The sequence below is a fragment of the Ammospiza caudacuta genome, chromosome Z (genome assembly GCF_027887145.1).
Source record: "Ammospiza caudacuta isolate bAmmCau1 chromosome Z, bAmmCau1.pri, whole genome shotgun sequence".
Classification (NCBI taxonomy): domain Eukaryota; kingdom Metazoa; phylum Chordata; class Aves; order Passeriformes; family Passerellidae; genus Ammospiza; species Ammospiza caudacuta.
This window is the reverse complement of record NC_080632.1, coordinates 41,082,256-41,153,366: the sequence shown is the minus strand read 5'-3', so window position 1 is coordinate 41,153,366 and position 71,111 is coordinate 41,082,256. Positions and strand designations below refer to the sequence as shown.

The following is a 71,111-nucleotide window of genomic DNA, read 5'->3' as shown; positions in this document are numbered from 1 at the left end:
CTCTCTCTGTTTCTCCCTCCATCTATGTAATTATGAAGCATTAAGCTGTCAGTTTTTCATCTGTTGCAGAACACAGGAGATCTACAAGGTTCCATAAACAGAGATGTCTGCAGTTTCAATTCTGTGATACAAAGAGATGAAGAAGAATCCAAAATGATGGACACATTATAGTACTTTTAAGACTGAGGCCAAGTACTCCTTTATTTCCCTTTTTTTTTTTCCCCCAAAGAAACAAACATGGCTATTTTCTTGACACTTATTTTTCTGGGTACTGCACTTTATTTTTGGTGTCAGATTTTTGTTGTTTTGATTTGGTTTGGGGGAGGGATTTTGAAGGGTGAGTAATTAAGAAAAAACTTGTAATATTGTTTGAAATGTGCTGCTAGGTTTTTAGTTGTCCTTGAAGAGCAGGGTTCTTATATTGCCGAATGTGAAACTGGATGTGTTTTCTGCTACTAACCTTGCCTTTCATGACTTTAGAAATTAAACATCTGCACAAGTACAATGTTTACAAGAAGCAGCAGATTCTTGGTAGAATCTGCTATTGTCTTACTACAGATATGGATATGTTTTACTCTGAATATTGGAGATTGCAACTGTATTCATGCTACCTTGCTGACAGTATAAGCTCTCAAATTTGGTTATCACTAATAGCAATAAATCAGTATCTGGTATCAGTATTTCTGATCTGAATGGATTAGATTAAAACACTGGCTTTCTACCTCTACTAAGGGGATATAAATGTTATATTGTACTTTCATTAAACATAATTTGGTTTAATCCTAAAACATAACATCACTTGTCTACAAATGAATGCTGAGTTGTATGATTTCTGGGAGTCTGATTCTTTTCTTGTTCATCAGGCTAACTTCAGATTATTTTTTTATACCCAAGTCTTGTTATGGTTGAAGTCATTGATGAAGGGAACTTGTACAAGGTTTAGGCTAAGACCTCAGTTTAAACAAAAAGCTTTTTACAAGTCACATAGGGTGAAGTGTCATGCACTGTTTGAAAGTTACTTCATATGTTATTCCACCAAAGTGGGTTTCTGACATTGTCAACTCAAACATTAAGTGGAAAAGCATTAAAAGCTTCTTGTTTAAGAAGCTGGAAATCCAAATACATTTTATAGACAACAGAATCTTGCACTCCAGAACTCTGCTGTGCTTTTCTAACGTGCTACTATTACAGCAAGTTAGTCATGTATACTTTAATTGTAAAAGTAGCAAAGACAGCTTATGCCTCCCATACATATTCTTCATGCATTACTGAATTGTCCTGATTTTATGTAGGTTTGGAAGACATATTGATTTCAAAAGTTCAGTGGTCATAGCCTACCTTGTTTTTAGTTCATGCAGAACAACCCCACAAGTGCCACAAGCTGATACAGAGTGGCTGGAAAGCTGCCCACAGGAAAAAGACCTGGGGGTGCCATCGACTGAATGTGAGCCCAGGTGGCCAAGAAGGCCAATGGCATCCTGGCCTGTGCCAGCAATGGTATGGCCAACAGGAGCAGGGCAGGGATTGACCCCCTGTACTCTGCACTGGTGAGGCCACACCTCAAATCTTGTGCTCAGTTTTGGGCCCTTTACTCCAGGAAGGACATGGAGCTGCTGGAGCATGTCTGGAGAGGGGCAGTGGAGCTGGTGTGGCTGTGGAGCACAAGTCCTGTGAGGAGCAGCTCATTGAGCTGGGGTTGTTCAGGATGGTGAAAAGGAGGCTCCAGGGGCACATTATCACTCTCTACAACTGCCTGAAAGGAGGGTATAGCTGGGTGGGGTTTGCCCTCTTCTCTCAGGTAAGAAGTAACAGGACAAGAGGAAATGGCCTCCAGCTGTGCCCAGGGCAGTTCAGGTTGGACATCAGGAGGACTTCCTTCACTGAAAGGTTTGCCAAGCATTAAAATGGAAGTGTTGAAGTCACCATCCCTGGGAGTCTTTGAGAAATGATTGGACATGGCACCTAGTGCTGTGAGTTATTTGGCAGGGTGGTGATGGTTAGAGGTTGAACTCAATGATTTAGGAATTTTTTTCCAACTTTAATTATTATGTGATTTGAGAAATAGATTCCAGTAATTTTGTTTTACCTACAGCCAAGTCTGCAGAATATACCAGAGTGTTAGTACCAATGCAATAGCAAATACACTCATAGAAGTAGCTTTCCATATGACTTCTGTTCTCTAGCCTTCTTTTGCAAACAGACTATAGAGCAAGGAGCAGTTCTGTCCCACATGCAAATTTGAGACAAAAAATACAAATTTCTACTGCATCTGGTTAAACTTGGCAAATCCTCCAGGAAAGGGTAAGCAAATACTGCCTCCTCCTTAATAATTAGTTAAATATTAAAGGAAACTTAAAGGAAAACAAGTAACTTCAGGTTGTTTTTTAACTGAATGTTATACGCAAGGGTAGTAAGGGCAATATAGCACAGTGACTTGCTACCCTTAGCAGTGGATCTAACAACCTGTTACACAGTAGAAGTTATTTCTTAAGTTTCCAAGGGGGTAAAACTGGATGCTGCAGAAATACATGTCAAATAATGAGATTTCCTTCCCCTCCTCCTTCTGGTTCACTGAAATTTATGTATGCTGATGAAAAAAATTTGACTTTTTAATTGAAATCAAAATGTAAGAATACCAGCAGCAGGTATTTCCTCAAGAGGACAGTACAAGTGGTCAATCTTCTTGGCAAGCTTTCTTTAAATGAAAGGAAAACTGATTGTACTGGTAGCTGCTGTTTATGTTGTTAATTTATAGTCAGGGGAAAACTTCACAAATTCTACAATGGCTATCTCTTTTTAGACTGAAATATGTCTGAATATTTTTAATGCTAAAACTCGATGTGCAGATGCAGTCCAAGGTATGTCAGCACCCCAGCTCTGTAGCTGTTTACAGTCACTGCTAAAGGAGATTGGAATCTGCATTATTAGGACACAGCTACTTCAGACATTACCTAGACCATTTGTTCCTCAGATTTTGCTGACTCCTGAAACTTCCACTCTGATGAGCATTAAAAAAGGGCTGGGAGGAGTCACTGAAAAATAGCAGTGTCTGCAGTCCCTGGACTGTTAAGAACTGTGGACTGTGGAAGTTTGTATTTCCAGTTATGTAGTGAATTAACACAAGAGCTGGTCAGAGACAAGAACCACATGAAAACCAGTCCAGTTGCTACAATAAAAATTGCTACAATAATGTGCCAAAGTTAGTATTTTGACCACTGGAAATCATGTCGCTGGCATCAGTGAGCACTTGTTTCCAAAGATAGTACAAAAGGCATTCAGTGGTCAACATCATATAGCTAGCTAGTTACAGGTTTACCAGATTACACAATCTGTTCAGTATCTTTTTACTGATGAAGTCTTGCCGGGTCACACAAAATCAGAGGCTTTACCAAATGTGTTACACATCATTGAAACTCCCATTTTCTGCAAAATAGTTGCTCTGAGGGCAAAAATAGAAACATAATACTTGCTTAGATAATTTACCCTGGTACAAGTGTAATTTATGGTGAGCAAAATCAAGTCACATCTGTGTAAGCAAACACGAAGCTAATCTTTCCATAAGATCAGTTTCCATACACAGGAGCTCTGGTCTGAAATGACTCTTTGTAGACCAGTCATTGTTCTTCACAGCTTCTGGCTAGCTCCAGCTAGGCACATGTTCAAGGAATGTGCTTGCATGTTCTTGTCATTGCTTTATTTACTGATTGAGTAAATCAGTCAATGTGCTTTCTAATTAAGATGTATTCTGAAATGTGTTTCCTTCATCAATCAATATTGCAAATGTGTTTGCCAAATTAGAGACACAAGAGTACTGGCTTTTGTTAAGGACAGTTACTGTATTTTTGAAATTAGGTATATTTAATATAAAAAAATACAGCATTGAAGTGGTAACCACAGGCAACAAAATTCAGTGTAAGTTAAGGACAGCATTGGACTTAAATTATTGATGAGTCTGGTAGACTACTTGGACAAATCCTTGATTGCAGAATGTCATATAATTGGGAGTGAGCTATGACAGATAAGCAGAAGTTTGACCCATTTTCACCTGGGGTTGGTAGCATCTTTCTGGCTCACATCTGGCAACTTGGTTTGAAGGAAAGCATAGATATGTGGCCAGATCTTATTGGTTTCTGTTCCAGAAAATGATTTCAATAACCCTTTTTTCCTAAGGAAGAAAAAGAAGAAAGCATTACAGATGTCAAATTGATTAATTGTTCCAAAATCTCCACCTCACTTGAAGATTACCCTGGCGGGAGTGTGAAAATACGCATGTGATGTAACACCAAGAAAGCTGTAGCATTGGAAATGCAGGCTGGACATTGATTTCTGCTCAACAGTCCTGGAAGAATACAATGAAGGGTGGTGAATATGGAAATACAAGAAGGACAACCATTGATGTTGTCAGAGTCTGATTTCTTTGTCTAGGCAAGGTAAGACTAGAGCTCTACATGGTGACCTGCTACGAATCTATATATCAGCAGTATGATGCTTGCAGCTTTACGTTAGGAAAGTGTGTATAATTTTGATTCTTAAAAGAACTAGTAATTTATTTCCACTCCACAATGCAAATAATTCTGAATTAGCTACTTATTCCTAAAGAGTCTTGTTAGCTGTGTCTAGTCACAGTCATGTTCTTAGAACAGCCACATTTAAATCCTCACTAACAGTTTCTCTATTTGACCCCTTGCACTTATTAGCAGTGTTCTACTTATATGTCCAGAAAACAAAATATTGTAAATTCTTGCAAAAGTAGGAACTGTCTGTTACTTCACCCACCAGAGCTGTTGTTGCTCATAGCAGTACTATGGAGGTATTGAGTAATGCATAGCGTTCTTTATGAAGCTAAATGTGGCTGGCTGCAGTGACAGGTTATTTTACCACACAGGTTCCAGGAGGTCTCATGCAGCCCTGGAAAATCATACTCATTCTGCTGGGTTTTCTGACTGAGTTCATGAAAGCTACACAGCTACTCACATCACACTCACTGTTGTGGTATAATATATTCTGTAGCAGAGAGATCTGCTCATCACTATGCTGATGCACAGTAATATTTTGGAATGTGGAAGAACAGATTTTACTACTCACCGATAATATTCTAGGACAGGTTTTGTTTGTGCATCATAAGCCTGGAGCCTCTTGCTGACAGTCTCTGGCTTGTCATCATCACGCTGAACAAGGGGCTCGCCAGTAATGTCATCAATGCCCTAATCATGGTTAAAAGCAAATACCAGAGTATACTTTTTACTTCTCTTTAAGCATGCTTTATGTAATTTTCTATTGAAATAATGATCAATTTCCACTTAATCAGGATGTAGATTTCTGCTTATAAAGAGAGGGTGCTGCATGTGTTCTTGTCTGGAATGTTAAGTTGTTGACTTTCCAGTAAAACAGTCTGTCAGTTAAAAATGTTTTTTCAGTATTGCCAATGAATATTAGCTCATAGTAACTTGACTAATTTGTCCTCTGGAACATTCACAGAACGTGAGGAATATGAAGACAAAACCTTCACGTACAAGAGAAAACAATACTGTTGGTAATACATTCCTGTATAACAAGAAATAAGAGACCAATTGGACCTTCATTTGACAATACTAAAATGGGCAAAGAGTTAATGGCCCTTTGATTTTAAGTTGCAAGATGGAAGAGTTATTATTTAACAGCAGCTCTACAAAAAATTGGCATGAGAGTCAGTTGAAGCTTTCCCTACAGAGGTAGGGACCTAATGTGTAAATGTTCCTACTAAGTAAGCAAGCATTTTGCAGGTTTATTAAGATAATAGAGACAACTGCATTTCACCCGTTTAGCTCTATTCCATGTTTTCAATTTAAGTATTGCAGTCCACTGTGTCGTGGTAAGTCTGCTAATTAGTGAAAGGGAAGACAGATCCTAAACAGCAAAGCTCTGGCAGCTGAAGCCTACTCTGGTAAGCCTGAGAATTCTCTGTTCCATCTTGCCTGTGCTTTTCTGCAATTGAAAATAACCATGACTTTAAGCACCTTGTTTTAAACAAAACAAAGGCAATATTTTCAGTTGCTCACTTTCAGTGCTTACCTGGTATTTCAAGCTGGCCTCTTTTCCTGCAACACTGAAATTCGAAAGCTCCAGGGCCTGCTGTATATCTGATGTAAATTAATAGAGCTTCCAAGTGAAATGTGATGTCACAACAGCTAAGTTATTTAGAGTTAAGGATAAAATACAGTTTTAGCTGAGTTGCACTAAAGCAAATTGTTCTTGAAAAAATTTAAGGTAACAATGTACAGTCTTTATCTTCAATCTTCTCTTTAGGATATCTCAATCATAAAAATCTGTTAAAAATTAATCTGTTGAAAAGCTTCCCTGACTTGAAAGTTTCTAGATCCAGTTTTGCAATACTGCAGCTCTTCCCTTGAAAATACCCATCTTGGTTAAATATAAACACAGGGAAAGCATTAAGTGGATTCCTCTGACTGGTTTCCTATATATAAAGCATTACTCCTCTGGAGGAAGGAAAAGAAATCTACATTTTGGACTGTACAGGCTGCAAACAGGCTAAGACCATGCCCAGATCCTGTGCCAGTGCACAAGGCAGACAGTATTCCAGATCAGTGAACAGCTCTAACAAGTACTTACAAAACATCATGGTGTTCTGCTCTGCAGGGGACAAAAAACATTGTCCAACACCTTGAGGTTCTGCCAGGTCACTAACATACCCTCAATACCAGCAGGGTGTTAACAGAAAGATTCTGCACTCCCAAGACGTGAGCCTTTTTGTTCTGAGCTGCTGTGTTTTGAAACACATTATGCAAACAATATTTTACTGCAGCTAGCAAACACAATGCAGTACTTATTTAGTGCCATCAGCAATGCATATTGCTTACCTGCACTTTGGGAGGACTGAATTCAAGATTGTAAACTCTGCCACTGGCAGGGTGGATCCAGCGTGCTGTAAGCCGACACTTTATGGTCTCAAATGGCACGTCTAGGTCAATCACAGTGTCTATGTGACATTCTTTATCGAGCGCTTCTGCCTGAGCAACTGTTCTGGGGAAACCTTTTTAAAGGAAACAACTTCATAAAATTCTGAAAGCAGAGTTATAGCAAAAATTACCTGGATTGAGTCATTAAAGAAAATAATTGTTACACGGCAAAAAAAACCAAAAAGCATTGTCATGTTCTATAAAGATGGAAGAGACATTAGATTTTCCAATATCTTTCAGTGTGTCATGGCATTTTAACTTTTTAAATGCCTCCAAGCTTTTATTTCTTCATTTCAGCTAATAATCTTCCCAAGAGTGCAAAAAATAAGTGCAAAAAGACCCTGTATTTATATATACACCATATACCACTACACTGAATAAAAGCACTATATACACATTTGGAATAATAAAACATTCAGTGAAGAGTTTCCCTCAGAACCACCTAGAAACATTTGTGATATATCTTACTTTCAGAGCTGTGTAAGTCTGGCTTAAGGTAGTGGCCATTACAAACCTGTTTTACTCAGTTGCAGTAAGCCAAATATATTTACCAGAGGCAGTACAGGATTTAGAAGGTTTGTGAAAGTTTTAGTATATCAAACTGCCCTCAGATATGATAACTGTGAGAACACTCAGGCTGATCAGGAATCTGTCTCTTCACTTCAAAGGTGCTGCATTTTCCCCCATGAACTCTGTGGCTCCTTATTCTATGCCTTAAACTATTAGATAATCTAGTGGAACTTAAGAGGGGTGCAGTGGGAACAAAGAACAAGACAGGCAACATCTCCACAAAGAATTTGAAATTAAGTATTGAGCAAAGACCTTCAGTGGTCAAAGCTACTGCAGAACATGCTATTGTGTCCTATACTCACTGGAACAGTTCCTCTCCTCAAAAAGCTCTAGAATAGTCTCATTTTCTTCAGTAGCTTCTAATTTGCATCATACTGTACAAGTAAACTTCTTCATAAAGGCAAGCACCGATAGACACAAACTTAAGAAACTCTTGCATAGTGTTGATCTGTCCATTGCATGAGTAAGGAAAAACATTACAAAAAGACAGAGTTTATTAACTCAGACCAAGTCCTTGCTTGTGTATTAAGTCTTTTGTACTTGGCTTGCATCACAGTCATGAGCTGCCCTCATTCTATTTCTCACACATTCACATTATTGCATGAAAGTGCTTCTAAATGGTAAGAGCCAGGTCTTCAACACTGATGTTGAACACTGTTCAAGAACTGCTGTTCTTTCTTGCTATTAGCAGCCACCATGTTTCTAAGTATTGCAGCTGGAAATTTTATTTTGCTCTGGACTGAGTAATGAGAAAATTCCTCAACAAATTGAAGTGCTTTTAGGAAAGTATTTCATTGAAATTGAACTGATATTTTCTACATAGTATTCTCTCTCTACAGAAAAAGATCTGCAAGAGGTGAGGAATTATGAAGATTCCAGGAACACAGAGAAAAGTGCTCTAGATTATACAGCATGTAAATCTAAATGGATTATACCCACAGACACATATGACTCAGACTGCTACATCTGCTATGACTCCAGAAGCCACCAACCTGTTGTAAGGCAGTAAATGGGTGTTTGGCTAAGTGAACATGCAAGCGGTTCAGCAGCTCTAGTTTGAGATAACTGACCCCATCTGTTTGTTCTGCATTGCAGTTACCAAACTTAAGATTATGGGTTAACATTTCAAGAGAACAGTGTTGTTCTTGTGAAGCCCATTATGCCAGAGCTATCCCTAGAGTAATTTACTGGGTCTCATTACAAATGCTGATGCAGACAAACTTTCTGCTGCATAAGTTTAAAGGCAGCACATTAACATGCAGTAGAAATTGATTTATTCTCTTATGGTCTTGACACAATCCTCCTGCTGAGAGCTGCCAGCGGGCACAGCTACTACTACTATACTGCTACACATCCAGATCCACAAGACTGGAACTGTGTGTACATGGGACCTGAAACTAAAGGAAAAAAACCCAATATCTGCCATTCTCTGCTTTATGGTGTAGGTTTCATTGTACTGTTCACTGTGGGAATAAAGGCTTTCTCTCAGGAAGGAGCCCAGCTGTGACTAAAGCCATGAGAACATATCACTGTATGTAGGAGCAACTATATAAATATAACTATAATAAAGCACTCAGGGACAGAGGCCACTGTGGATTTTTCACTCCCTCTAAATAGAAAGCCACACCAATAACTTTTTTATCTACTGAGGCAGGTTGTGACGAGAGTTTGAAAAAACACGTATCCAGCCCAGACACTATTTATGTGCTGGGCATCCAAATGTATTCCCAGGGGCTGGAATAACAAGAGCCATCCAGCTCATGAGACAACAGCAAATGCATTTTCTCTAGCAAGAGTGCTGAAGCAATGAGCTTACACTGCAGAACTGCAAAACAGTTCATTCTGGAGAACAGAACCAAACAGCAAATGAAGGAGACCTCTTAGGGCAATTGAGCAATAGTTTTAATTACACTCCACACTGCTGCAGTACTTTTCCATACTTACCTTGTTACTGCATCACATTCCTGCCTTGCTGTTTAGATAATTCCAAGGCCTCATCCTTCAAAAGTTTTCCATTCCCCAAGGACTTTAATAAGAAAATACTTTAAAAAAGAAACTTCTCAATGCCTATTTTAATGGGGAAATACCATATGAATTATCATAAAAAATACCAGAATTGCCAGTTTTGAAATTTTTCTGTAGTGTTGAACTACCTTTTTTAACATGAGTTAAATATCCCTGTAATGTTCTGAGGGCAGAGTACATCCAAAGCATTTGTCAGCCAAAGAAACTGGGGCAGACTATCTGCTGAAAGTTTCACAACAAGCTGGCTAGCAGCCACCAAAGCAGTCCCAAGTTTTCCAGAGCAGATTTTCTCTCCATATACAGTGATATCCAACATGATAACTTACCATCCAATAGCCAGTTGTACTGGTCTAAACCTTTGATCTCATTCAGCATTAGTTGTGTCATGATGTGATCTGGAATAAGCTGCCCTTGGTCAATGTAGGACTTGGCAAGGATTCCCACTTCTGCAAAAGTAAAAGTTGGATTACACTATCTCTGACCTCCAGCAAGTGAGAAAAAGCTACAAGCCTGCAAAAACATTGTTTTGATTGGGTGACAGAGAAAAGTTGTAAACAAGATAGACAGCATGCTTACCAAAATTAAAAAATATCAAGATGATCAACTAGGATCTGACCATACAAATACATATCAGATTAATTAGATCCACCTGTAGGGCAAAACACACACCCTCTGAGTAAATTTACTAGTATGTATTCGAAATATGAAGTTCTAAAAACTAAAGTGAGGAGAGACCGTTAACCAAGAGTCTTCAAAATAAAAAATAGAAAGGAAACAAGTTTATTAAGATATGAGCCCTCAGACTTCCTGAAAAAAAGTTTATTTTCTTAGCTTAGTGGCCAGTTATTAACTTACACTTAGGCTTCATTACAAACATAAATGCCTTTGACAGTATGCAGTGGGACATGCTTGCCAGATATGTATTTTTATGATTACTAGAGTGGCAAGAGCGTGTTTATAGATAGTATACACTATTTATGGGAGTATACAGACACTAGTATTTTCCCATGGAACTGACTAACATTTAGTACCAGTCATTTATCCCACTGGCTCACTAAAATCCCATCCACGCATTGTCGTTCCAGCTATCACACTATGCTCCTACATGGCAGGCAGTAGCATGCTGTAGTTCACCCAAATCATGCATATAGCCAGGAAGAAATTCAGTTGCCTGGGTTGTGTCCTAGGCACAAAGTTGCCATATCTTTCATTTATAAAGCAATTACCCAATTCTGTTACATAACCCAGAATTGCAGCTAGACTGGTTTTATTGTGGGTCTGCAGAAGCCTTTACTTGCAACCAGTTAAGGTCTAGTTACAGAAAACTAAAGAGAGAATGAGATGGATGGAGATACCCAGGCAGATATGACCACTTTCAGCAGAAGGCCAGACCCATCACTCAGTGGATGAAATGTACAACAGGACAGAGGCCCTTCTTCAGGTGAGGCAACTGAAAAGCAGTACATACCCCAAATAATGCAAATAGGATTTGCATTTGGTGATGAGAAAAAACAAAACAAAACAAAACAATTTTCCCTTCCTGGCTGTTCATATCTGTAGTCAGGCTTTGAAAAGTACAAAGACCATTTAGAAACAGGCACTGTGCACCTTGTCCAGACTTCAAAACGTGCTCACTATATGGAAAAGAGTCAGACTGTGGTGCCTGAGTCCTCCAGCACATCACAAACTGGAAAGAAGATGACTGTCTGTCTGTGTACAAAGTGTCTCTTCCCTACCTCCCTTCTTCATATCTTTTTTTATTATTCTGGTGTGCTTTGAACCATGTACCCTGGGGTTGAGAAAAAAAAAAAAAAGTGGGTTGAGAGAAGGAATAAATCATGTCTAGATAGTTTAATGTGTACTTGATGCTTGGCTCTGCTACTGATTTATGTTGCAGCATTGCTCTAGCCACAAGAGCCTAAAAATATTTACAAGACAAGGTTCACAGGGAGCAATTCTAACTTACTTTAGAAAGATTCATGAGTTTTTGGGCCCAGAAATGTTTAGAATATGGCAAGCCATTATTAGACCAACAGAGCTTGAAAAACACTGCCTTTTGCCTCCCTTTACAGAACTCAGATAATTTAGAAAGTCGCTATTACAGAGGGGAAAAAATAGGCAGAACCATACCCAAATAGTCATCTATATGCACTAGCTCAGAGCAGGTTCCCCGTCCCCACTCCTGCTATTGGGAGTGGGATTTCATGGGGTTTTGTAGGTTTTATTTGGTTTAGGGTTTTTTACAGGTTGGATCTGAAACCATAAAGGCATGGCAATCTTCAGAATTACAGGTAACACAGGTTTCTTTTCTTTATAGGTGATGACAGGTATCCATGTTCCATGGCTTTACAAAGGATCAGCAGGTTCTAACCACATTACAGCAGTCAAGCTCTAGCCATAACCAGACAATAATTACCTTAGCATTAGAGAAGTGGTCACAGACTCTCCACTGTCCAAAAGAACATGATAATAACTGCAGAATGATAAGAACACTCATCTTCAACAGGACTTTTCAACAATGTCCATTTTCACAAGACAGCAAATAGAAAATTTGCACCATAAAACTACTATTAGCTATATCTAATTTTCCAAGGGCTTTAACTGCCCATCTTAGTGTAACTCCTTTCCCAAAGAACTGGAAATTGCAGGACTCTTCTGTTGTCAAAACTCATGGATCTTTGCCTTGACTGTCTAGGCTCTCTCAGTTGCCTCTCAGTTGATCTCTTATTTTCAGTGTACTACCTAGTCCTCCTACCTCATACTTCATGTCAACCCTCTGGGAACCATTTCTGAAACTAGTGACTGACTTTCAATGAAATTGCAATAGAGTTTCATCTAGGTTTACTAGTGAATGAGAAACTCTGTAGCAGATTCTGCTTAATTCTGCTGTAGCTAATTTAGAGCAAACTTCACCTCTTAAGCTGTCCGCTGACTTCTTTCCTTATATTCTGGTTTTTAATGTCTCTGCTAAACTTCCATTTCACATGTTTGCTCTCCTTCCTCTGTCCAACCCACCTAGAATTCTTTGCATAATCACTTCTCTGCATCACTTCAGGCTCTCAGCTCAATTCAAGCAATATGATATTTCCACTTGGAATTTCCTCTTCTCGCACAACCTTTATCATGATTCTGGTGCTCTGTGGTCTTGCACAAAACCAAAAGAATTTAGTAAATATTTTAAACCTCAAAACACTTGGTAAAATAACATTTCCTTTGTTTTCTTGGAATGGCTACCCACCACATCTTCCACTGAAAGTTCATAACAGAACAGTTTTGTGACCCTCTGTAAATAAAAACATATGATAGAAACCAAATAGAAATAGCATGAATATAATCGGGTCTGTCTACACAGGTGTACTCCTCACAAATTCTTAACTTACAGTATCTACAATATCAACTACAGTAAAGTCAGTCATTGTACTGAAGTCATTATCCTTACTGAGTAAATAAAGTTTGTGTGAAGACATGGGAATCACATCACAGCTGCTTCGCCTCCAAACATGCTTATGAGTATTCCAAAACTGAGACTGCCAGTTACCTTGGCATAATACTACAGTGATACTTACACAAGTGAATGGAATATTCTACAGCTTGAAGTTGTACAGCCTGAGATGGTTCTTACAAGGCTTTTCACCCCACCATATAGAAAAGCAGATGTGGAAGTCAGGAGGGAACCTTCCATACTGCAAAAATCCACCAGAGAGAAGGACTGTGGTATCTCAGCTGAGGCCAGAGGCCAAGCTAGACCTATTCAGCAAGAGTAATTAGTTTATTTATCTAGTATAAGCATCACTGTATGTAAACACAGACCTTGCTGAAACCTAATCATGATATGAACTCATAAGACAATAATAATTTTAAAAGCTATGCAGTTTGAAAATTTTGCACATTGTTTTTGTTTTGGTTTTTTTTTTTGAAAGCGTCACTATGTTATGCCTGCCAGATCAGGACTAGGCGTAATTTTGGAGTAGGTGTTAACAATTCCAGGTACCCCTACTTCCCCCTCCTCTGGACCTGCCTGTTAAAAGATGTGAATATTTTTCTCTTTTAAGATGCTTCCAGCTGGAGAAACCATGAGAAGCTATCAGAACTATTAGAAACATGTACAAAAACCACTGAGTGCTTACTAAAAGCACCCAAGACAAGGAAGGAATGAGGTGAAACAAAACAACGAAAACAGGACAACCCCGTCCACTTTCATGAAGAGGCTGGCAAGTGTCAGCGTGTGGAGGACCCAGGGCTACCGATATGAGGCCCACTTCGGTGGCCTCTGGCCTCCAGAAGTGCTGTGTGAAGTCACCCCACCTCCGCCTGCGCGGCGGGCACACGGAGGTGGGGAGCAGCAAACCCCATTAGGGAAGCGCCCTCCCTTCTCGGAGGGGAAGGGCAGGAATGCGTGGTGGGAGCGTGTGTCCCTTCCCGGAGCGGAGCTGTGTCACGCCGAGCTCCCGCGGCGCTGCGAGGGGACGGTTCCGGCGGGACGGGGACAGGAGGAGGGGTCGTCGCGCCGCGCACACATCCCCACCCGCGTCCCCGCGCCCACCTGTCTTCTTCTGCATGTTGTCCCTCAGCAGGTCGCCGCTGGAGAGGTGCTTCACGCCGAAGTGCTTGATAATCCGAGCGGAGATGGTGCCTTTCCCGGAGCCCGGCGGCCCCATGATGACGGCGCGCAGCAGTGGCCGCACCACCATGCTGTCCCGCTGTCCCGCTGTCCCCGCTGCTCCGGCCGCGGGCGCGCAGGGGCGCGGCAGGATCGCGGCAGGATCGCGGCGGGAGCGCCGCCTTCCCGAGGAGAGCCGCCTCGCCCCGCTGGCCGGCCCAGCCCGGTCCTCCCTGGGAACGGCGGCGGCAGCTTCTCCGGCTGTCAATCAGGAGCAGGAAGGAAAGATCCTTTACGTAAGTGCACGGGGGGAGGGAGGGATAAATTCATAACGATAATAAAAAGATAAATGAAGAAAATTGAATCTTAGAGCGTCGCATCAGGCCGCATTTATGCATCACTGTTCAACCGGCCATGACCAGCTTCCCCGCACCCCTCAGCCCAGCAGGCCCATTTTGGCTGCTCCCTAAGCCGTCAGCTCCTGCCCTCCCTCAGATACAGAGAATCAAAGAGTCGTTTGGTTTGGAAAAGACCTTAAGGGTCACCGAGCCCAACAAGTAATCCAGCTTTGCTAGTCCATCCCTAAACCATGCCCCAAATTGACACAAGCCCACCTTTTAAGTATCCTCAGAAATGGTGACTCCACCACTTCCCAAACTGAACTAGGACGTGGCTCCTTACCTGGCCGTCACCTAATGACTGCTTGGCTGCTGGCATTGTCACTGCACTGCCCAGGTGCCCTGAGGCTGTGGTTGACTTTGCTGTGCTCCCTCACCCCCATGCAGCAGCCCTGCCCTTGCTGATCTCTCACAAATAAGCTCCCACTGTCTAGCAGCAGGCAGCTGTGTTTTAATGAGCTGGGCCTGAGTTTTGTTTGTGACACTTGAATGTGAACAGCTGCAGGTTGTCCTTGTTTTGAGTAGTGTTCTTCCAAACACCAAGATGTCCTTTCCCACAGAAATTATTTGATGATCCCCAGCTACATCAGAACACAATATTTTGCCAAAACATTAGATTGTCCCATTTCCTGAGTATTCACAGTCATGTCCACAGCAGAAGTGGGTCTTTCTGCTACAGGTTCTGGAGATGCTGATGGATCTCAATCACAGTCCCAGAAAGGTCACCATGGAAAAGTGAGCAAAAAGCAGAGCTAGGGTCAAAATATCAATTAAATTCAACTTCCTGGTTTAAAACATTGTTTCATTTCAATAGTTTTACACTGAATCAACTAAAGCCATAAGAAAATATTCAAATGACTGTTTGGTATTTTGAAACAGTAAAGAGATAAGAATATAGCCCCCAAACTCCCCAGCCAATAAAATTAATTGCCTTAACAATTAAGTAGGAAGGCAATGGCTTAGCTCATAGAGCTTACTCTGAGCACAAGTCTCATTACCCTGAGAAATGAGAACCTTCAAAAATGAACATGATAGTATCTCTATTCCAGATTGTACTAGGACACCAAGAGTTAAACGTTTGGGGCTTTAGCAGTGTTCCCAGGGCAACATATCAGTCTGCCAAAGCACCACAGCCTTAAACAAAATTTGGCAGCAAAGGCCCATTAAATGTTAGAGGCCAAACAGTACATTTTAAGCTCCACACTTCAGAGACTTCTGAATGGCAGAAGTCCACAAAATGTGTTGCTAAATCTTCCTAAAGCAAATATATGGGAAAATGGAAGGTATTGTATGAAATATATATCCAGCAAATAACTAGACTTGTCAGAGAGATCATTAAATCTAATCTCCAATGCCACCATGCATAAAAAGCAGCAACAATTTATCTGCCTGATAAAAAGGAAGCCTGAGGTTCTGCCTCTGTACAGGCCTATTGAGCAGCTCAGAAATCCAGACAGGAATGCTAAGACAATCACTTTGTTAAAGACTATTTAGAACCTTTCTGAACTTCATAACAGATTCATGAGGAAGGGGTGGTAAAGAATAGAAAGGCACTTCTCCCACACACACAGGTTCTTACTAAGCTATGGCCTTTACAGAACTGAAGTGGGTACTTAGATTACAGAAAATAGGTAGTAAAAGAAATTATTGTTCCCATTTCCTTAGCTATCTTTCCTGAAGTCCAAACCTCATTCTAGTAGTTTTGTGAGTAGTTGTGACATACTGAGAAGTGGAAAAGGAAATAATGGAAGAAATGGGGTCAATGGTTCACTAATTTGTATAGAAGTCTTTATACAGCTATTCTGTATTTACAGACATGCAAGTGGTTTTTTGGCAGCCTCATTATGATGTTCGGAAAATGACATTTCATCATCTTCATTCAGAGTTAATTATTCACATCTTAACAGAGTAGTCAATGTTTATGTAACACAACTTGCACTATATTCTGATTTATTTTTTTCACACATTTAATGTACTGGTATAAATTAAAAACTTAACTCTTGCTTAGTGAGTATAGAAGTAACCCTCATGGTGACTAGTAATCAAAATCTTGTTTCAAACAAATCCAAATGTTCTTACTAATAAATAATCTTTCATATTACTCAGCATTTTTTCAAACATAAGAGATGCTTTGAAGAGGCTTTTTAGGCCTTAAACCATCAGGAGAGTTTCTGTCAGGTATGCTCCTTGGAGATCTGAGTCCTTTCTTCTGAGTTTGATACAGAATTCTTTTAGTACTGTTGGGTAACTACTTCCCAAGTGTACTTTGTATCAAAATAAAGTGGTTACTTCCATGAGGAAGGAGTCATAGTACCCTAGCTGTCCGGACACGGTACTACAACATGGTCTCCCACATAATTTCTGTGCCTCATTTGGTGGAGGGGTGGACAATTTGATGGGCATAAGTCCAGCTGGAATAGAAGTGTAGTGCTTAGTGTTTTGTACCCTACCAAAAGTTGTTAATGATCATGTTTTTCCAGGGCCTGTCCTGGCGCCTTGTTTTGTCTAGTGTCTGTGAATAACTCTGGAAGAAGAGAGAGAGCGCACCCTCATTAGTTTCGTGAGTAACACCAAACCATGGCCTGAGCACATGGCCTTAGGGGCAGGAGGTGAAGCTCAGCAACAACAGATGGGGAAAGGGGCCAAGCAGGACACTGACAAAATTCAGCAGGAGCAGGTACAGAGTCCTGCATCCAGGACACTGCTTCCAACAGTGCAGGCTGGGGACTGACCAGCAAGGAAGAAACTCTGCTGGAGAAGACTGGGGAGAACTGGCCTACAGCCAGCTAAGCACCATCCAGCATGTGGACACTAACATCCTGAGCCATATTAACAGGAGGGTAGCCACTACATCAGGGAAAACGCTTATCCCTTTGTATTAGGCACTTCCTGGCCCACATCTGTGTGCTGTGGCCAGTACTGAGCCCTCCAGCACACACCAGGCATTGATCAGCTGGGGCAGGTTTAGCAGAGAGTGACCAAGATGATCAGGGGATAGAGAAGAGACACTGCCCCAGACAGATGGAACCATGTTTGTTCAAACTGGAGACAAGGAAGGTTCAGGAGTACCTACAGCAGCCTTCTAGCACCCATGAGAATGTTACTGAGAAGGCAGAGCCAGGCTGCTTACTAAGATGAGTGGCAGGACTCAGTAAGTCAGGCAGTGGAATTTAAGTAGTCTCAGTTCCCTGATGTTTTTAAGACACAACTGGATAAAGCCCTGAGCAACCCAGTCTGACGTTGCTTTGGTCCCAGACTGGGCTACCTGGATAAGGCTGTGATGCTGTATTTGTAAACAAGATACCCCATTAATAATGTTTTTTAAAATAATGCATTAAATACTTATCCAGTGAAGGCTAACATATATACACAACACAGCTGAAATTTCTCCCTCAATAAATACATACCATCAAGAACACTTGAGGAGCAGATTTTTTTAAATTAGATATAAGCTGAAATACAGAGAATGAAATGCTGCTCTTGAACTGTCCTCTAAAGTAGCAAAGACATGACTCTTTACAAACCCAAAATGTAGAGCTGTGATTCTTTATTTGGATTTAAATAGTGTTTTATTGCAAAGAGGGATAAAACACTATCATTTTTCTGGTGTCACTTCTACCTTTAGTAAAAAGCCCAATGAATTATTCTTCCCAGATGGCTGAGTATAGCAAATTGACATTTATACATAGCATGGGTTGTTCCAAAACTAAGTTTCTTAGGAAATGTATATTCTTCAGACAGAAATTCATTGCCTGTGCAATGAACACAATGTACACAAGCTTGTGTACACTCAAAACCTTATTTATGACAAAGGTAAAACACACATTATTTATAAAGTGAAAAATCTATTAATATATTTGAAACTTTAGCAGTGTCATTCAAGAATTATTAGTTATTACAGAAAGTTTATGCTAACTTACCATTACTTAGTTTTATTCTTTATTATAGGAATAATTAATTGCTCCATACACACATTAGTTTTTCCCATTCCCCTGGTGTTGTGTTTACATCTCTCCCCTTTTTGCCTGGGCCCCAAGGTCATGGTCTCACTCAGGTGAGGGTGGTGGGGTTATGGTGAGTCATCAGCATCTGGACTCCCTCACCAGGAAGAATGCCAGGCTTCTGTTGACAGTTCCTTCTTCATCCCTGTAGGGTTCACTTGAAATTGTTTTTTTGCTTGCTAACACAATTTTGCACCTTGCTTTTTCTTCCCTAGTCTGTAGCTCTACATTACATCTGAATTTTTATATAGTAACTTCCACTTATGTTATATAGTTTCTTTGTCTTTTTTGCTAAACCAAATGTGTCCAGGTCCAGACCTGCATCCAAGAAAAGAAAAAATAAATACAAGAAAAATAAATTACCCATTGAAAATCTGTCAAAACTGCTCTCACAATTAAAAGAAGCAGCCAAAGCTGAAAGCAGATCAAAGAACATTCAGACAGTGCAAATCTGACTAGCTTCTGTTCTGATGCCTTGGAAACTCAGTACAAGGCTTATGTCCGGTTACGAGCAATGACAATATTTTGTTGAAGTCGCAAGTTGATAATAATCAAATACAGACTTTTATTATTTGGAAAACATTTCTGTTGTCTCAGTGGTTCTTTTGAGCTGTATTTGGAGTTTGTAATAAGTGCTATAAAAAGCACTTATCACAGATTGTTTAGAAATCCCTCAAAATAAACATAAATAGGAAAAGAAATTAAGTTCAAGTAAAAGAGAAGTTACATAGCTGTATTTCTGAGACTGTGTGTCTCAGAAAGTCTTGGGAGGTACATAAACTAACAGAAATTCAGAAAAAAGTGTTATCTTTTTGCATTCTTGGAGCCCCCATACATTAGCAGAAGGCAGATCTCTTTTGAAAGTTTCTGTAATGACCTTTTCTGTATTATTTATCTCAACTGATTAAACTATCGGGGGACTGTCATGTTCTCCACTGAGTAAATGAAAACTAACATTTCCCTGAGTACTAAGGTAAGCCAGTAATAGCTTTACATTTTGAGGTTAAATTGTAACAGCTGTCCAGATCATGACATGTATATATCTCTGAGGTCCCACTCAGTATCTCTGTGCCACCTCTAGGCAGTTGATAAAAATTATTTTACTGACTCCAGAAATCCTTGAACTTCTAGCACAGCAAGCCACTAGCATTCCCAGGGAAACAAAACCCCTCCTTTATGTCAATGGATATTTTTATGACAGATAGAGCTTTCATTACAAGGATACTTAGATTTTACCAGCAGAATATATAGGCCAGTGATTTTTTACAGAAGTATCTTATCTCAGTTACATGAGAAAATTCTGACTGCCAATGGAATAATTTTTTGGGAAGACTGTTTTCTGTTTTGTTCTCCCAATTTTGTTTTCCCATGGAAAACAGCAGCCTTGACATAAAGCAGATACTTGCAAATTGTTAACAGATGATAGCAAGTAATTGGAAGTAATTATGGTGGGCTGGAATAATTTCTTCCTGAGGAAAGGCTGAAAGAGCTGAGATTGATCAGCCAAGAAGAAAGAGCCTTGGTGAGTGCTCACTGCTGTCTTTCAGTATTTAGGGGAGCTTATCAGAGAGACAGAGAGAATTTTTACCAAGAAATAGTGACAGTTTTTAACAGTTTTTAAACTGAAAGAGGGTAGATTTACTCTGGTCATAAGGAAAAATTTTTCTACAGTGAAGGTGGTGAGCCACTGGCACAAGTTGCTGACAGAAGTTGTGGATGCCCAGTGGGGACCCGTAAGTGTTGAAAGCAAGGTTGTGTGGAGCTTTTAGCAACTTGGTCCCTGCCCATAGCATGAGGTTGACTAGATGATCTTTAAAGATCCCTTCCAAATGAAATCATTCTGCTTTTCTGTGATACAAATCTTGCAGGCCAGTGTATCAACACAACAAAAATCCTCATGCATGTTGATCACAAAAGTCAGCAAGCAGGTAATAATAGATGGCTTAGTTCCTTCAGTTTCTGTAAAGTGTGCATATCATGGGTTTCGAAAAGAACTTTTAGTCTCTGGAAAACAATTTAGTAAAATAAAAAGTACTATCATTTGTAAGGAAAATGTCTGACTTTTGCTGTACAAGTGTGAAAGGTGCTGTTGACTCTCCTGAGGGACAAGAGGACTTACAGAGAGAGGGATCTGGATAGCACTGGGTAATCACCGGTGACATGAAAATGACAAGTCAAAATGCCAGATTCTGCACCTGGGATAAAGAAATGCCAGACACAAGTCTAAACTGGGAGAGGGGCGGCTCTGGGGTTGCAGAGAGGGTTCTGGGGGTGCTGCTTGGCAGCAGGCTTTGTGGCAGCCAGCAGTGTGCCCTGGCAGCCAGGAGGGCAGCAAACCCCATCTGGGTGCAGCAAACCCCATCTGGGTGCAGCAAACCCCATCCTGAGCGCAGCAAACCCCATCTGGGTGCAGCAAACCCCAGCCTGAGCACAGCAAATCCCATCTGGGTGCAGCAAACCCCAGCCTGAGTGCAGCAAACCCCATCTGGGTGCAGCAAACCCCATCTGGGTGCAGCAAACCCCATCCTGAGCGCAGCAAACCCCATCTGGGTGCAGCAAACCCCAGCCTGAGCACAGCAAACCCCATCTGGGCGCAGCAAACCCCATCCTGAGTGCAGCAAACCCCATCCTGAGTGCAGCAAACCCCATCTGGGTGTAGCAAACCCCAGCCTGAGTGAGTCCAGCAAACCCCATCTGGGTGCAGCAAACCCCATCTGGGTGCAGCAAACCCCATCCTGAGTGCAGCAAACCCCATCTGGGTGCAGCAAACCCCATCCTGAGTGCAGCAAACCCCATCTGGGTGCAGCAAACCCCATCCTGAGTGCAGCAACCTTGGCACTCTAAAGGGTGACTGTCTCTCTGTGTCCAGCATTAGGGCAGGGCCTCCTGTCCAGAGCTGGGTGCAGCTCTGGGCTCCACCATTTCAGAACCATGGGAAGGTCTGTGAAGGCATCTGGAGAAGGGCAAGAAGGCGTCTGGTGGAAGAACTGGACACCGTGGCCTGTGAGGAGCTGCTAAGGGCTGAGGGCTTGTCTAGTCTGGAGAAAAGCAGCTGAGGGGCAACCTCCTTGCTCTCCACAGCTTCCTGAGGAGGGGAAGTGGAGAGGGAGGTGCTGATCTCTTCTCCCTGGGACCCAGTGACAGGATGTGGGGGAATGGCTCAAAGCTGCACCAGGAGAGGTTCAGACTCGCCATTAGGAAGCATTTCTTTACAGAGAGGGTGGTCAAGCTTGATAATGCCCTGAGCCTATCAATGTGTAAGGGCCATTTGGACAGAGCCCTTAAGAGCCTGCTTTACCATTGAGTCGGCCCTGAAGTGAAGCAGGTGGGCTAAATGATTTTTGTACATCCCTTACAACTGCAGTATTCCATTCCAATAAACTTCATGTGCACATAAGTGTAGCCTAACAATTAACATTGTCACACCTCCACTGTAATCGATGTTTCTCTTAAAGTAAGAGACTGAAAGCTTTAGTCAGTCTCCTCCTTCAGGACAGCAGGACTCTGTCAGTATAATTAAGCAAACAGGCTGTCCCAAGGACCGCGAGCAGGACTCATTCCTCCGCCGTTTTCCTTAAGGTAGGAAATAAATTACTGAAAAGTACTGCCTAAGGAACATGTTCCCAGAAACCGACTCATTTGGATGTGAGGGCAGTATCCGTGTGCGGGCACCACGTTCCTCTCCGGACTGTCCTTACCCGCCCGCCGAAGGAGAGCCCACCTCACCCGGAGGAGCAGCGGGCCGGGCTCCGGTCAGACACATCTCCCGACACTTCCACACTCCTTAAGTTTCAACTGAAAACATGCCGGCTGGGAGAGCAGAGGAAAGGGCAGAGGCTGCCACCCGTGCCGCGACAAGCTCAGCCCGGCCCTCCCCCCCACAGCCCCGCCGCCGAGCGCGGCCGCCAAGCGCGGGGGGCGGCGCGAGCCCTGCCCGCCCCCTGCCCTTTGCCCCCGCCGCTGTCCCAGCGCTTCCTGTTCCCAACCACGTGGGCAGCGGGATGGCGGGCGGCGCGGCGGGCGAGGCGCAGTGCCTCAGCTACACGGGATGCAACTTCCTGCGGCAGCGCCTGGTGCTGGCCACGCTCAGCGGCCGCCCGCTGAAGATCCGCAAGATCCGTGCCAAGGAGGAGGATCCCGGCCTCCGCGGTGAGCGGCGGCACCGGCGGCCGTGGGACAGGAGGTCGGGGGGCGGCGGAGCTCCGGCTGTGCCCGGGACCTGCTGCCGGGCAGGGGCAGGCCCCCACTGCGAGCTGGGACAGCCCGGGCTTCATCTGGGCGGGCCCCACCGAGGAGTGTGGACCCCGCTGCGTCCCGGTGTCTTCCCGGGGATGCGCTCTCCCCTGAGCGCCCGCGCACCGTCTCGGGTGTAGCTGTCACACGTGGGTCGCGGGGCTTAGGGGGAAGAGGAGGAGGAGAAGGCGCGGGAGCGGCAGGGGCGGTGAAGGAGGCCGGAGCAGGGGGGCTGTCACGCACCCGCCGGCTCCTGCCGTCAGCCTCCCTCGGTGCCCGGCGGGCGGGGAGAGGGGAACGGGTCAGTACCATGCCCGTCCCGCCGGCTCGGCTCGGCTTAGCTTGGCAGCCCTGCCTTCCGCGCGTCACGCCTTTTCTTCAGAGCGGGCCGTCAAGGGACGAGGCTGGCGTTGCTCTGCCGGGTCGCCCCGATGGGACGGGGCTGGCGGGGCTCTGACCGGCTCGCTGCGTGTGCGGGAGCCTCTCCACAGCCCCGGAGCTGGTTCTCGTTCCCGTGGCGGAGCCTTGGCAGTCGGGATGGCAGAATTAATTAATTCCTTGTCTCTCGTGCCCAAGCGTCGTGTGCTCCCTGTGCTGGTGGGAGCTCGCATTCATGCACTTTGAATAGGTCACGTTTTATACTTTGATTTTTGTCAGGGTTTGCCGAAACAGGAAAGGTGAAAGAGGTGAAATAATTTACTGTCATTTCTGCATTTCTGCAGATTTGTTTAAGGGAAATCTTTCTTACAGAGTACCATCGTCCTTCTCGTACAAAACCTTTGGCATCCCTTGATGAATTCCATCATAACTAAGTAATAAAACAATAGGACAGAGTTTGAGGAAGAAACATTATTGCAGTGTTCAGTTATTTTTTGGGCAAGGACCCCCTGTTATAAAGTTCAGAACAGGGGTAGATAGTTCTCTGTCTCCTGAGGAGCCTTGGGTGTGTAGCTAAAAATTCTACTCAAAAACTGCCAAAGCATTCTTGTGTGCTTGACTTAACATTTACCACGATCCAAAGTATTTGTTTTCACTGTGGAGCGTTTGGTGGTGATGAAGTTTGTTGCTATTGCCATGTTTTTTTAAGAGTATTTGAATTTACTTTTTTAAGTATGGGTTCAAGCATAAACTATGAATGTAACAGGAAAATAATAACAATAAATCCTGATTTGTGTTGATAATTCAGCATGCAGCTCTTTTTGCTTTTCATGACTAGAGCTTTTGTAAACTCTGCAACTGGTGTTCTCCAAGAGTGAAATGTGTGCTCACATGCACTCTTGCACTGGAAGATGCCCCAGTACTTATAAAGTGATAAAAACTTTGTAAGCATATAAGCTGTCATAGTTTAGAAAGAGAGCAGAACCAGTACTGTGTTCAATACTGACATAAATCATATTATGCAAATATTGACAAACTGTAAATTCTGCAGGTGGCTTTGTGGTTTAAATATCTATTACATCCTAGAATCACATGTAGAAAGAAAAACCTGATTACTGTGTAAGAAGTAACACAGGATTATTGCTAAGCAAGTTCTGCAGCCTACAAACAATTATGCAGATGTTGTGGGCTCTTAAAACTAACTGGGTTTTGAATTCTGCATATATTCACCTATCTTCCTTAATACTGAGCCTGTACTGTATTGGGATACTAACATTAGAATGCTAACATATTCTTCCTGGGATGTTTTTTTTTCAGGTATTTCTGTTTTGGTTTTGTTTTGTTTTTTGGGGGGTTTTATTTGTTTGTTTATTTTGGTGTGTGTTATTTCCTTTTTGGTTATGGTTGATTGGTACTTTTGGGTTTAGTTAGGGTTAAATCTGCTTGTCCTTTTCATTGTCTCTGGATGAGAGTCCACACAATTGAGGGAAACTGAGGAATCATTTCCACACAAACTGCTATAGTATAGTGAGCACAGTAAGCAAGAAAAGAGGCAGTGGGATGACTTTTGGTTCTCTACCCTAAGTATGTGCATAACTGTTTTGGAAATGGAAAATTTTAGAGTCCACAAACAACTAATTCTGTTTATGGAACAGATATGCAGCAACAGCACTTCACATCTAAGTGTCCCCTTCTTTTAAGCTAATACTTTTACAGAGAATAATATGAAGCTGTTATTAGCTTGTCAAGCTTCGGTATATGGGGTCCTGTTTGCTATGATTTGTCTGTTTTGCTTTGTACTGACTAAAATGTAAATTGTCAAAGGTTTTGTCCTGGACAAGAGCAATCCCTCAAGCCACTGTGGTCAGAAATGTCCACTTTTATTATGTTCTGTGTGCCGGGGAGAGGAGTGTGACTAGTCTAGCTGCTGCATCTGAAGGCATCTCAACTGATTTGAGATGCCTATGAGGCTCACATTAACATCTCTGGTTTTACATAGAATTGCCTTTTCACAAGTGGTGGCATTATAGCACAACTTGAAGAGCGTTCTTACTCTTGTGAAAGGCAGGAAAAGGTAAAAGAACAAGTAAAGTGTTGAACTTCTAAGAAACTTTACAATTCTGTCTGTGCTCTACTCCTTAGATTTTGAAGCAAGTTTTATTCGCCTGATTGACAAAGTGACCAATGGCTCACGGATTGAAATAAACCAAACAGGTGAGATCTGGTTTTTTTTCTGCTTGGTCTCCAGGATTTATCAGTTTCTGCAGTAGAATGGAAGTCTTGTCTTGATAGAGGTAGGTCTTCAGGTAAGATTGACTGAGAAGATCAGAAATAACAAAGTTGACAAGTTTTGTAATACTTGATCACATGCAAGAAGGTCAGTGCTCTACCATAACTCAGGGAGCTAAGGAAGCTCTATTGCCCAAGAAATTTAGTAAAATTAGTATTTTGTTAGGTATGCAGGATTTCACAGTAGGCAAACATTCCTCTGTACCAGAATTGATTTTTGTAGAAGAAAAAGAAGATTTATCCTCTGCAGAGGCAAACTTCTTAGCCAGACTGCTTGCTTATTCATGCTTAGAAAAGAGTTTGATTAGAGTGAAAAGCATTTCATGTGAAAACTCAGACTCGCTTGGTGTGAGGTTTTGCCTTTTTTTAAGGGTTGTAAAAACTTTAGTTGGCAAGTAAGGCAAATTACTTAGCATCAAATATGCCAAGATTCCAATGACCTAATACACTGATGAAGGTTTAGCTTCTGTGGAGAATAATAATTGCTTATATCAGCATTTTGGAGATTCCTAAGAGCTCCTTGGTTTAAGGGTGAGGGGAAAGGAAGAAAATGGTGTGCAGGACAGACAGATACTCATGTGTTGACCTATTTATTAGTTGCAGACATGTAAATAGTGTGCTGGAAGTGATTTAGCCTTCCATATAGTCTCCTGTCTCCAATTTGCCTCATATGTTGTTACAAAGTATTTTGTGCTCTTTAATGGGCAGTGTTTTACAGTGCTCTCGTTTGGTTTGCTCCCCTGGCCCCTTCCCCAGGTACGACCTTGTACTATCAGCCTGGTCTTCTCTACGGAGGCTCCTTGGAACATGACTGTAGCCCCAGCCGTGGTATTGGCTACTACTTGGAAAGTCTGCTCTGCTTGGCACCTTTCATGAAGCATCCATTGAAGATTGTTTTGAGGGGAGTGACAAATGATCAAGTAGATCCCTCGGTAAGTAATAAAGTTTAAGTATCGAAGAAGGATTTTTTTTCCCGCTAAAATAACAAAATTGGGAAGAAGTGTATAAAACATGTTGAATTTTTAGCATCCCTCACATCCAGAAGTATCTATTGTTGCTGCATTAGTAAACTCTCTGAGTCAAAGAAGCACTAGCTAAGCTAGCGTGTATCACACTCTGAACTTCAGTTTGTAATCCCCCTTACTGAACTGACGTTCAGTTCTGTGTGGCTTCTGTCTTTTCCCCTGCAAACTCCTTTTAGATGCATTGTGAGGCCCTAACACAGGTTTGGTTCTTCTCTTCTCTTAGAATTTCAATGGATTATTTCTCTTGCCCCACACTTGTATTTACTCTATAAAGAAGAAAGTGTCTTCAAAGTATGAGTGCAAAAAGGAAGGAATCTTTCTCTTCTGTTGGGATCTGGACATAGTCATACCACTGCTGCTTCAAGCCTTCTTTCTATTAGAAACAGGAGTCACATAGTGATTAGGCAATTACAGTAGCAAAAGTATGTAATAACTCTCTGGTTCTTCAGAAACATGCCAGAAGGTGTGGTAGGTGAAATGGCTATGAAATGCTTGCCTTGGTTTCTATTACTGATCTGCAGTCCTTTGTTTTGTACCAGTGTTGTTACAGAAATGAGCTGTGGGAGACGTGATCAGAATGCTGAAGTAATGATTAGTGGTCACATGCTATATTTATTTTTCTCAAAAAACTCCAAACATAAACTTCTACCTTTAGAGAACAGCATTACTCTTTACTTTTCGAATGGTGATTGGACACTGCCTGATTTCCTCTGAGTAAATTAAGGACACATTGTAATCTGAAAATGTAACCAGTTTAAATGAATACAAATACCTGTGGTCGTTCAAAGTGTAACTGCCGATAGTACACCAGCCCCTGAGTCCTGCTCGAATTTATGACTTTTCTGCTGTGTTTCTCTGTTCATTTAAAAATCTCACTCTCTCACCTGTGGCTCTGTGAGACATCCCCATGAGTCAAGGGATGACCAAAGTGGGTTGTACACAGCACTATAAGAAAAAAAGAAGAAGTATTTTTTGCTACCCTTTCAGTCATTATGATTAAAAGTACTTATTGTATCTGGTAAGTATTAAGAATCAAAAAAGTCCTTTTTTGTTAACTGTTTAATCACAGTGGAGAAATTCTTGCAGTAATCTGGAGATGAAGAGTGGTCTAATGTTCATATTGCTTTCAAGTAAATTTGGACACTCATCTAAACAATAGGGTCTTGATTCTGGGAATTATCTCCTTTTGGGCATCAGTTTCATGGGCCTGAGATTAAACTATTTGAATTCAAATGGGTGCAATAATTAAGGCCATTTTGTACTTGAAGGGTGCTTGTTCTTGCCAAAATTTAGACAAGTGGGTTGGCATACCTCAGCTGACTCCCAAGCTCTATATGCTGATTGTAAATCACATGCATGTAAAGAGTTACATCTTAAGTTCATTGTGCTATATTAGAGACTACGTTTTTGTTCTTAGTGACAACACAGTAACAAACTTCAGTTACTGTGACTCAGCTCATAATTGCTTGCTGTTAAGTGGTTGTAACTGAATACCAGGTCCTAAAATTGGTTTCACCTTGGCTTATTCTGTTTAACTAGCCTGAGTAAACATTAATCCTGGTGCACACCAATAAGGTACTTAGAAGACTTCTCCAAGTTGTTTGGTATAACATAAGTCTCTGGTGGTTTCTGAGACAAAAAGCACAAATTTAAATGTTACCCTAATTTATTTGTATGCTTATGTAAATGGAAATTTGGTTTTAAATCAATTTTGGTTTTTATTTTTCAGTAGACAGAGGGGGTATATAAACTCAGTGAACAGTTATTACCTATGCTTGTCCAAAAAGAGGTGCTTGAATTTATCTATCTGTATGTTTTCTGCTTTCCAAAGGTGGAAAGGCAAACCAGTGTGACTGCAGTATGGAAGCTTAGGTGTTTTACCTGCTGCTCTTCATGTAGCAACTTCTCTATTTCAGCCTAGTAGCTTGTATTGGATTTGCATGGCTGGATTTTGTGAGCTGGGATTCTACAGACGTGGCTTCTGTAAGAAGCTGACCAAAGTTTCACCTTTGTCTGGCAGAGGCCATGTTGGCTGGCTCCAAGACAGACCCACTGCTGGCCAAGTCTGAGCCCATCAGTGACGGTGGTAGCACTGCTGGGGTAGCAGCTTTAAGGAGGAAAAGTGAGGGGGTGGAAGAGTGGAATAATCTGGAACTTGTGAGAAGAGTGAGAATGCATGAGAGAAACAGCCCTGGAGAGAGCAGGGTCTGTGAAAAATGGGAGGAGTTCTATGCACTGGAGCAGAGATTCCCCTGTAGCCCATAATGAAGACCATGGTGAGGCAGCTGTCCTCCTGCCACCCATAGATGCCAACAGCAGAGCATATGTCCACCTGCAGCCAGTGCAGGGCCCCATGCTGCAGGTGGAGCAGGTGGATGCCTGAATGTGGCTATGAACCCATGGGAAGCCTGCACTGGAGCAGAATCCTGGCAGGACCTGCAGGCCTGTGGAGAGAGGGGCCTATGCTGGAGCAGGTTTGCTAGCAGGACTTGTGAACCCATGGGGAATCTGCACTGGAGCGGTTTTTGAGGAACTGTAGCCAGTTCTTCAGTGGGAGGCAAGTAGCAGGAATATGTGTGCAGCCAGGGGACTGTGACCTTGCTCTCATGGTGGCAGTGAGCAGGTAGGCTGACCCACTGGGCTTTGTGAAGTCTGCTTTCAGCGCTGAGATCTTGGCTTTTACACAGCCATTTACACAGAAGTATTTGTGGGATGTAATTGCTGTGTTGTTGGAGTTTTTACCATAGACATTCTTGTCAGGTGCATGCAAGGGAATATTGTGGATCTGCTGTGAGGACAGTAGAAGAGATTCAGGTGAGAGGAAGAGTTTCTAAAGGACATCTTGTAGAAAGAAAGCTTTAGCTGAGTTCAGTGAGGCACAGGTCAGGCTGCGTTCCTGGAGTGTAAGAGCATGTGTTTACTGTGGTGTTTGTTTACATACATTAATAACCCTCCAACAGGGCCCAATGCAAAGCTCTTTGACAACTGGCATAACTCCTAAAGAGTACCGTGGCCAAGGAACATGCACTTGTTCCAAGTGGGACTGTGCTGACATTATTAATAATAATATCCCTATTATTTGATGCCTCATTAGACACTGGAACAAATCAGCCTGAGAAGATGTGAATGCCACAACCCCTGGCAGTGTTCAAAGCCACGTTGGACAGGGACCTGGTCTAGAGGAAGGTGTCCCTGCCCATGGCAGGGGCAAGTGGAACCAGGTGATCTTTAAGGTCCCTTCCAACCCCAAAACATTCTATGATTGTATGATAATACTGCATAGTATTACTGTGTGAGTGATACATCCTGAACGGGTGAAAGGAATACTACTTGCTCTCACTTGTCAGGAAGAGATAAGCCTTTGGAATACTAGTCTGGACTATTCATTGGCAGCCTACACCTGCAGTGTGTTTTCCTGTGCTGCCACTGGTGAGATCCGATGCTGGGTAGCTTGTGGGACCAACCATGTGGGACTGGTTTAAGGCAGTTAAAAGTTTCTCTGTCTAATGATTATGTATACAGAGGATGCCCTTTGTAAGGCGCCTTTTTGAAGGGAAAGGAGGTGGCACACAATTGATAGCTCCTTTTTCTTTCCTTCTCTATTTATTGTTATTCTGACATTTAGATGTAGCTGCAGTACCCTGTTTTAGAGTAATCATTATTGATGTTTGTGTTTCCATGTGTTAAAGTTTTATACAGCTATACCATGGGGGCTTTGAGTTCAAATGACTGTCATGCTGACATGAGACTAGTATATGAAATTTTATCTTAGGAGCAGTAATTAATCAGAATTCAACAGTTGTCTACAGAAAACAAGCAGGTTTTTCTGCTGAGTTTTCTTCCCACAGTTCTTTCTTCCCTGTTAAACTCTGCTTTTCCCCTTCCCCTTCTCCCAGTCTAGGCCCTTTGTTGTGAAACATAACACCATATGTTAGGTGGGCTTAATGATATGTGCAATGCCAATGGATATACAGGCCAACTGGTGCTTTTCCGTTCCTCAGGTATCCGTGTGCTGCAGAGTCTCTATTTTGTTGGTTTTTTGTTGGTTTTTTATTAATATCTTTGTACTGGATAAGGGATTCTTAAAGTTACTTTTCTACCTTTTTCTTAACTACTGTAGATTTATTTAAAGGCAAGTGATACGTGATTTGCATTTACACAACTTTGCAAATAACCAATATTTATGTGACTTAGAATGTTGTCATTTGTGGTGAGGTATACCATCAGTTGTATGATGCATCTGTTTAGATGCAACTTGGTGTTATGCTGTCTGTTCTGGAAGTGGAATAACTGCCCTCCAAGGGGAGCTAAGTGATGGGGTTTATGGCTGAGGATAGGCAAAAGGATAGAAAAGCAGGTGTACAGCTCAGTTCAGCTGCTGTTTTGTAATTTTCAGTGAACTGCTTCACATCCTGCCCAACTCCCTACTTGTCTGGGAGGCAGAACAGCCTTTTCCCATTCTTCAAATACTGCTGATTGCCTCCTCTGTTTAGGCAGCAAAATTGGAACAGTCAGTCTTATTATTTGTCTGTCTGGTACCTCTAAGTATTATGTCTGGAATTTTTCTGAGAACTGAAAACTACAAGTAGTCTTGAAGTTTTTTGCGTTCTTAACCTGCACAGTAAAGTTTTTATTTTTTACTGGTATGTTTTGTTTCATGAGAAGGAGGAAGAAACATTGGGTAATTTTAATTTGAACCAGATTGGCTTGTTGAGATTTCTGCCAGTGGTATCCACATGCTTGCGCACATGCATGTTAGTAAAGGCATTATTCCAAAAGTCAAATTTGTATAGTTAATGAATACTATTGAAGGGCCAAAGCAAGGTACCTTGGCTTTAAAAAACAGTAAACTTTTTAAGATAAAAGAAGTTAAGCATTGGCTTGCAATTTTGTTTAGTTTAATATACACATTCAAATAGTGATACTAAAAACAACACCAAATGTCTTTCTGTAAAAAAGGAGATATATTGTCCAGCTGGATTTGAAAACAAGAACTACAACATACACTCATAGCTCCTCAGGTACCACTAACAAAATGTTCACAGATTTCTAGGTGAGGTATGTGCTGCAATTTTGTCAGTGGCTTGTGCTCTCTTCAAAGCAGAGAAAATGAAATTCAAGAATTATGAATTTTGGCTAAAGGTGTGGGAAAGAGGGTGCTTTTTATCTGCCTTCTCAAATGCTGTCTACCTCATGACTGTTTCCTTCATCTGTGTTTATCTTTTCTTTGGTCATGCTGTCCTGATCCTGTCTCTCCACAGCTATTTGTCTTGGGTAACTCCCTGTGCTGTTGCACTGCTAAATAATTTATATCATGTTTGGTAACACTACTGAAGTTTCAGAAGAGGGAAGAAGAGGGCAGTCCCTGTAGTCTTAGGAATTAGGAAGAGCAATGGCAAGGATAATTCTGTTCAGACCTGGACCTGGTGAGCACCTGGCTTGAAAGGGAATACACTGATGATGTGTTACCCTCTTCAGATTCTTTTAAGTGCTTGAATAGAAGCTACCTATAAGCTTCTGTTTCTCAGGTAAAAAGAAGTTGTTGATAGAATGATCTTTCTTCCAAATCAAGGGCATGCTCTTGCAGTGATGATTGAAAAAAAATGCAGCAGTCCTTGCATTTATTTGTTTAGATATAGGAATTTTTTAGTAATGACAGAAGAATATTGTTTACTTAATAACATAGGAATGTTCAGAGAAATGTTTCACTGTTCAGAGAAATAAGTACTGTGTTTTACATAATGGCATTCAAAATCAGGCTGAGGAAGAAAGCCAGAACAGGAAATTCTATCTGCCAGTAATTTGTTTTAGGAATTTTTTTTTTAGTAATGATGTATTGTGGTAGGCTAACTAGATTAAGCTCTCTGTGCTGCATTCCCATGTTTTCCCATAAAATACCTTCTATGAAGAAGACTTGTCTCTGTTAGTCACCTCATAATTTGGTGATTGTTTAAATTACTGACTAACCTAACTTCCAATAGAAAGTCTGTTCTTAAAATTCTGTGTTCCACATAGGTTGATGTCCTTAAGGCAACAGCTCTACCCCTTCTGAAGAAGTTTGGAATTGATGGTGAAAGTCTAGAAATCAAGGTAAGACAGCTTTTTCCTTTCTTTTCAAGCATGTGTTGCAATTATGCTCCTGCATAATTTCATAAAAGTCTGGGGCCATGTTCTTGCTGTGGGTTTCTGTCTCTAACAGATAATTCATTGTGGCTATGAGCCACACAGTGATAGAGAGGGTAAGGAGAAAGTAGTGACTTTCCCGAGTCTCCAAAGAAGAGTTAGAAACCTTTTTGCTTTTTGTTGCCTTTCAGTTAATTTATTATCTTTTCGTTTCTACTTGTTCATTCTGTCCCGTGCTTAGGGCTAAGAATTAAAAATGATATCATTAACCCGTTTCACCTGTAGGAGAGCTGAATCTGTGTTTGGGTCGTTGAGGTTTGTCTCCAATTTGGAAAATAGAGGAATGAAATTTTTCTTGAAGACTACAGTCTTCAGAGGCCCAGTAAATCTGGATACAAAACAACATTTGGGTTCTTTTAGGTGGGAGAAATATGTGAGAGGTCTGGCTGCACTACTGGGTCCTGCTGGTGCCTTTCTCTGCAAAGATTCACCCCTAACCCCCACCCTGCCCACAGCCCAAGTGCCCATGTCATTGTCCTGGCACTGTCACCTCTGCTCCTGTGACCCTGCAGCAGGGCTGGCCTTCAGCTGGCCACAGCCCTGCCCTGTCTGGCTGTGGGCCTCCCTACCCAGACCCACTCACCAGACCATGTCCCAGCTCCATCCTTAGCTTGGAATGGTGGGACTGGGTCAGGCTAGACAGACTTGTTAGTGGGAATGAGTTCATTCTCGTCCCTCACATACAGAATATTCTGAGTTGGAAAGGACCTGTAAGGATCATCAAGTCCAAATCTTAAGTGAATGTTCCATATGGGAATCAAAGCCACAACCTTGGCATTATCAGCACCATGCTGTAATCAACTGAGCTCAAATCAAATAGTTCTTGTCTCCTCAGCAACGAGGGGCAGTCTGCTACTAGAGACAAGTCTTAAGCCAAGGTTGTTTTAGTAAAGATGTTTTTGTTTGGTTTTGCACTGTTTCCTATTGAGAAGCCATGCTTTACTTTACTTGAGAGGAACAAAGAAATGAATGCCTGCTTTTAGTTTTCATGCGAAATCCATTTCTGCTTTTAGGATGTGGTTTTCTTGCCTGTATTTACAAAATGCCCCAATACTTAAAACATTTTATTCTCTGAGAAACAAAAGTGTAATTCTGGGGTGTATAGGTACATTCTTTGTACTATTCACTAACCTGTTTTTTTCCTCCATTGTTTGTTCTAGATCAACCGAAGAGGAATGCCTCCCAAAGGGGGTGGAGAGATACTGTTTTCTTGCCCAGTGAGAAAGGTCTTGCAGCCTGTTCAGTTCACAGACCCTGGAAAAATCAAGCGCATCAGAGGAACTGCGTATCCTTTTTGTTTGTCTGTCCGTTTTTCTATTTTTAAATGGGTTTGCTTATTAAAAAGAACTAATTTAGAAGTCGTAGAAGTGCACCCACCTTTCTGAGCATGTGTCTAGGTAACACAGGCCAACATTACACAGAGGGGTCATATTCAAGACTGTGCTTCAAAACTCCTGTGTTCAAAACATTGCTATTCAAAAAGCATCTGTAGGCTATTGAATAAATTCAAAGCTGAATGGCACTATTTAAAATCTTTCCAATAGCAAGAAAAAGTTAAAATACCTTCCTTCCCATAATGTAGGAGCACTTAAAGTAATCTTACTTTGTGTGTAAATTCAGTAGTAACCAATGTAGTTCAGTTGTGCATTGAACAGGCAGTTACTAGTCTAGCGGGAGTTAGATGGGGTGATAGTTTAGTGTGATAGTTAAATCTTAGTTGAGTTTACACCTTGCAGCACACACTGAGCTTTTTGGTGTGTTTTGAAAGAAAACTCTTTGGCTCTTCACCTTTGGGGGTACCAGTGCAGGTGGAAGTGGAGAAGGTTTTATTCCACCTGGAGATAAGGGCACAGAACACTCTTGTGAACTCCTTACTTTTTCAAATAGCTGCAAATCTAGCCAATGTTTTGGATTATTTATTTTTGACTTTCTTTTTCTCTTGTGGCCTTTGTATGGTATCTGTCATGAATCTGCTGTCACTGTAGAAAGAAGGTAGAAATCCCTTACATGAACCTGTATTAAGCAGTGGCCAACATGTAGTTTAATTTGTGTTTGAGAGTCCTAAACATGATTTGGCATTGATTACTCAAAAACAAAGCAGGAAGGAAGTCATGTTTTCTGCCAGAGGTGTAGATTTGCAGCCTATTTCTTCTTTTAGTTTATGGCATCCCATCACAACTGTGTGTATAAACTGGATGTTTTGACTACCTTGTGCAATTGCAGCATTTAGATAGATGCAGTAGTGCCAAGCAAGAGCTGTTTTACTGGATACATGTGCTGTAGAACAGAAAGGAGGCAGCTCATTGTGCTTTTGGTGATAAGTGCTGTGGTATATTGGTGGAGGAAGTAATTTTCTTATGCCTCCATTCTGCTCTGTAGTAAGTAGATATGTTTCTGTGTGGAGGAGGAAGCAATGATCATGACTTTACTGCCATTGTTCTAAATTGACATTAATATGCATCACCATTCTGGACCACTTTGACTGATATATCTGATTGAATTCTGGACTTCTACCTTGCTGTAGGCTTTCCTGGGCCTTTGCTCAGGTTTTGATTGATATACCTGGTTGAATTCTGAACTTGGTGTAGGCTTTCCTGGGCCTTTTCTCAGGGATATAGGTTTGCCTTTAAGCATGATGAGAGGCAGACTCAGTTTAGCTATTAGGTGGTCCTTCAAGGCAATAGAATACAAAACATCTGGAAGGATAAGTCCTTATGTCTTTTTTATGTGTACTTTTGTTCCTCCAAGATTCATCTGAGTAAATCTTCCTCACAGCTGTGGAGATTGTATTACAGCAGCCTTTTATATAATCCAAAATACTGAGTGCATCAACTGTGCAGAACAAACAGTTTTCTGAGTATTTTTTAGTGATTTTGCTCTAAGGTCCCAAAGTTTTGAGTTTGCCTACTTCACAGAAGATGCTATAGAAATTTGTAGAAAAGAAAATTCCTCCTGCCAGCTAGGAGTTTTGGGAGTGTATTTCTTTGCATTGCTGTGTGAATGTATGTGCAGATGGGTAGAGGGTGAGTCTGCATTACAGTTGAGCTGGAATTTAAAGCATAATGTGCTTTCTACGTTTGAAGATCTTTGGGAGTTCTTCTGAAGCAGCACCTGAGTACAACATTAGAAAGGCTGTTCATCTCATATGGACTGTGAGGGGGTGGGTCGGGGTGGGTGGTAAGGTGGTAGGTTCTTTCCTGGAACTTTCAGGTGATGAATGACTAGACAACTAGTGAATTTGATAGCCTCAAAACACTGCAAAGTTGGAGATAGCAAAGGTATTTTTCTTAGAGCCTTTTAATTTTTTTTTTTTTGTTAGAACATTTGTCTTAAATTTCTTATTCATCTTCCCCGGATTTTTTTTCTGCTAATTCACAGAAACTTCACTCAGGATCGTGTTTTAATAAACTATGAAGAACAGAGCACGTGGGACTTCCTCCTACTTCCTGCTCCTTCCTCCTTTCCTCCTTCCTTCCTACCTTCCTCCAGAAAGTGCAAGATGACAGAACAGCAATTTAAATTTAATGAAGGGCATTTTCAAGATAGATGTTTACTTAGTCGTAATCTGTTCTTCAGCATATGTTATGTGTACTTAACTTCAAGGTATATCAATGAAAAGACTGTAGAAAGCACTTACATGCATATGGTTCTCTAGGTACAGGAACATAGACAAAAGCTCATAAATAGCTGTATAAAGCAGATGTTTTCTGAAATAATGCACTGGTGCCTCTTCACTTTTGTCAATCTGTGCTTTCAATTTTTTCTTGTGATCACAATGGATTTCTTAGCTCAGAAATGTAGATACTCTGTCCGAGTGTCACCACAGATGGCAAATAGAATGGTGGAATCTGCAAGGGGCATCCTGAATAAATTCCTCCCAGACATCTATATCTACACAGACCATATGAAGGGGGTCAACTCTGGAAAGTGAGTATCCAGAATTTACAGGAAACAGACATGTTATTCTGATTTGTTCATTTGCTAGGCTGTCCTGATCTAATTTTACTGAGTTTTTAGATCACAGCCTTCTATTTTGTTGATTTGAAATAAGTATTTCTCACAAAGAAAGAATGGGTGTTTCACTAGATACATAACAGGGATAGATGTGTTTTCTTAAGCAAGGAATGAAATACATCACTACTGCCACTAAATTTGAGCTCCCTTCATTTTTAAGTCTGTTGCTTTGAAAAGAGATTAAGATCAAGGTGTCACGATATGTTCAGGGAAGCAAGATTCAAAGTTGACTGTACACCTTCTGAAGGAAATTATAATATTAAGGATGGGACTGAGGTGTCTTAAGGAAGTGTTAAAGCTATATGGGTTGTCTTCTGCTGAATGGCTGAAGGAGTGTCCTCTCACTGGCGAGGACTGGAAAATTAATTTATTTTACTTCCACAGATTTTGTTTAGTGACAGAGCACAGAAGCAGTGGATGCGATTCAGACAATTTTGCTGGTGTCTGTCATCTCTGATGTCTTCTTCCTTGGGGTTGAAAGATTCTGGATAACTCATTTGACAGTTTTCTGTCTGTATGCTCAAATGCAGGCATGCATGTTTTCTTTCACTGTTTCTGCTTTTTGAAATATTTTGTCAAGTTTTGTTAAATTAAAATGTTTATGAACCTAGAAATTGTTGAAGAAACTTTTAGTATTTTTTGTCTTTTCCAATCCTTCATCATATTTAATATGCCAGGGTTGTAACTTTAATGGCTCCAAACTGCTTACAGGATCAGAATTGCAAAAACATTTCTGGGAGCTGTGTAGTCTCAACATAGTTTTTCATCTGTTTATGAAATTTAAAAACTCAAATGATTTGTGGTAGCAACATTATTTTTACTACATGCAGCTCATGCAGAGAGATAAATAATAGCATGGCAGAGGAACTGAATCACTTTCAATCTGGCTGGCTGGGTTTCTGATGCTACTGTGACATTCACCTTAAATATGAATCCAGTATGATAGCAGTATCCTTGATACTAACTAGTTAGTCTAATTTTGCTAAATATTGCAGCTTTCAGGGGAAAGAGCTGAAGCCTTAAAGAAGGGTAGTTTTGGTTTTGAATGTTGCAGAGAAGAAACACCAGATACCTTTGAAATATTTATCAAGCACAAATTAAATACATCTGAAAGGTACCCTCCTCTATTAAAAAAACCCCAGACATTTCTAAGGTTTATATGGCTCTTCATTTTCTTTTTCATTTTCATGTTTAAAGAGTTTAGTCCAGGAAAAACCAACATAAAGTGTTTTGTGGCAACTGGTACTGGGTTTAAGTACAGTTGTTAATTTTCTTTTTCCAGCGTCAATCTATTGCATCAAACAGGATGTTTGTCATCATATGGGAGGAGCCATTTATGACTTGAAGTTCTTGGCTCATTACTGCAATTTTGTCCTTAAATCAAATGCACTTTTTCCCTTTCTTTCAGATCACCAGGTTTTGGCATGTGCCTTACTGCAGAAACCATCAATGGCACTATTCTCAGTGCTGAGCTAGCCTCAAATCCTCAGGGCCAGGGAGCAGCTGTGCTTCCTGAGGAACTGGGCCAGAATTGTGCTAAGCTGCTGCTTGAGGAGGTCTACAGAGTAAGTGGCCAATATGTTTTGTATATTTGTATATAGATGTAAGGGAAGGAGATGATAAAATAGGTGAAAGGATAGATGGTTTGGTGGCACCCTCAGACAAGCTCGGATCCAAGCGGAGAAAGGATCTGATGCTGCCAGTGTCTTTTTCATCCAGGTAAAGAGTGATTTTGTATGGTTCCTTTAACAGTGTAATGACTTACTGGGGCATACTGTTTCCAATGTCTGATATGTGTTGTTATGAATCACGGGAGCAGCAAATTCTTCTTCTGTTGCTTTTTGTCTGCAACAGAATTCAATTAGCTTCACATGGGCTGTTACTCTTCTAAATAATATGGATGGGTGCCATAATCCATGCTTCGAAACCAGTGGTTGGAATGGGACATTATGAGTGGAAGAACATAGGAGTGGCAGAAGGGGAAAAAAACTTGTCAAGCCTCCGTGTTGATCGCTTTGTAATGATGATGACGACAAAGTTAAATGTGCTGAGAATTGCTGGTTGTATGAAGAATTGTATTAATGGGTTGTTGGAAGGGAGCTAGGATGGTGTTTACTTAGGAATCCTAAGTGCATCACAGTTCTATTCAGAATAGATTTTTTTCTTTATTAAAATGATTTTCATTCGTGGCAAGAATTTCAGTGGAAAAGCAGCTTTCAGTGTTACAAATGATTTGGCAAACGTGAATTTCCGATTTAATAAAGAACCTTCCAGCTGCTTTGTTTTCTGTCTCCACAGATGTTTAAATAACTATGTTTTAGCATTGATAAAACATGTTTGGCCTTTAGGAGGCAGTCATCTACAAATTTTGCTCATTATTTAAAAAAACAAGTAGTTACTCTGAACTGTAATAAGGTATATGACTTCACAAAGTGTTTAAACTGCCATTATTGAGATTCTATTTTAGGGAATGCAGTTAAATATAAAAAAAGCCCCTGAACTTCATAAATCACATCCATACCTGTGTTAGATTGTTCATCTGTACCCATTTTATTTTTCTCTTTCCCTGTTGCAAATCTTTTATCTGTTTGAATTACCAGCTGGCCCCTTTTTCCAGTCTTCCATTAATATTTTGTCTATGTTTATTCAGCATATAAACCGTGTTGCTAAAGGACTTTTCTGGCCCAGGCTTCTTGTCTCACGTAGAGGCCAATGCCAAAATGTTGTTCCAGGGTTGCTGGGTACAATCTAGACCCCTTGTATTTGAAACTCTGGCCTGTGTGGAGAATGTAGTCACAGCTAGTGACGGAAACATCTGTCTGTTTCTGCACTGATGTATGTCATGAAGTTATTTTTATTTCAGGCGTGAACTGCAAAAATCTTTTGGTGCATTTGTTTGTGTACATGTCTTGGAAAACATCTTCTGGTAGTCATATGTCCAGACACATCAAAAATCCAGTTTCCACATATTTCTATCAGCAACAATAGGGTTTTTTTCCCCTTTGGAAACCATTTAGCACTTGATAGATTAAAATAGTGAGGCAGTTTGTCCAGATAATATGTTTTGCACAGAGTCAGATGTCAGAGAATTTACAAAATGAAGAGAGCTGGAAAGGCCTAAAGCAAGTAACTTTCTGCTTTAGTGTATGGCAGCCATTTGAATATGATGAGTCAAATTCTGCAAAGGACAGTGAGTATCTTAAGATAACAGGGAAAATGTTTGAGGAGGCAGCAGGGTTGGACAAGTCTTTGAATTACAAATAGGCTGTAAGGTTTCAGTGTCTTTGAAGATCAGAATCTGAGTGAGTGAGGTTGTTAGCTGTGGCTTGCTATGGTGCTGCTGGAAGACTCCCTTATGTGTGGATGATTTCTGTCCAAGAGAGACTGAAAAATGCTGGGCAGTGTACAGACTATTTGTCCTTCACTGTAGCAGCTCACTATGGAAAGTTCCAGTTTGCTAGTTTTTGGCTGTTGTGCTTCTTTTTCACTGCAGTGCTTAGTCATTATTTAGTGAATTCACCTCTCCCTCCATCATGGGCAGTATGATGGGTTTTGTTATGTAGTTTTCATCATACATACTTTAATTTATCTATGATACATGTGGTCCTACAGTACTAGCCTGAATTTTGAAAGATAAGGTTTCTTCTTAATTTTCTTTCTTTTGTATTTTTGGGGGTTAGTTTGTTTTTGTTTTGGGATGGCCTTTTTTAGGGTGTTTGGTTTTCAAACCAAACACATTTTTGGTTTGGGGTGATTTTTTGTTTGTTTGGTCTTTTTGGTTTTTTTGTTAGGTCAGTTTGATTTAGTGTTGAACACAGAGGGGATATAAAAACATGTTGCAAAGTACACAGTGCTTGTTTAGGTTTAATGTACTAGTTGTTTATGTTTCTTTGCCTAGGTAAGATTTTTAGTGAAACTAAAAATCTAAAAAAAGCAAGAATAGATTACTCTGAACAGGCAATCTTTAAGTCTCACATCTTTTTGCGTCATCTACTTGTTGAATACAGGGCTCAAGGGAGAATTTATTTTCCTGTTTTTAGATCTTCTCTTTATGGGATTATTTCACCATCTGTGTTTTTACCAGGAGGTACTATGCTGTGGGAGCCAGGGAGGGTTGACCAGACCAGGGCACCCTGAGAGCACTGGAGACAATTCTCTGTTTAAAGGCTTTAGGTGTTGGGATCACCCACAAATCTGCTGGAGTTGCAGTTACTGTTGAAAGGGGTTCGGGGACATTTGGGAAAGTGCTTGCCATTGTGTAAAGTTTAAACCTGGAAAATCTAAAGATTTGAGTTTTGCTAAAATCCTTTTACTAAGCCTTCAAAAAGATATTAATTAGGTTGCATGATTGTTGGAATCAGCAGAGATGTTTTAATGCACATTTGTTGATGGAAAGATGTCAGAGCTAATAGAGTAGTAATAAGTGGCACAGTGCCTTAAATGCAGTGGCTCTGCAAGAGGGGGCAATGGAGTGACTGACTAGCATTATCATTACAAATCCATATGCAGTTCTTTCTGAAGCTTAATTGTAGAAGGCCAGTAAGGATTTTAACTCTTGCCTTTGAAAGACATTGTTTATGGCAGCTTTATTTAGAGAGTAATTGGCAGAATGGAAAATATGGAAGAGCTGGAAAAGGATTTAATTTTTACATTCTTGGTACTCATGAAATATAGGGGAGTACGTGTACCTATTTAAGGCTGAATTCTTTAATGAAGAAAGGCCGAGTTGCTAGGGCACCTTGAAGGGGCAGGAGGGCTAAAGCTGTTTGTTTTACTGAACTCGAGCTAAAATGTGTGAAGGATTTCTAGATGGCTTAATTTTCAAGATGGTCTTACTTCAGTGTAGTAAGGCTTTGCTCCATTCTTCTGGGGAAAAAACCAAACCCCAAAAACCAAAATACAAACCATCTGCAATAATTTGTTACCTTTTGCATAACAAATTATTGAGTCCTGCAAATATGTACCACACATGTAATGGAGGAAATTGTCTGTATCCCAAAATACTAACTAACACTTAGTCAAAGCCGGGCTCAAACTCAGAAGAAAAAATCTTTTCGAAACACTTTTGTCCAATACGCAGAGTTGTGATATTTGTATGTACATGTCAGCTTTAGTATTTGTACAACATTTTAAAATGGATGGGATTTTAAAGGATATGTGTCTAATTGTCACAACTAACTGGATCTGGCTCTGTAGTCAGTGTAAACAATAATGGAGAAACTGCCATAGAATGAATTGATACAGTGTAGAAGCTGCATTCTACATTGGTAATGAGCACAAGCTATTTTGGAACAAATGTACCTTGGCTCTGACTTTGCCTATCCCTATTTCTTTTGGGAGGGTTGTTTCTAATTTTTTGATTCTTGAATAAGTGGCAGGTGGATTGACAAGAAAAAAATTTGGCCTCCTTGGGAATGTTAAGTCCACTTGGCAGAAGTTACTGTTCAGTCATTAGATTACAAGCAATCACTTAATATCACTGTCTGGGAACTGCCTTTGTAGGAATGGTTGCAAATGAGTGGTTTAGATTACTTAAATCAGTGGCAAAATATTGTCAAAAGCAAGTTTTTGTATAAATTTGTTGACGTGCCGCAAAGTTTGATGACAAGGTTCGCTATTGGTTATTACATAGTTGAATCATGCAAAGAAAAATTGGGTTAGAGTGAATCTACAATGATTTATACAGAGAATGGGAATGCAAAAAGGGTAAGGATGGAAAAGGATAAGGCTGCAGAAGGGGTAAGGGAGGTCCTCTCTTTGGGTCACAAAAGTGTATCCCTTGCAAAATGTAGCCTCAGACTTGATCAACAATTTGTCTGAAGAACGTAGCAGCATTTAATCGTTGACTCCTGGAATGCTGAGACAATCAAATACTTCTGTAAGGTGCATGTGCACCAGTGCACACAGTATGGGGAGCAAACAAGATGAGCCAAGGACCTGCATGCAGTCACAGGGCTTTGATTTTATTGTGGTGACAGAGACATGGTGGGATAGTTCATGTGACTGGAATGTTGGCATGAAGGGCTACACCCTGTTCAGGAGAGACAGCCCTGACAGTGTCGAGCACTGTCTTGATGAGGATGATGGGCTTATGGATCAGGATAAAACAGCAGACTAGTAAAGATGTTTGCTGTTGTGGGTGTTTGCTGCCTGATCAGGAGGAGGAAGCAAATGAGGCCATCTGCAGGCATCTGAAGCAGACTCAAAGTCACAGGCCTTGGTTCTTTTGGGGGACTTTACTCCCCTGACATCTGCTGCAGAACCAGCACAGTGAAACACAAACAGCCCAGGAGGTTCCTGGAAACCACGGATGGCAACATCCTGACACAGGTAGTGGAGGATCCCCCAGGCAGTGGTGTGCTGCTCAACTGATACTAACAAACAGAGAAGGCCTTGCTGGAGTAAGAGTGTGGAACTCAGCTCCAGATGAGGAGAAAGCAGGGTAGCAAGTAGCCACAACCAGAGACTTTGGGAGAGCTAACCCGAGCTTCTGCAGGGAGATCTTCATGGAGAATGCCATGAGAACAAGCCCTAGAGTGTCCAAGAGACCCTGAGGGGTCCAAGAGAGTTAGTTGATATTCAAGGATCGCTTCCTTCAGGCTCAAGAACAGTGCTTCCAAATGTGCAAGAAATCGGGCAAAGGGGAAGAGATCTGATGGATAAATAAAGAACTCCCTTCATTATCAAGGGTAAGCAGGAACTGGAAGCAGGGTCAGGTTACCTGGAATTAATATAGAGAGATTGTCAGAGTATGTAGAAAAGAGACAAGGGAAGCCAAGGTTCACCTGGAATTAAGTTCGGCAAAGAATGTTAAGGACAGCAAGAAGTATTTGAAAAATCCTATCTCTAACAAAAGGAAAAAGGATAATATGGGCCTGATACTAAAATGGAAGTGGGACCCTGTTGACAGAGGACCCAGAGGAGGCAGAGTTAGTGCTGCCTTTGCTTTGGTCATCACTGACAAGACCAGCCCTCAGGGATCTCTGACCCAGGAGACTGGGGACAAGGAAGGCTTGAGTGGAGACTTTCCCTTGCCCAAGGAGGACCAAGCTGGAGTCAGGCAAACCTGACATCCACAAGTCCATGGGCCCTGATGGGATGGACCCACAAGTGCTGAGAGAGCTGATAGACACCAAGGTGGGCAATTTACAGCCATCTTTGAAATGCTGTGGTGAACAGAAGTGCCTGAGGACTGGAAGGAAGCAAACATCACACTGGGCATAAAAAGGGAAAGAAGGACCCAGGAAACTACCAGACAGTCAGCCTCACATTAATCCATGATGATTCTGGAGGCCATTTCTATCCACATGGAGGACAAGAAAGTGAACAGGAGTTGTCAGCATGGATTCTTTAAAGGTAAATCATGCTTGACTGACCTGCTTCTCTTCTGTAATGAAACAACTAGATGAATGGATGAGGGAAGAGCAGTGGATATTGTCTACCTTGACTTCAGCAAGGCTTTTGACATTGTCTCTTACAACATCCTCATAGGCAAATTTTGGAAATGTGGATTAGATGAGTGGACAGTGAGGTGGATTAAGAACCAGCTGAATGGGACATCCCAGAAGGTTGTAATAGTATTGCAGAGTCTGGCTGGAGGCCTGTCATTGGTGATGTCCACAACGTTCAGTACTGGTCCAGTATTATTTAACTTCTCTACCAATAACTTGAACAAACGCACAAATGTTTTCTCAGTGAGTTCACTGATGACACAGAGCTGGGAGCGGTGGCTGATACCCCAGAGGGTCGTGCTGCCTTTCAGAAGGGCCTTGAGAGGGTGGAGAGATGGGCAGAGAAGAGCTGTGAAATTCAGCAAAGGCAAATGCAGGGTTCTGTATGTAGGGAAGAATAACTTGGGCACCACAACAGGCTGGGAACTGACCCACTGGGGAATAGCTGTCTGTATCTTGGGGGACAACATGCTGTCCAGGAGCCAGAGTGTGTCCTGGTGGCCAAGAAGGCCAAATGATTCACTGGGGTGCATTAGGAAGAGCACTGACAGCAGGTTGATCCTGCCTCTCTACTCAGCCCTGGTGAGGCTACATATAGAATGCCGTGTTCAGGACAAGAGAGGCATGGTGCTCCGGGAGCAAGTCTAGAGGAGATGACAAAGATGGTTAAAGGACTGGAGCATCTCTCTTACAAGGAAAGGCCAAGCAAGCTGCTCCTGTTTGGTGTTAAGAAGAGATGACTGAGTGGGGACCTTATGAAGGGAGGGTGCCAGGAAGATGCATCCAAGCTCTTCTTGGTGGTGCCAGGCATTAAGGCAAGAGGCAATAGACAGAAACTGATGCACGGGAAGTTCTATCTAGATATGAGGAAGGTATTTTTACATATCCTCTACAGTGCAGGTGATTGCACACTGGAACAGGTTGCCCAGAGAGATTGTGGAGTCTCATGCACTGGAGAAACTCAAGAACAGTCTGGATGTAATCCTGTGCCATGTACTCTGGGGCAATCCTGTTTGAGCAGCAAGGCTGGACTAGTTGACCTGCTGTGATCCCTTCCAATCTTAACTGTTCTGTGATTCTGTGACTAATATTTACAAAAGTATTCAGTAAGATTTTCTATAAGCTTAGTAGCAACTTATTTGAAAAATTAAGAGATGGCAACATTCATACTACGCTTGATGTAGTATATTTAAATCAATTCATACATGCACACAAATAGACATAAAGATGTATATAAAAAGGTTAAAATTTCCCCTCAATTTTAGTAAAATAATTCAGATGGCTTTGTACCTGTAAACACTTGAAGGGTTAAGCTTTGAAGGTTGAGTGTGTCAGCACAGGCCCTGTCAACAGCTTTTGGTGATTGTTCTCTATGTACTGAAGCCTTGAGGGTTGTTGAGCCTCAAGAGCTGTACCACTTTGAGGGCGGTGCCAGTGGCCCCTTCTTTGAGCTTTGGAGAGCTCAAAGACCCTCGCTTAGTACTGCTGCCAGTAGGGTTGTGAGGTGCTTGGCTTTAGCCTTCTGTCATTCTCCATTCTGGCCATAATCTGGGTCAGTTGTTACTGGAATTTTCATCAAAAGGTGCAGTAACAATAATATTGTTCCACCTGTGCTATGATTTAGACAAAAAAAAAAAAAGTTCCAACACTGTCCATTAGAATTTGCAGTTTGTTAGGCAGAACTTCCTAGGAGCAGACTGTTTCTGGTAAGCTAAAAAGGAGCTTAACTGCCCAGGAGCCATTAATCAAGGTTAGTGTCTAATGAGAATTCCTGAGGAGATGGTAGAGTGGCTCTAGGGGACAGCACCACAAATGTGCATAGCAGATTGCTACTGCATAGCAGTACTGAGGGTGACTGACTCACTGCAGCAATGTAGGGAGTTTATGTAAGCAGTTAGGACAGGATGGATGCATTGTGTTTTTGTTTCTTAGGACATGGTAGTCTCCATGCTGATTAAAGCTTTTGTATAAATTGTGATATAAAAGTAGATATTTTATAATGTTTTCAGCTCCAGAGAAATAAAACAAGCTCAGAAAATGTGAAGTTTTCATCCAAGTAAGAAGGAGCATTTTTATTACTGACCAAACTACAACTGCAGAAAGTCCAGTGTCAGGAATATCCTTACCAAACTCTTAGCTGCTTTGGTATATGTTTCATTGGCAAATACAGCTGGTAAGATCTGTGGCTTTAGATTGCACCAGCAAATTCTGCAAGTACCCTGTTCACTCAAGATAAAGCAAAATTTTTATCAGTTCTACAGGCAGCATTAGGTTATGTGAACTTCATTTTGGTGTGACAAGTTCACACAGTTAAGAGGGCAAGTACTGTTGTAAGAGCGTGTTTTAGGAGTTGGGTCATGGTAGTGAATGCAATAGAGCTACTTATTTTGCTGTGCTGTAGTTCCTTGCATGTAATGCACAGAGTTTTTTTCAGAAGAATGGAGCTGCAGGTTGTCACACAGAAGCAAGGCCATCTTGAAAATTAAGTCTTCAGTATCCCGCCTTGGAAAGGCTGTGCCTTTCTGCCTCTCACTGAGTAAATGTGCTGAGGTTGTCACATTGGCTGATTCTCTTAATCTGTGTAATCCAAAATATATTTTCTCCCTTGCCTTCTTGGATAGTGTTATGTCTTGAAATTATGATAGGTTACCTTCCTTGTCAACAAAGGTAGCTGTCAGTTTACCTTATTAGAGAATTTGGTTTTAAAAAGGTAAGGTTTTGGTTTCAAGAGAGTCCATTCTGAGGATTTAGCATTAGGCCTGATGCAGCAGAATACTATTCATAGATTTCATGTGCCTGGTCTCTACAGCAGCTTTGACTGAAAGTATCCCTTTAAATTTATATTCCAGTTTTGTAAACAATTCTAATTTCTAATTCTAGCCTTCCAGTTCTAATTAATGTATGCATTATAGTAAATATTTTCAACATACAGAACAATTTACCTTGCATATGACTTACTACAGTCAAATATGTACAAGAGTGTATGTGGTTCCACTTAATTTTATGTATGGCTCTTTCACTAGCAATAAAAAAATCTTCTATTTTAATGATGGAGGGGAAATGTTTTACAAGTGTAAACTCATAAAAGTTGGCAGCAAGGGTTTTTGTGGATAAGTGCTAAATAAATTCTAACTTGCCGTTTCCCACTTGCTAACACTGAACTATTTGTCCAAATGTAACTGTTATAATGTAGGGCTGGAATTCATGGATCTTCAGATGCATGTCAACTAGAACTAATACCTCTTTTCAATTTACTGGAAAGAAATTCTTCAGTGTTTACATTCTGAGGTGTTAAAACAGATTAGGAGGAATATTTAATATGATCTTCTTATAGGTTTTATGGCTATTCTTTTCCTAGCCATGTGAAATTGATTTTTCATTGTTAAAAAAATCTAGATTTTTATCTTCTTGGCCCTTAAAAATTGGGAGTGTATTTCACCTTTTAAGTGTATCTTTTGCCTTTGTTACTCTCCTCCCATCTCAATTTCTGGTTTGTACAGAGATTAATTATTAAAACATTTTGGTTTGCAGGGAGGCTGTGTAGATTCAACAAATCAGAGCCTTGCTCTGCTCCTTATGACCCTTGGACAGCGGGATGTTTCCAAAGTGCTGTTGGGACCTCTGTCTCCATACACGTAAGTTGTTTTGTTCAGTTCAATTACACAGTCTTGTTTTAATTCACTAGTTTTATTGCACAGCTATTTTTGTATATGGGAGATTTTGCCTATGGTAACAAATAGAACAACTTGTACCTGACTTCAAATGAGACAAGTGGTGTAAGTTGCCTAGGGTTTGTTGCTACATGTTAGATGAGTCCCTTACTGTTCTATATTATTCCTGTTTCTGAGAATTGCAGAGACAGGGTTTATTGATGGTTCTTGACGTGGAATGTATGTGTACATCAGTTGGCTTATTATTGCCTAGTGTACACTACTATGTTTTCCCTGGTGATCTCTCTATAGCTGTGTCATTAAGTGTTGTATTTCAAATAGCTAGCCAGTGATTGTTCCTATGAAACAGCTTAAGACTTTGATTCATGGAGCTATGTGCTTTTTTAAGGTTTTACTGGGAAGCAGAATCCTATCTGGTCCTTCAGTCTCAGTTTTTACTAAAGCTTTGTCTGTAGCTGGTAGTTGTTCAGGGGATAGAAAAGAAATTATTTTCTTATATTGCTAGTTGTAAACACAGGTTACAGAATCACAGAATCATCAAGGTTGGAAAAGACGTCTAGGATCAAGTCCAACTTTTGATTGAACACTATTTCTCAACTAGACCATAGTGCTAGGTCTGGTTGTTTCTTTAATACTTCCACAGATTGTGACTCCACCACCATTATGGGTGGCCCATTTCAATTCTTAACAGCCCTTGCAGTGAAAAAACTCTTCCTGATGTCTAACCTGAACCTACACTGGTGGAGCTTGAGGCCATTTCCTCTAATCCTGTCACTTGTTTCCTGGGAGAAAAGACCAAACCCTCACCTGTCTACAGAGTCCTTTCAGGCAGTTGTAGAGAGCAATAAGGTCTCCACGAGCCTCCTTTTTTCTCCAGGCTAAACACCTCAAGCTCCCTCAGGTGTTCCTCACAGGACTTGTATTCCTTCAGCAGCTCTGTTGCCCTTCTCTAGACATGCTCCAGCACCTCAATGTCTTTCTTGGAGTGAGGGGCTTAAAATTGAGTACAGGATTTGAAGTGTGGCCTCACCCACCAGTGCTGAGCACAGGGGAACAATCCCTGCCCTGCTCCTGCTGGCCACACCATTGCTGGCACAGGCCAGGATGCCATTGGCCTTCTTGGCCACCTGGGCACTGCTGGCTCACGCTCAGCTGCTGTCACCAGCACCCCCAGGGCCTTTTCCTGTGGCAGCTTTGCAGCCACTCTGCCCCAGCCTGTGGCACTGCCTGGGGTTGCTGTGACCCAAGGGCAGGGCCCAGCACTGGGCCTTGTTGAGCCTCACACCACTGGGCTCGGCCCATGCTCCAGCCTGCCCAGATCCCTCTGCAGAGCCTTCCTGCCCTCCAGCAGATCAGCACTCCCACCCAGCTTGGTGTCATCTGCAAACTGATAGAGGGGACACTCAGTCCCCTCATCCATGTCACTGATGAAGATATTAAACAGAACTGGCCCCAGTACAGAGCCCTGGGGAACACCACTGGTCACTGGCCACCAGCTGGATGTAATTCCATGCCCCACTAATCTCTGGGCCCAGCCATACAAATGGTTTTTTACCTAGTGAAGAGGGTACCCATCCAAGCCATGGGCTATTACTATAGTTCCTCCTTCTAACCCTGCTGGTATGATCATTACACTGGCCAACTTCCAGTCCTGTGGGACCTGCTCAGTTAGCCAGGACTGATGCTACATGATGGAGATTTTCTTGGTGAGTGCTTCTGCCGGCACCGTCAGTACCCTTGAATGAATTCCATCCAATCCCATAAAATTGTAAATGTCTCAGTACTTCATCGTGTATTGCAGAAGATCTATTCTGCTCCCTGTACCCCAGCTAGGGGCTGGTTGCCCTCAAGATGAGTCTTACTGTTAAAGACTGAGGCAAAGAAGACATTGAGGACCTCAGCCTTTTCCTCATCCTTGGTGACAATGTTCCCTTCCACATCCAGTCAAGCATGGAGATTTTCCATAGTCTTCCTTTAGTTTTTAATGTATTTATAAAAACACCTTTTATTATCTTTCACAGCAGCGGCCTAATTGACTTCTAGGAGAAACTAGTTAGGGAAACAAATTATCAAAAAAAATTCATCAAAACAAATTTATCAAAACAATTTATCAAAAATTTAATTTTTCAGACTTGCAAGGGATTTATTAGATCACAGTTATTTCTAGAGACTGAGCAGTTATTCTTTAGCCAGATGAAGGGAGGTTTTTTTTATCTGGAAATGGCATCAAATAGTAAGAGTATGAACTGTCCTTTTTCGGTTATCATGGTACCGGTGCTGTATACGTGAAAGGTACAGTACTGTGATAACTGAAGAATGGTGGTGCCATCACATGAGAGCTAAAAATTACCTAACTGCTCTTCTCAGCTCCTGATACCTTGGAAACAACATTCAGCAGATTTTGAGGGGAAGACAGGGAGTGTCCCATTGCACAAAGAGGGAGTAATCCCCTATAAAGTAAGTATTCATGTGGAAGGTTTCAGAAGAGTAGATATTAGTGTTTGAAGAGCACAGTTAAGCATATGAGACAATCCAATCACTTGTCATTGTGAGTATTTTTTAATTTTTTACCCTTTTTTTCTTCTGTGAAAATCAAGCAACTACACTAGTTTATTTTGTAAGCAGGATGAATTCAAGTTGGTAGGTTGTCACTTCTTCCAAGCTAGGTGTATACAGCAGGGATAAAGGTCAGGAGTACACATACTGAAGCAGCGTATTGTAAAATCTGTGATTCTGTGAGAATCTGTGACTCATCAATCCTATGGGATCTGTTCAGATAGAATGCAGCTTTTTATGTATTCAACAACTAGGGCTTTTTGTGCCCTCAACCAGGGCTGTTTATAAAGGACTGGTAAATTTGGCTCCCAAGCAACTCATTGGATACACAAGCTTATGAAGTAAATTGCAATATCATCATGTTCCATGTCTTTGTCCCTTCTTTTCTTTCAGAGCTGTGACCTCTCTGTATGTAACACTTTCACCCTACAGAATCTGAAGTTACTTAAAAGCTGTATTATTGGCTTCCCTGTCCAGCATAATATAGCATGAATGTGACAGTTCAGCTGGCTGCTGAGAGCATCACATGGGGACAAAACACTTTGGAACACATCCATTAGAATGAGGAAACTTCTTATTTTCACAGGAGACATCCATTGCCTCAGCTAACTATGGGGAGTGGAAATGAAACACCATGAGTAGGGCTGTTGTGAGTGGCAGTGGAGCTAACAGTCTGCATGGCCAGCAGCTGCTCTGCATTACCCCTTTCTTAGTGTCTGTATTTCACAGAAGCAAGTGCCTTTCTGTCAAGCTGAGCTTAAAATCAAATGCAGGGTGCTGGCCTCCCACTAACTCACAGAGGTCAGTCTGGCAGGACAGAACTGTCTGCATACAGGTGGATTAGCATGAGCCAGGGGTACATGAAAGAAAGCAACAGGAAAGCCTGTTGTGCCTCAAAAGCCCGAGTGCCCCAATCCATGGCTTTGCAAGGGTTTAGGGCAAAAGGGTTAGGGTGCCTCTGCCCAGCCAAGCTGACACTTCCAGTTTCTCTCCTGACTGGGGATGCTCACTCCCGGCTCCTCAGTCTGTCTCCTCCTGGGAAGGTGTGTGGCAGCACTCAGGAGAGCAGTGCTGGGGCTGCCACTGCTAGCAGGCAAAGCCTTGTGCAGGCCCCGGTGCAGCTCAACCAAGAATGCACTGCTGTGCACAGGTCTCCTCTTACACTGCTCTGTTAGTTGGTTGCTTTGCTCAATATGTGAAGTTCTTGTGTACTTGTTGGTAATTCTTAACAGGCTTTGGGGTTAAAGATAAACTTTTTTTGGCTACAAGGCCTCCAGTGTGGCTCATGTAGCTGTCCCTGCACCTAAGAAGCAGCTCTGTTCAGCTGCTGCCTTGTTCTTGCCTGAACACAGAGTGTAAATTTTCAGCCAAATGTACCTTCTTTCTACCTTTCACGCCCTCCCTCAGTCTTGCAGCCTGTGCCTGTGTGGTTGGTGTGCCCTGTGCTATTATTTGAGGTGCCCACCTGCGACCAGACCAACCTCAGAGCTAATACAAACCTGCTTTCTGTCACAAACCCCTACTTTCCTGCCTCTTTCTCTTCTGTTTGCAGGGTTTGTACCACTTGTGCTTCCAAGCTGGCCTTTTGGTGCTTCTGCGTTCTCCCCTGGTGTCCCCAGGCAGCCTTCCCCTTGCTCGCACCCCAGAGAGCCTTTCCCATGTGTGTAGGGGCTGATATTTTTCTCACTGCTTTTATTCAAAAGGGAAAAGATGCAGAGATGCAGGGTAGCCCAGCTACGTGCAGAGAGGTGTGGGCTGAACTGATCCCACCAACATATTGCAGTTTCCTGATCACCTTTTAGGATTTTTCCCTGAATCTCTGGCTCCACATGGCCTCTGTCATTTTTACAGTTTATACGGCAGCGCCTGCTTGCAGTTCACTTCTCCTGTTTTGGGCTTGGCTGCTTTCTTGTCACACTGCCAGAGCCTGTGAAAGGACCCAGCTAAGGAGAAGGCTGATACAGAGCTTGTGGTCTGTCTGCTTTACTGAGGATTTGTGCCAGCATATGCCCATTTGCCTACTATAGCTGCAACAAGAAACCTTGCAGCTGGGGAGGCATGGAAGAAAAGGTGCTTTTCAGTTCTTTCTTTCAACTGCCAGTTCGAGAGATGAGAAAGCTGGTGTGTGTGCTGAAGCAAGTTATCAGTCCAGGAAGGTGCAGGAGAAAGGATACATTGGGAGGAATGTGCCCACATTCATCCTGCAGAGGTATTTAGCAGATTGCCCCAGAGATACTTGAGATCATCCCAAGCACACACCAGTATAGATGGCACAGCCTCTCTTTTTCCAGCTCCTGCCATTTTCCTCCTCTCCCATGCATATATCTGAGTGCAGGAACAGCAGCATGCCCAGCTGAAGTGTATAAAGCAATTTTGCTCCTGCAATTTTCCTTGTACTCCTTCACAATTTCTGTGGATAGGAGCTGCCAAGAGGCTTTCAGAGGCCTCATGATGCCACAGTGGGACAGGCTTAGGCTTTTGTTCTCCTTCTTCCCATTTTGTGGATACTTACTCTTGATTTGTTGTAATGATGTATGTGTGATTAGCTTGCAGTTATGCTTTCAGCACGTAGAGCAGACAAGGTAATGTGTGAACTGGATATCCACATTCCATTTCTTTGAACTAAGAAAGGTGCATATCAGTTGCTGGAGGAGATTACATCTTTGTTCAAGACTGCAGACTTGCTTGTGGCCATGACTGGAAGAGTCCAAACTTCTGTCAGAAGCAATTACAAATTTTCTTTCGTAGTCTTTTGGTGCAATTGCATGTTCCCTCTTTTGGAGAAGCCAGCAAAAATGTTTTCTTGGATGTTTTTGGTTTTTTCTTTCTTTATAGTTTTTCGTGTTACTCACCCTCCAATCAGTGTTTGTTTAGGATCAGTGTGATTGTTCAGTTTCTTGTTGCCTTTCTGTCTGAAATTATGAAAGGAATTTTTTTTTCCTGAAAATGAGAAAACAGGAAGAATTCTAAGTCTGAATATAATCCTAATGAAACATTTAACTGAGAAGTGGAGAAGTCAGTAATCAGTCAGAAATCAAACACATGCTTTGGGATCTCTCTTAAAGTATGTACCCAAGCCTGTTTATGTTTTATTTCTGCTTTAAACATTGGGCAAGGGAAAGGAGAATCACGAGTTTGTATGGGGTTCGTATAGCTCTGATGAAGAGTCGGCATCAGGAGCAAATAACTTGCCTAGCTACATTTCTCTCCTTTCTTTCTTCTCCCCTCACCATTTTGTCTTGCTGTGTTACCAGCCATTCCTCTCTCTGCTTCTGCAGAGAATGCAGAGGTTTCAGGAAGGGTCACTAGCAACTTCTACAACACAAGTGAGAACAGTGTTTGGAGCTTGTAGCCCTGTTCCTCTGTACTATTTTCTTATTTCATTCACATGCTCATTGCTGGAATCTGTGTTAGTACATAATGCTATTGGACTTTCTGTTTTGTTTCTTAAACAGTATTATTTTCTCTCATTCAGAATTGAGTTTCTGCGACACCTCAGAAGCTTCTTCCAGATCATGTTTAAAATGGAAACAAAGACCGCTGAGGAAGAGCACATGGGTGGGGAGAAAGTCTTGATGACCTGTGTTGGCATTGGATTTTGCAACCTCAGTAAAACTATAAGATAAAAAACATCTACAGACTCTGTGAAAGACAGAAAATGCTGCAAAGATGTAATAAACCCTACCTGTCTCTGTACTTACTCTGGCGTAGGGAGACTTGTGATGATTCCAGTGCGAGGTTACCCAAGCTCACTGCATGTAAACAATAAAGCTGACTTCAGACTATTTAGATCTGTGCTATTTATAAATGCAATGCCAGTATTCTGTGCTGCTTGGAGTGGCTTTCTGGAGTCTCAGCTGACTTGGGACTCTCTGCACTGTATTCCACTGAATGGGACACAAGTGCCTCATGTCGCTGTGCTCTCAGGCCTTAATGAGGTGAGTGCTCTGGTTTTATGTATTTACTGCTTTCACTTGTAGCTTTTTCTGAAAGGTTTAGATAGAGAGGGAAAACAAAAACAAGCTTTGCATTGCGAAACAAATGATCAGAACGGAAATATTAGATTATTGAGGTAATTGCAGAGATAATATTGGCATGAAAATTAAAGGTATGACAGCAATTCTTTGTTTATACATTGTGTGTGTGTGTAGAATTTGTCCAATGCTCCACTCCTGTTTACATTTACTAAATTCACAGATCACAAAATAGTCTGAGTTGGAAAGGACCCAGAAGGATCACTGAGCCCAGCTCTTAAGTGAATGGCCTATACAGGGATGAAACCCATGACCTTGGCATTATTAGCACTGTGCTTTAACCATCTGAGCTCATCTCAGGGTTGCAGCTTCAAAGAAAGATTAAAATATCTCTCTACTATTTTTCCTAATGTTAGAATACCGTAGAGGAGATCACAGCCTATACTGTCGTATTTTAGCCTCTTTTGCAAGGATGGGCATGGGAGGAGAAACCTCCATGGCAGCTTTTGACTTATCACATATATTCTTTTTAGGTTTGTTTGGCATGCTATACACGTGGCTCACAATTAGTTGTTAAAAGTAGCAAAAATTGCTGTAGGTTTTGAGAAAGAAAAATTTATTCACTTTCACCATCGTATTTTGTGCGTCTGCTCCCTTTTTAAAGTGCCAATAATGCTGTATGGGATGGATTGACAGACGCAAAAACAGTTTCTACCAGGTTGTATATATTTACCCATGAAAGGCCTCAGGTAGATTCCAGGCAAACCTGTGGAAGTTAATGCTGAACTCCTGACACAAGGGAAGAAATTCATATTTGACTTCAGATTATCCTTCATGTGTCTGGAGGAATATAAAACTGTGTCAAAAGCTGCTATATAGAGAGAGCAGATACCAGTGACTGTGTTAAAATGGTTTCACAAACTTTATCTGATGCCACTGTAAAGTGGGCATTACTCTGTAGTACGAAGAATGTATATTGGACACAAAAAGGACTTGGACAGAAGTTCATTATTTGATTACTGTCTTGTTAACTTTTGCAGGCCGTGTGAGTAATTTTTTTACTGTACTTTGTTTGTGTTGCAATCTGTCAGACATGATTTGAAAAAATAAAGTTTGTTTTTTTTCCTAAATAAAGTTTTATTTCCCTTTGAAGTAAAACAGACAACAATTGGGAAAAAAAAAAAGCCTGGAAGTCTTTCCTAAGCCCTTCATAATATAAATGGCTATCTTGAATTAATACATGAAAAAACCAACTATGGGAGTTTCCAGAGAGGGAGGAAAGGGTGAAGCCATTCCTGTAATTTATTAGCTTTCCAAAATTTGACTTGCAGCTAAGGAAATCCTAAATAAAACAATAGGATGTGAAATAAAATAACTTGACTATATTTTTTACATTTTAAGTTAGAAGGAATACAGTCGTGAAAGAATTTACCTTGTTCCCTTCTGTCGCTATGTAATGAAAAAACTAGAAATTTCATAAATTAAAATTACCCAAAATGCAAGTCATTACTGATCCAAAAGATGAAATGTACAAACTAAAATTAAAAGCCACTTGAATAAAAATATAAACCTTACATTAGTTAAAGATTCAAGTTTGTGCCACAGGTCCAATTTCCAAAATTTGCTTAAATAAAAATTTGCAAGTATTGTCACAATTTCAAAAATTAAAAGCTTTATTCTTTTTAAGCTTAACTATAAAGCTGTTTTTCCAAATGTTCCAGTTGCACCAGGCATAGAGATGGCAATAAGTTGCCCAAGCAGCAGATATTATGTTACACAATTACCTGTACTTAACCTCAGTATTAAAATTGGAGTGGTAAGCCTTAGCCCTGCTGCAAATTGCACAGCTCTACAGCACAACACTTTCTGCAACAACTCAAGCCCTGTGAATTTGCTTGTTGCCTTACAGAAAAAAGGAATGGTATATGAAACTGGTAAGTTTTTCAAGAACAGTCACTCTTTGGAGAAATATTAACAATTCCAGAGGAGGTTTTAGGTAAGAACTGTCTTAAAATTATATGACCTTCATGTTCTGGGAAAAGTACTTATTAGAAGGAAATCCTGCAGATAAAAGCTGTTTGTTTATCGGCAGAACAGCAACTGACATCTGCTTTGGTGGTCTGATCACACGAGCAGTAAGATAGTTAATTTTAGAGCTGGACAGAGGAAATCAATTTTTGGTGAAAAAAATTCATCGTGTTGGTAGCCACAGACTTTATGGTGAAGATGATAGTTACTAGGAGACACATCTTTCATCTCAGTCCATCTATAGCAGAGTAATACTCAGGTAACTTAAACTTGAAGTGATTAGCTGTACATGAATAATCCTGTGCTCTGAACAATCCATCAGTAATTTAGTTAATCCCTTTGGGTGAACAGCTCTGATAATAAAATCAAAATGGTTTTGGTTGGAAGAGACCTTACAGATCATCTAGTTCCACCATCCCCCCAACCAGGTTGCTCAAAGACCCAATCAGTCTGGCCTTGAACACTTCCAGGGGTTGGGCATCCACAGCTACTGAGCACTGAGCTGCTGTTAGAGCAGCTCACTACCCTCACAGTAAGGAATTTCTTCAAATAGCTAATCTAAACATACCTTCTTTAGCTTAAAGCCATCACCACTTGTTCTGTCACTACCAAGCCCTTTTAAAAAGTTCTTTCCAGCCTTCCTTTAGGTTCCATTAGGTACTGACTTAAAGGTGCTGTAAGGTCTCCACAGAATCTCCTCCAGGCTGTACAAACCCAGCTCTCTCATGAGGAGAGAGCAAACCCTCCTGTCCTCATGAGGAGAAGAGGTGCTCAAACCCTCAGATCTTTACTGTGGGCATCTTCTGGACTTGCTTTAAGAGGTCCAGGTCTTATTTTGGAGTCCCCAGAGCGGAATGCACTACTGCAGGTGCAGTCCCATGAGAGTTGCAGTCACAGTGATAATGTGAAAAGTATTTGTAAAATATGCCTTTACCTTGCATCTCCTGCCAATTTTGTAATACCTGTTGTCAAACTTTCTTCTATGATGTTATGATTGTAGTTTGACTGCACCTTCTGTGGTTATGTCACAAAATCCATGCTAACTTGCTGTAGCAAGTTGTGTGGGACAGCTTCTGGAGTAGAAGAGATTATATTGGAAGCAAAATTGTTTCATTCCAAGTGCACTTTATCAAAGGCATATGGCTAGAAGCCAGTGCAATAACTGTCTGGGGAAGCACACAGTAGGTAATTTATCTGGGCCAAAATAGTAAGTACATGGCTGTCTTGGGTAATGTTTTCAAAATGGTGTTTTGTTACTGCCAGAGCATATATACTTTCTCTCTTCTTCCTCTTCCCCATGGGTAATACAGATTTGTTTCAGTCCACAGAGGCATAATTCTGTGCTTGCAAATTCTGACATTCACTTCCCTGTTTCTCAATCATACTCTTGAGAAACCAGAGGCAAAAAAAGACAAACAAGTGAAGAAACCAATTTTCAGGATGCACAATTTTGTCTGAGTTAATTTCCCCCCCCCCTTTTTTTTTTTAATATTGTATGGCCATCTCCATGCTTTTATTTTGTGTGTCTGATGTGTGTCCACTTCTATTTAATCTGGCTCCTAAGGGATCTCAAGTGAGACACACAACTGCGTCACAGCAACTCTAAACAAAAATGTGGAAGGAGCATCTTTTCCAGTTACTGCTTAGGTCTTGGTAAGCTGTATCTTAAAAGAGCATTCACAATGGGGACTGTAGTGTCTTCCTTGTGCCTGTTGCCTCTGAGCACCACTGACAAGCTCTGAAAAACACCTATAACCTGTTGTCAGTGAGAAGGGTAAAAAGACAGAAAGTCCTGCAGGGAAGAGATTGTGTGGGCTGAATTGTGTGGTGACGGTGTTGGATGAGTAACAGAAGCAAGTCATGCACTGTGTCACAGCATCACAATGTCCAAATAGCACTTAGACTAGATATAAATTGAGTTGTGACATTGCTACAAGACAGAACTATTAGGGTGATTTGTAGTAAATCTGTAGCAATAGATGTCAGGTGTTAGTGCTAATCTCTTTCCTGGAATAGTAAGATTATGTATATACACTAAGAAGAGTGGCCAGACCTGTATTCCCTGTGTATTAGAGAGTATAGAAAAACTCTGTGTATGTAGCAATAAGGAGACCCAGAGAAGAAACCTGGTTTAAGGTGGTATTGATCAAGGATGTAGCAACAAGAAAACAAAGGCCAAAATAAATTCTTTACATGAGGGTGAGCAGTGGCTGGGTGCCCACGGAAATTGAAGCAGCAACTGCTCTGCACAACAGCACACAGAGGTAGGCTGTGTCTTTGCGTGTTTGTCCTCATGCTGTATGTTTGCCACATTGTCACTCCCTCTTCTCAGTACCAGTTTGGCCATGCTTCCCTGGCAGCCTCCGCTGTGCTGCTCACACAACAAACATCAGTGCTCCTTCAACAGTGATCCCATGGTGAAAATCTGTAGGGCCTTGAAGGTGTCTGGTGCTTAATTACAGATGAACTAGTAGGATTAAGGGCTTGATTCCAGTGGTCATCACTACATGGCAATGACACATTCCACTTTACAAAATGCAACAGGCCAGGAGGGCACTTAGTTTTGCAGGATGCCTCAGAAGTTACATGCTTCAGAACAAAATGCCTTACCCCTTCCCACTGCATTTTTAACCTGCCGCCATGTTGCTCCTTGAAAGTTACTTAAATCTTTTTTCAGTCCTAAACTGTCTCCAAGGATAAGAAAAAAACTGCTTTAGCAAATTTTGCATAAATTAGGTATATTTTCTTGACTTTGATGAATGTGGATATATTCCATAAGTTAAGACTATGGTTCTAAATCATCATCCCTCAGCACATCAAGATAAACAATTTTCTTTGCGTGTCTGGAAATAAGTTTTGATTCTGTATAATATGCTAAAGATTTGCAAGATGCATCTAGATCAAAATATGCATGAATTTTGATTATTTACACTTTTTTTGGTTTTAACATCATGAAAGTGGGGAAAAAAGAGAAGAAAACTACAGGCATACTGTTTTGTTTGTGTGCCAGCATTCAGAAGGTGCTTGAAACAGTATGGCTTCCTGAGAGATTCATAAAACTATTTGTATTTAGAAACACATCTAAACATTCAGAATGTGACTTGGAAAGAATTTCTATTGAAGAATGTTTCTGAGCATTGTTTGTAAAAATCTACTTAATAATTCATGCCACAAGTTTATTATCTCCTATTTTCACTTGGTTTTTTGCACATAGGTAATCTACATAATATATTTTCAAAGAACACATCCACAGTGAGTCCAGGGCTAAATAAGACAGACTAGAAAAAGGTATTTCTGTTTCTTTTGGAATGTGTTTGTCAGGTTGTTAGCAAAAATACTGTACTTCACCATTTATGTCAGCAGCAAGTTTTGTCTTGAAACAGTGTCAAGATCTTGCTCTAGACTTTTTTAAGCAATGATGCATGAATTCAAAGAGAGGAGCTGTTCTGGAAGATCTGGCTTTTTCCATGCTATGTAGAGCATCTTAGAAGAGCAGGCTATTAGACAAGACACAGTTGAGTTCCTTAGTCAACAAGAGGGTGAGGGGGGCTAGTCTAAAGCTGCATCACCAGAGGCTGGGTATGGCAGCTGCCTAAAGAGGAATTCTTCATTTTAGTTTAAAGTACAAATAAAGAATGGACATCTGTTTCAGTTTGCAGAGTTAAATAAAAATTGTTAGCAGATTTTTTTAAAAACTTGAAAATTACAGTAAGAAGCAAAAAGAGAGTATAACTAACAGCCAAGGAGAAGGATATTATAGAATTTTATTACCCTTCTTTTCCGTTCTCAGTCTCATAAGTTTGCACAGAAAAGAGCAAATTTTTGCCAGAAATTGTTGAGTAGCTGTTGAGACATTGTAAGGAAAATACAAGAAATTACCAAAATTGTCACTTGCCTGACACATGGAGTGAAAACTTAATCATATTTATGCTCATGGCATTTTCTTCACTGAATCACTTTCAAAGAAAGAGCTGCTATGAAAGAACTTGTCCGAAATGTCTCTTTTCACACTTTTAGTGTGATTTCAGGGAAGTCTCTCACTGATTTCCTCTGTCTTATGTCTTCTCCAGGCAATAATCGTATATTAATTGATTGATAACAATCAATTAATATACTATTTGAATTGTTATTCTCAAGTCATAGGCATATAAATATTAAAAGGTACATTTTTTGCATTACATGCAATGTAATTCTTGGCTTCACGCATTTTTATCCTCTGTTCCAAAGTCTGTGTTTTGTGCCAGTGGTAAAGAAGAATAAAGTTACTCATTTTTATCCCACAGGGAGCTGGACTAGAAAATATCAAGATTCACAGAACCTCAGATTTGCCTCACTTTATGATGGCTATAAGCTTTTTTGGGCTCTACAAGTCTGAATCTCCCTATTCTATTTCTGCTCTTTTTTAACGTTGGTTTTGGTTTGAGGGTGGTGGGGTTTGATTGTTTGTTTTGGTGAAGTTTACATTCTTGCTTTTGCTTTTTTCACAGAATTTGTTTGGTTTATTTTGTTTACCTCTAAAGACTAAATTTTGCCAGTTTTACTTGAGAAAGCTTTCCATTGTGATATATCCCTTTCTCCACTGATCTCTTCTCACTCCTGTTAGATCCATGATCTTTGCTGTATTGTACTAGCTGGAAGAACAATCCCCACTATGCTGCAGTGGGACTCTGAGTTGCTACATAATTTCACTTCTCTGTTCCCTCTATGCACACAGAATCCTCCCCTGGCCACTCAGCCAGACAGCTTCCTCTCTTTTTTTCCACTGGTCATTGATCTGTCTCACTACAGGGATTTTCATCCAAGATTTCTGAAATAGAAGAGTGAAGAGACAGATTGGATTTTTTCTAAGTAAATCTGCCCTAGTAGTTCCTGCTGTAGAAACAAAGCATTTTCCTCATCTTTCCGTCTCAGAGGTCTCCTTGAAGGCTTGCCATCTTGAAAAGTAATAGTCCTCTGGCTGAATCCTCTGACTTTTGGAAAAAAGGGGAGCAAGAAAGGAACTTAAGCCTAACACTCAGAATCAAAGTTTCTTGCTGACTGGCACTAACATGTATGGCCTGCTTTAAAACTGGTGGAATATTGTGCTACAAAATGGACAATGAGCACATTTTTATAAAGTCCTATGTTTCTGAATTGTACAAGATAAAATCTTGATATAAAGCTCCAGTCTTATGAAATTGAAATACTTTATTGTTTTAAGACCTTCTGTTAAGGAAGCCAGCCTACTGTTGTGTTTGCTTATCAATACTGGGAGTTTCTGTCATTAACTTTCCACTGGTGAAAACCCTTACTGCATTTCATCGTATAAGGTGTCTACCATTGCTACTGCAAAGACTATCTCCAGCACAAAGACAAGGTTAGCTTAAAAGAAGGAGCTTTGAGGATTAGATACTACTTTTTGTCTTCTTGCTAAAGAAAGCAGTGTGGGGAATAAAAGTCATGAATATATAGAAGCATGCAGTTGAAGAAACTAATATAACTGTGCTACTGTTTCAATTATCTGTTTATATTTAAAATCTATAATGCTATTTTAAAATATTATTCTTTTGCCCACTAGCATTTTTTAGGGAATTAAAAAATAATTCCACACCCTTGCCAGCATATTTTTGCAGAGCTAGCTCATATAAAAAAATCACAGATGCTAACCATAATAGTTCAGTAGTTCCATCTCACCAACCACTTTCATGACAATCCACTTCTTCTGGTGTTACTGCAGCTGCTAGCCAAATATTAGACTCAAACAGCTCTGTGTGGGGCTTGTTAGTTTCACTTTTGAGGGTAAGCAGAACAGTAGCAGTTCCAAGTAAAAGCCATTCCCTCTGCAATCTTTTCAATTTGCTTCCTCTGCCATTTACTGAGTGGTAACCTCTCCATAGGTCAGTAGAATATTTGTTTATGTTGCCTGCTCAAACATTTCTTAAGCACAAACTGGCTCCTGTTGTCACAATTTCTGGTAACCAAAAATATCCATCTGTGTTTTTTGGTAGCTCTAGGCTTTCCGTCTATGGCTGACTCAATTCTGTAGCAGCAGAGGAAGCAGAATAGAAGAGGTTCAAAACCAGGAGGGTTGGACACCCTGTGACTCATCTCAGAGGACTGGGTTTCCTCCACAGGTCTAGCTGTGTTGAAGGCAGTGCCAGGGCTTCAGGGCACTCTTGCAGCTTCTCTGGTCCTGGAAATGCCAGATTCAACATTACTTGGCATTGATCGAAAACCATGACATCTAGCTTTCCTTCATTTCTGTAGATGAGTACTAGTTCTGCTCTTTGAAGCAATTAGATAAATACATGAAAAGTATCTTGGGAATGACACACTCTGAAGCTACTCCCTGGAAGGATCAAGTTAACTCCTGTTTCTGCCTGAGGTACAGCTACCTTGACAATATCTTTTATAACCTAAGTTTGAGGAAGCTTAATGGCAAGTGATATGTATTCTTTGCCCTAGGGAGAGCTTTTTTGCTGTATTTTGTACGTGTGCCTCAGTGTCAGGGAATATTTACTGGAATCGCTTATCTTAAAATCTTCCTCCTCTAAGAGAAGGAGTCAGAGGAAGCTATTTCTAGATCCTGAAACGCTGTCCCAGAGAGCTCCAGTATGTAGTTTATTTCCATTACGCTATAAAGAGTGGAACAAGATATCAATATTTTCAAATTTAATAGTTGCTGGGTGCTTCTTTTAATATAGGAAATTAAAAAGCTGAATGTGATTTATTGCTTTAATTACAAAGAAAGATCTTTAACTGATCTTGGAATTTGAAAATAAGGGAGGAGAAGAAATCAGTGATTTGACATGGGTTTGATGTTGTTTGTACCATTGTAAATACAAAGCAATAGTGAAAATCAGTAGTTAAATTATGTAAAGTCTGATCCCACAATTAATTAATTAAAGCTCTATTACTAAAGCAGTGGCATGTGGGACAGGCCTCTCTCAGCTGGTTTGTAGAGGTCCATACCTTTTTGAATCTAGGAATTTACTTCTTTGTGAAAACCCTATACTCTTGCTAGTTTTAACTAAAATTGGGCCAACGTTTCAAAAGCAAAACAACTATGTTAAAGATACCTAATAATTTATTTTTAACATAAAATATTTTTGTATTACAGTTTTGCCAGTGTGCATATTTGATACCAACATTGATATCCAGCTTTTTCCTGAAATAACTTTCCCAGAAATATTGATAAAGCAGTAGGTCTCATATCTATTTTCATTTTAATTAATATATTCATTTTAATTAATAATTACTTAGCACATTTGAAGAATCAGCAGACTGCATATTTTTATAATTGTATTTCAGACTGGAATAGGTTTCTGATTTTAAGCTCTGCTCATCCTTTTCCAGAGCTATGAATCAAAACACAACTTGCTGCTCCTATGTACTATTAATCAGAAGTAAAACTGAGTAGAAACAAAAGTGAAATTCAGTGTCTTCACTTCATTGTGAAATATTAAGATGAGAATACCATGTGGAAAAATTAACTACAAACAAATTTTTCACTTTGTGTTTACTGTAAGTAGAGACTTCTAGAATCACTTCATAAAAGTTTCTTGTTTGTATATTTGTGTGTGTATATCAAAGTTTCTTGCTCTTACAGAATCATAAAATGCTTTGGGTTTGAAGAGACATTAAAAATAATCTAGTTCTAATGCCCCCGTCATAGGTAGGGACATCTTCCACTATACCAAGTCACTCAGAGTCACATCCAATTTAATCTTGAACTTTCACCTTCCGTCTTCTAGGGATGGACTATTTGCAGTTTCCCTGGGAAACCTGTTCCAGCACCTCAGTGTTCTCACAATAAAGCATTTCTTCTTAATATCTAAGCGGAACCTACTTTCTTCAGTTTAAAGCCATTTTGTCCTGTCACTACATGCCCATGTAAAAAGAGTCTCTGTGGTCTTTCTGTAAGACTCCTTTACAGGAAGGTTGCTAAAACTGGAAGGCTGCTCTAAAGTCTCCCTGAAGCCTTCTCCCTGAAGCTTCTCTTCCCCATCCTAGCTCAAGAACCCTAATTGAGGTCTCTGGTGATTGATGTGAGTACAGAAGGCAGTTAGGAAAATCTGCAAGGTACACTTGGTTCACTTTCATGACATTGATTTTCTGTGTAGCATCCAAGTAGCTTAGTAATTGTATCTTAAATGTAGTCGAGTGAGGAAATTCAAAAACTTCAACAGTTGACTGTAACAGGGTTTTTGTTACTCCATTGTGTTGTCTTTTGTCCTTTTAGTTTCTAGCTGTATCACCCTCACATCCTGCTACATACAAAAGCAGATGAAATTACACAACAGTTAAATAACACAAAGAAAAACCCCAAATCCAACAGGACGAAACACTACTGATGGAAATGAATTTACATAAACATTAACTTTTGAAGCTTCCTGGCTTTCACAGATAGATAACTGCTGCCAAACAAGCTCAGGAAAGTTAACTTTCCATAATAATGCATGGTAAAAGAATATGTGTGGAGCTGCATTCCATTGCATTTAAAATCAGACATTATTAAACAGTACATAATTAACTTCTAGAAATATTAATTTTAAGAATCCGTAACAACTGTTCTCATCTAAATCTCCATTCATGTCTTGAGATAGAAGAAAATAATTCTTATATATATATATATATACATGTGAAAACACTATTCAAAGAACAATCTTACTTTCCACAAATTGATGCCAGGTCATTACATAGTCATGAACACTGTACACAACGAAGTCCCAAAGAAGGTGAACTGTGCTGGAAACCTATAAGTGTGCCTTAGAGTACTTCTGGTCAGTTTCTGAGTCCCTTTAAATATCTGGAAACCCCAAGAATGAATAGAGAAACACTAGATTGTGTATATGAGGAAAGCAGGCTGTTCCCCACATTTGCCTAGGGTAAGAAAGGCTGAGGTGATTTTGGTTTGATTTTTCAAAAGGAAAAACAGACCTGGGCCCTTCAAAATCTATTTTGAGAGGTTTTCAATCTAGTAGACTTCCCTATTCCTATGGGATTTTCAAAGACAATTTCTTTGTCAAAAGTTATTTTCCTATTGATAGGTAGACCTAGGAAGGCACTTTAATTTATCTTTATTATGAATATGAATACAATTTGTATAAGAGTAGCACTGAAAACCTTTTGAATTCAGTAGGGGGTTGATCCTGGCTGGATACCAGTATCCAACAAAGCTACTCTAACACTCCTTCACAACTAGACATGGGAGAGAAAATATAGTGAAAGGCTCATGATTTGAGATAAAGTCAGTGAGACTGGTAAACCAATTACCATCTCAGGCAAAACAGACTGAATTTGGTCATTAGTTGAATTTAGGACCAAGAAAATCAGATCAGGATAACAAGAAGTAAAACAAACCTTAAAAACAGTTTTCCCCACTTCTCTTCCTTCCTAGCTCTACTTCCTCCTGCACTGGTGCAGGCAGAAGGGGAACGCGGGTTATGGTCAGCTCATCAGACATTTTTTCTCCCAGTGCTCAGGGAGACAAGTCTTCCCCATGCTCCAGTGGGGGGTGCCTCCCACAGGAGACAGTTCCCTATTAATTTCTCCAGTGTGAGCTCATCTCACAGGAAGATTGCGCTCTTCCACAGGTGCAATCCATCAGGCACAGCCTGCTCCAGCATGAGATCTCACAGGGTCACAAGTCCTACCAGGAAACCGGCTCCAGTGTAGGCTCCTCTCTCCCTGGGTCTGCAGGTCCCTGCCAGGATAGGCCTCCCTTGGGGTCACAGCCTCTTTTGGGCATCCCTCTGCTCTGGTGTGGGTCTCCTTCAGAGGTTGCAGATGGATCCCTGTGGATCTCCATGGGCTGCAGGAGCACAGCTGCCTCACCATGGGCTGCACCATGTGCTGTGAGGGAATCCCAGCTACAGTGTCTGCCTTGTCCCTCCCTTTCTCCACTGACCTGGCTGCCTGCAGAGCTGTTCCTCTCACACACTCTCACTCTGCTCTTCTCTGGCTGCAATTACATCTACCCAATAACTTTTTTTCCTTCTTAAACATGTTACCAAAAGGAATTACCATCATTTCTGATTGTCCCAGCCTTGGCCAGCAGCATGTCTGTCTTGAAGGTGTCCTGACACTGGCTTTAGCAGACATGGAGGATGCTTCCAGCATATTCCGACAGAAGCCAGTAGCTCCCCCACTACCAAAACCTGGACACGCAAATCTAGGACAAACGCATATGTTATTGTATTTAGATACCAGTTAGGTACAGAAGATACCCTGCTTTAAAGATGAAAGGGAAAACAAAGCAAAACAGAACCTATGCAAGCAAAAGTTGGTTAGGAAGCAGTCACTTGATGGAGTCCTGGCACACTGATGGACTCCTGAAGCATTTGTATTGTAATCACTAGGACTTTTGACAGCAGAGCCACTAACAAACTCAAGACAAGCTGAGTCTTCAGTGCTTGAAGGTTCTCCTTCAGCCTCAGACTGCAGTTTTATTAATTTTATTAATTCTGTTAGCAGATTTTGAGTAGAAATTCAGGCTTACTGACCCTTTTCCTCACTGTGCAGTACTAGTATACCTAAATGTTTACTAAGCAAAAAAAGTCATAGGGTGACAGTAAATTTGTTGTCCCCTGTAATACCATTTAAACCAAGCCATTTCCCATCTTTGGACTGCATTTCAAAAATTTATTTTGAAGTTCTACAGTTAAACCAATTGCTTGTGCTTACTTGCCTGCCTGCTTTTTCCAGCTACTAAATTGTTGGCTGCACACTAGGTTTTATCCTCTAATAAGAGAAAGGCACATGTTCCTTAAAAGGAAATCCCATGCTGCTGCTCTGTTGTGACTCAACTAACTTGGCAAGAAAGGAATTTACTCCATTTCTGTATCAGATCCACACCAACCTGTGCTGAGCCACACGGATAACAGTGTTCAAAGGATTGCAACATTTAATAGAGCCACAAGTGGTATGGAGATCAGTGCAGACCTTACTACTCACATGAGGCAATTAGCTTCACTAAACAGTAAATAAGCAAATTATTTAATCTTTATTTGCAGAAAACCTATCAGACACTATTGAAATCCACAAAACTGGAACAATTAAATTTGAAAGGTGCAGAGGGAAATCTCATGCACTACATGTGGGTGACTTTTGCATATGCTACCAATGTTGATTAACAAAGGCAGCAATACTGCTATGCAATCCTTTTAAATCCAAGATTTAATGCCACTGGACATCTGACATACCCATCTCATACAATCTGTCAGGCAGAGAACTATTCCTGATCACTGTGGCCTACAAAGCAGGCTTCTCTGTCTTCTCCTTGTATAGTTTGGAGGGAATTCCAGAGAGCTCTTGGAAAATGAAAGCTTATCCAACTCCTGGAAACTTCTGGGAAAGGAAACAGAGCAGTTTTGGACACACAGGGAGCATTACCTGTTTCCATTCCTCTAGTTTATAGAAGTCACTGTCCTGCATTAGTCACTGTAGTCTCTGAGTGCTTTTTACTTGCTCAGCAACTGAACTCATGCTTGTTCTTGTAGGGCTTTTCTATGTTTGTTTGGGTTTTTCAAAAATGTTTCCTATGGGATTATTGTGTGATGCAGCATTTTGTACCTGATCAAGAACACATTGGGCTGTTGGAGAAGGAGCTGACAAAGAAGTGCATCTTCCAGTGAGGTACAATTGAGTGCCTTTTGCGTTCTTAGGTATATGCTCCAAAAGCTGTCTTTGCAGAAATGCATTACAGAAGGTATTCTTAGGTACTTTCTACTGTCTCTCAGAGGAACAGTATCAAATGGATGTCCGGAAGGCGACAACCTTGCGCTTCCTGTTGGGGCCCTCAAAGCCAAGACATCGCTTCTTTTCCTAAATTAGATTTTCCCAAAGGGAATTGAATTAGAAGTGTGTCCTTTTGCAGGCTGAGTCATACACAAACCTGTATTTACAGGTGCTTTTTCTTCCATTCTCCTCCAGGAAGGAGGTAATCACTCATACAACTTCAGGAAAAAGGTTTCAGAGAATGACTATAAAAAATGAAAACATTTCTTTTAAGACTGTTCTTTGCACCATATATTTAAAGGGAAAGCATGGCTTTTTAACCAAAATATATTTTTGTCCAAGGCAGAGCCTACTACACAAAGAAAATGAGAAAAAACATGATGACATATGTTTTACTAAACAGTATGAATTTCACATCCTACTACAAAAGTAGAAAGAAAAGTGAAATACATGCAGGGATTTGACTAAAATAAGTAACTTCCTTAATGTTGTAATTTGCAAAGGTTTTGCAAATAAGTCCCTACCTTTGAACAGAGAATATGCTTTGATTTTAATTTCAGATGAAAATGATAAATCAAAGGACAACTATGAGAATTTTTGAAGGAATTACTACAGAACTATTTCTGTAATTTTCAGCTTTTTGAACATGAAAATGAAACTAAGTCTGTATCCTGCCCAGCATACTAATCTCAGAATTTGGAACACAGAAGTAATCAAGTAAGTAAAATTAAGCCTTTTGCACAGATGGCAAGTTCATAACTTGCTTTGAAAAGTAAACTAAATTTGAAGCTGCTACACCACCTGTAGAAATAATGTTTTTTTGTATAATTAGTGGTATTTTTGTCCGTTATTTGGGCATATGTTTACTAAGTTTATTGTTTAGAACCCATGTTTTTGGATTCTGTGGCTATGCCTGTGTTACTACGCCGTACACAAAATGAACACACAAAATGAAATGTGTGAACAGTGTGGAGGTAAAACGGTACTTCGGCTCCCTGCCACAGACAGACCCTGGCATCCAAGCATACTAACATGCAAATGTATGGACACTGTATGATAATTTAGAAAGGGAAGGGTGTGCTTAAATGGCAGTTAGATGCAAACCTGAGATGTTCACAGTTTCTGAGTGCAGATGCCTTTTAAAGGATTTGTTGAAAATTGATATAGTAGCAAGAACTCTGATGAAAAGTAATGAATAGTGCTGAATAGATCAGAGAAAAAGGACACTTCATAGGACAATTCTGTTTCTTGCTATGTTATACTAAAATGTGTTTAATTATAATAGAAGACGAACAAAAGTACCAGGTATCACTAGATAAGCTATAAAGTTTGGAGTCCTAACACAGATTGGACTTTCAAAATCTAAGCAAGTGATGGTGTGCTTTATCACTCCAGAAGCTGAGAAATTTTGCAGGTCCAACTACACCTGACCCTGACAAACTACTGAAACTTAACAATATAAGGATTTGTCATCTATTTAAGTCAAATTTTTTGCATTTGCAGGGGTCTGTCCACAGAAATCTTGATGGACAAAGTTTTATGTCATGCAGTGAGCAGCACCAATGTAGTACACTACTCTCCTTATCTTTTGAGCGGTCTGGATGTCAGTAGCATATTAGGTAATTATGTTTAGGAGGCATCAGAATATTTTTATTTTGGGGTTTCTTTATTTTCTCTGCTTCAAAGAAGTTTCCAGTGTCGCTGCAGCATGTTTGTGTGAGTTTTCCACACTGCAAACTAAGGAGAGACGTTAAACATGAAAAGCAAATTATTAGAGAATGTAATACCACAGAAACTTTATTTGAGATGAAGGACTAGATGTTATCGAAGACAACATGCTGTAATTGACTTTATTTCAAAATCACCAGGTATTCTTTACACTGCACATTCAATAAAAACAAAGCAACGTAACCAACGATATAATTTCCAATTCTGAAATGGCCTAGATCTCGCCCTTAAAGGACATGAGACCTCTGGGATGATGTTATAGCACATGGTCATACTCTTCTGTACAGAGCAAAAGAACATCCATCACGTCACAGAAATGACATGACAAAGTAAGATTGTCCTTAAAGAATTACATTTTAACAGTGCCAATTGCTAGTTGACCCATAACAGCCTGCTTTGAAAACAAGAATGTCACGAGCGTGAGTCTATTAGCATGCGTCTGAGACTCATCAACCATCAGACTTTTACATGGCTTTTTAGTTCTTCCCTGTCCCAGCTTGTGTTTATCCTTTGTCTAACAGACAACCCAGTTCCTCAGCCTTCAGGTGAAGCATGTTTACTAGGCAAGGACAAGAAAACAAGGAACAAACTCATCGGAAACAGGAAGTGACAGAAAAGTGTGCATTTCAGAAGTCAGAACTGTGCAATAAATCCCAAGAGGTGGGACAGAACTAGCGCGCGCGCACACACACACACACACACACACACACACACACACTCTACACTCTGCTTAAAAAACAACCTTACATTTTTTTTTTTTTCTTTGGCCCAGCTAACACACTAACTACTGTGCAGCCAGACCGCAGCAAGGACGCACTGTTTGTTTGCCATGGCTGAACAAGGCCAGTTCTGTCCCTCCCGGTGCTGGTCCCAAGCCCTCCAGCTTTCACCTGGGCGGGCTCCCACACACGGAGACTTGTGGCAGACAGGAGAAGCCTTCGCTGCCCACACCGACTGTCGAGCAGGCAGCGGGGGCAAACAGCAGCGCTCGCCTGCTCGGCAGCGGTTCCGCTACTCGCACCGACAAAATCCTGGTGCCCTCTCTAGTGCCGACGGAACCTGACAGAGCTGAAGATGAGTTTCGATCTCAAGCACATACGCGGCTCGTGGGGATGGTACTGTGTGTAGGGCCAAGAGCTGGACGCGATGACCCACGTGTGTCCCTTGCCCTTTCCAACTCAGAGCGTGCTGCGATTCTGCGATGAAGGGGCTGCCGCCTGCAGAGCACGGCAGAGCTGCGCGCCACCCGCCCTGCGGCCGCACGGCGTCCCCGCGGGCCGAGGGACACGGCGAGCCCCGCCGGAGCGGCCGCG

The 71,111-nt window shown here is 41.1% G+C and overlaps 3 protein-coding genes across 6 annotated transcripts in view; 2 read left to right on the top strand and 1 right to left on the bottom strand.

The window, feature by feature from the left end:
* CDC37L1 (cell division cycle 37 like 1, HSP90 cochaperone) overlaps window positions 1-259 on the top strand; it is an 8,794-nt gene extending 8,535 nt beyond the window's left edge. The window contains exon 7 of the mRNA XM_058823814.1: window positions 70-259. Within this exon, the coding sequence (XP_058679797.1) occupies window positions 70-171 (102 nt within the window). The 3' untranslated portion in view covers window positions 172-259. The remainder of the gene's footprint in view (window positions 1-69) is intronic.
* Window positions 260-3,768: 3,509 nt separating this feature from the next.
* AK3 (adenylate kinase 3) lies at window positions 3,769-14,917 on the bottom strand. 4 transcript variants are annotated; one of them, XM_058823930.1, is made up of 6 exons: window positions 14,833-14,917; window positions 14,095-14,412; window positions 9,878-9,997; window positions 6,858-7,030; window positions 5,086-5,204; window positions 3,769-4,165 (listed from the first exon to the last, which is right to left on the bottom strand). In XM_058823930.1, the coding sequence occupies exons 2-6, from the start codon at window positions 14,240-14,242 to the stop codon at window positions 4,042-4,044; spliced, it is 684 nt and encodes a 227-aa protein (XP_058679913.1). In that variant the 5' UTR covers window positions 14,243-14,412; window positions 14,833-14,917; the 3' UTR covers window positions 3,769-4,041. The 4 variants fall into 4 exon arrangements, with proteins under 4 accessions (XP_058679913.1, XP_058679915.1, XP_058679914.1 ...); XM_058823932.1 differs by lacking the exon at window positions 14,833-14,917 and adding an exon at window positions 11,968-12,024 and having other exon boundaries at window positions 14,095-14,197; XM_058823931.1 differs by lacking the exon at window positions 14,833-14,917 and adding an exon at window positions 13,118-13,234 and having other exon boundaries at window positions 14,095-14,117.
* A 7,625-nt stretch (window positions 14,918-22,542) lies between these two features.
* Window positions 22,543-55,461, top strand: RCL1 (RNA terminal phosphate cyclase like 1). The gene is made up of 9 exons (XM_058823777.1): window positions 22,543-22,699; window positions 25,304-25,375; window positions 26,207-26,382; window positions 32,491-32,565; window positions 33,819-33,943; window positions 36,460-36,585; window positions 38,081-38,237; window positions 47,655-47,758; window positions 53,826-55,461. The coding sequence occupies exons 1-9, from the start codon at window positions 22,552-22,554 to the stop codon at window positions 53,974-53,976; spliced, it is 1,134 nt and encodes a 377-aa protein (XP_058679760.1). The 5' UTR covers window positions 22,543-22,551; the 3' UTR covers window positions 53,977-55,461.
* Window positions 55,462-71,111: the final 15,650 nt, after the last annotated feature.

What these genes read in the sequence shown, in the direction of transcription:
- AK3 (XM_058823930.1), bottom strand. Translation starts at nt 14,242, where the DNA reads ATGGTGGTGCGGCCACTGCTGCGCGCCGTCATCATGGGGCCGCCGGGC. An exon ending in GTACAACTGGCTATTGGATG is followed by an intron (nt 7,031 to 9,877) that starts GTAAGTTATCAT and finishes TCCTTTAAAAAG; the next exon opens with GTTTCCCCAGAACAGTTGCT. An exon ending in CCTGTCCTAGAATATTATCG is followed by an intron (nt 4,166 to 5,085) that starts GTGAGTAGTAAA and finishes TTTCTTCCTTAG; the next exon opens with GAAAAAAGGGTTATTGAAAT.
- RCL1 (XM_058823777.1), top strand. Translation starts at nt 22,552, where the DNA reads ATGGCGGGCGGCGCGGCGGGCGAGGCGCAGTGCCTCAGCTACACGGGA. An exon ending in ATGATCAAGTAGATCCCTCG is followed by an intron (nt 26,383 to 32,490) that starts GTAAGTAATAAA and finishes TGTTCCACATAG; the next exon opens with GTTGATGTCCTTAAGGCAAC. An exon ending in GGACCTCTGTCTCCATACAC is followed by an intron (nt 47,759 to 53,825) that starts GTAAGTTGTTTT and finishes TCTCTCATTCAG; the next exon opens with AATTGAGTTTCTGCGACACC.